This window comes from Dermacentor andersoni, chromosome 7 (assembly GCF_023375885.2).
Source record: "Dermacentor andersoni chromosome 7, qqDerAnde1_hic_scaffold, whole genome shotgun sequence".
In the NCBI taxonomy this organism is placed as follows: domain Eukaryota; kingdom Metazoa; phylum Arthropoda; class Arachnida; order Ixodida; family Ixodidae; genus Dermacentor; species Dermacentor andersoni.
In genome coordinates this window covers 79,227,149-79,299,237 of record NC_092820.1, presented here as the reverse complement: position 1 = coordinate 79,299,237, position 72,089 = coordinate 79,227,149, and the positions used below count along the sequence as shown (strand labels likewise).

At 46.3% G+C, this 72,089-nt stretch overlaps 1 protein-coding gene across 1 annotated transcript; it reads right to left on the bottom strand.

Moving 5' to 3' along the window:
- Window positions 1–31,344: 31,344 nt before the first annotated feature.
- On the bottom strand, window positions 31,345–59,200 carry Fntb (Farnesyl transferase beta subunit). The gene is made up of 12 exons (XM_050181509.3): window positions 59,021–59,200; window positions 58,672–58,739; window positions 57,207–57,282; window positions 55,552–55,643; window positions 52,177–52,226; window positions 49,231–49,327; window positions 47,626–47,709; window positions 44,387–44,473; window positions 42,671–42,800; window positions 40,466–40,710; window positions 38,381–38,495; window positions 31,345–36,810 (listed from the first exon to the last, which is right to left on the bottom strand). Exons 1-12 carry the CDS (start codon window positions 59,129–59,131, stop codon window positions 36,709–36,711), a joined length of 1,257 nt encoding a protein of 418 aa, XP_050037466.2. The 5' UTR covers window positions 59,132–59,200; the 3' UTR covers window positions 31,345–36,708.
- Window positions 59,201–72,089: the final 12,889 nt, after the last annotated feature.

The window sequence follows — 72,089 nt, the reverse complement described above, 5'->3', positions numbered from 1 at the left end:
CCTAAAAATTTTTAGGACCCTACATATGGCACCAGCTTTGTTGCAGAGTAGGATTGTTTGACAAGTGAACTGCAGTGTTAAATGCAACAAAAAACACGTATACATGAGCTCGACATACGGCGCACGTTTTTTTGTATCTGAAAACATCAAGAATATGTGCCTACATTATACTATGCGACAAAATACGTCTTTTTTGCTTGGCTAACTGGACTGTCGAAAATGGCTAACCGGAAGTTCTGTGGGGTCATGAACGCACTGCTGCCACATCGCGGATGAAAAAGGTCTTAGTGTAGCCCGGTGCGCTTTATATTTGGGGTGCCCCACTCTGCTCCTTAAAGGGACACTAAAGTGAGAAATGATTTCTTCTGCATCAGTAAATTACCGTTCTATAACACCAATAACACCACTCTTACAACGATAAGACGTTTGGTAAGCCAGGAAAAGCGCAAGAACGAAATACGGGTGGCGACGCCTACTTAAGTTCCGGCACCTGGGCCTGTGACGTCTTGGATTTTGATGGCATCTTCTAGGGCCTACTAATTATATACAGCGGTACAGATTGACTACATTGTGTTTTAAGGTAACCAAATATTAAACATGGCAAGTTTCGGGAACCTTTATTCAGCCAACGCGGCCCAAATGCGAAAACATGCTTTGGAATCCCTGACGTCACGCTGACGTACCGGCGCCGGGGTTTCGGCGCGAAATTCAAATACTGATGCTTGGACCTTCATTTTCTCATCTAATAATCAAACCATTTATTTTAAATGACTAGCTGCAGGGTTCTCAAACAATGCTTCATTAGTCTAAACTGATTTATTGTTTCGCTTTAGTGTCCCTTTAATGAAGGCCCACTACGACCTTGCGCAGATTCGCCAAATATTTCCTTTTTTCTTAGCCTTGCGCAGTTTGTTTGTTCGCTGGAACAATGGGGTTGCACGCTCTTCGCACGCGTGCGGTCACGGAAGCTTGTTGGAAGTCGGACGATGCAGCGTTCGATAGCGGGCATATCTACATATGCACCGAGGAAGCGTCAAACAGCACCTCCCCTTAAAACGTGCATGCGCCTGAGGAGCCCTCCACGCGATAACACGCGTTGCCTCGTAAACACCTCGCACGCAATCTTACAGCTCCTCGCTTGTGACGCGACATGTCCAGCTATAGGGCTCGCTGCTTGCCCTTTCGAAATATTCGGCCCGCGTTGCTCTGCATACAGCCGTGAGGATTTCCGAGGGACAAAAGCGAAACGGGTGGTGTCCGGCGGCCTTTTGCTCAACATTTTAACGCGACAGCGTTAAGGGCCCCGTGTCGGAGGAAAATCCGGCGTCCCGCGTCCAGCGTCGGCCGTCTTCTCGCGAAAGGTCATTCCGAACCACGCGACCCCAACCACGCAGGTCCTCCGTGTATAGCGCAAAGAAGTTACTGATCTCATTGAATTTCCCAAAGTAATTCAACACGTCAGCGCATGTGTGAATCCGATCGAAGACGTACTGCTGCATGCCGTGTGAGGGCCCTCAGGCACTTTCAAGCTGCAGCTTCTCGCTGGTAGGACCCCCCGACACACTTCTTGGGAATGAATTCTGGGGTTTCACGTGCCAGAACCACTATTTCATTATGAGGCACGCCGTAGTGGGAGACTCCGGAAAATTTTGGACCACCAGGGGATCTTTAACGTGCCCCCAATGCACGGGACACGGGCGTTTTCGCATTTGGCCCCCACCGAAATGCGGCCACCAGGACCGGGATTTGATCCCTCGCGACCTGGTGCTTAGCAGCGCAACACCATAGCCGCTGAGTCACCGAGGCGGGCACCTGTTGGGAAATAAAAGCGTTCTATATTCTGTATCTTGTTTGGGTGAAATCGGAAATGCTCGCCCGTTATTGCGTCGCGGGCCTCTCCGCAAACAACAAATCGTTCAGTTATCGAAGAATGATAACACGAGGTGATACGAATAGCGTTGAGGCAATAAAGCACATTTCGCAAATTGTGCTTAAGCAGTCACTGGAGAAAACTAATTATAAAAAAGCAGCAACAAAACGGCAAGTTTATGAGTCTCTGCCAATAAACACACGTCAACCAATCATGTCAATGAAATACTACAAAATAAATTTAAACACACACACACACATACACACACGCAAGGATACGCAAACTGTTCATACACAGATCCAATACCACTTAACACTACCACAGAAGCGTATTAATAAGTATTTTACAGCGGAATTAAGCACCATGCATTCTTACAGTATTTTCTGCCTGTCCTCTTTTTCTTCTTTATTAAATGAAAAGAAAACGGGGAGATAGACCTCTTTAGAGCCGGCTGTCCCAATATCCTGAGCAGAAAATAAGTTTTAAAAAAGTAAGGAGGGAACTAGCAAGCGTTGCACACATTAACGCACGGGCACCCGTATTTGAATTTCATGAGCACGGCCTCCTACTCGCACAGTCACCGCACCACTACACATGGATGAGCCAACGCACAAGTATTTTCATGTAGTGTATAGATATGCTTACAGGCAGCATCGAAGCTCTGCAGGTAAGCCAACTAGCGAAAAGCCCAATTAACACGATCCGGCATGAAGACGTCGGAACTGTTGCACGCCGCCGGCGCTGCTGTTGCTACGGCAACGACGACGACGACATATACATTCCGCTTAAAGAAACGAGCTTCAAGCGAGGTACGCGATAATTGTTCTTCGTGGACAAGATGAGGCTTCAAAAGGTGCAATCTTTTCTGAGAATGTAATAGGGTAAAAAAACGCTCAGTGAATTTCGTGCGCGACAGTGTGCATCTTTGCGATAATCGCGCATGTCTGACTACTGTTACGTTTCGCCTACAACGCGCGGTAATGCCGGCGCGGATGCAACGGACGCCGGGGCTTTGTTCAAAGCGGCGGACATTTTGGCCCGTCCGACGCCGCCGCAACGCCTACCCGCCATGCGTGTCCAGGCGTGTTTCAGTGCCACGTGTCTTCGTGTGTGCGTGTGTGTGTGTGTGCCCTCGCTTGTCAAAGCGCGGCAGCCGGGGAGCGGAGTTCCCCGAATGAGGAGCCTGGACGTCTCTCGGCTCAACTGTTCGCGCCGTCGTGTGGGTGAGGGTTGGCGATGCGTCACTACACTCGGTTCAGCAGGTCTCTCGGCTCAACCGCTCGCGCCGTCGTGGGCTCCTGCTGCGCCGTCCCGTGACCTTCATCCCGTGACCTTCATCCCGTGACCTTCATCCCGTGACCTTCTCTTTTGGACCGCGACGCCGAGGGTATAAGAGCAGCTGCCCCCGGACGCCAGGAGAGAGGCTCCGATTTGTACTGTTGAGTTACGTGCTCTCCCGTCTCTCCACTTCGGTCGACCTGACCGGCCGCTCTTTTGCTATGTTAGAATAAACAAGTTGTTCTGTTACCAGTCTTCTCTTGCTTTGCCGGGACCTTCGGATGCTTCCAGTGCCCCAGGCCGCCAGGCCAACGCTACCCTTGGGGCTTGCGACCCATTGGCAATAACGGGCGTCAACACCGAGTCCCCAACAACTCGGGCCAGCGGTGCGATTCCAACATCTGGTTGCCAGCGGTGAGATCGCGACAACGGAGGCCAGCAGCGATGAGATGCGGTTGACTGTATGCTGAGCAGCACAACGACCATCCGGGAGCAGCGCAACGAGCCCTGTGTGATGACTGGTTGCCTGCAGCGGAACGACTGCGCTGAAGTCTTGGCTGCGAGGTTTGGTGAGTGCGGGACTTTCTTCTTCTGAGTTTTGCCAGGCTTTTGTTAGTGTTAGAAACAGAGCTGGTAATTGTGGTTGTCGTTGCTACCGGGTTAGTTTGCGGCAAGACAATAGTAGGCAGTAGAGAAAGCAGCATTCAGAGCAGCCATGGATTTGAAGTCGTTGCGCAAACCGAAATTGCTGGAGCTTGCAAGAGAGTTGGGTCTGGATGTCTCAGACAAACTCAGAAAACCAGAACTGCTAAGGGCTATTCTTGAGTTAGAAGCTGAGGATGACGAGCTGTCGGAATGCCTTGAGACCATTGAGGAGAGGGAGACGGCAAAAAGACAGGAGCGTGAACGTAAAGAACAGATAGAACGAGAGCAACAAGAGAAAGAAAGAGAGCGCGACCGTCAACACGCTTTGGAAATGAAGCGTCTCGAGTTAGAGATGGAACGCGCTCGTAATGGAAGTCAGGCACACGGTGCAGGAGAACGAGTATTGTTCAAAATGACTGACCTGATGCGGCCGTTTAAGCTTGGAGAGGACATTGGTTTGTTCCTGGTTAACTTTGAGCGAACGTGCGAGAAGCAGGGGTTCTCTCGGGAAACGTGGCCACAGCGCTTGCTCACTTTGCTACCCGGCGAGGCGGCCGACGTAGTCGCTCGCTTGGAGAAAGAGGAGGCAGAGGATTTCGACAAAGTGAAATCGAGTCTGCTAAAAAAAGTACCGGCTGTCAGCGGAGGCGTTCCGTCGGAAGTTTCGGGAAAATGAGAAAGGCAGAAGTGAGTCATATACAGAGTTTGCGTGCAGGCTTATGTCAAACATGCAGGAGTGGCTCAAAGAAGAGAAAGCGTTTGGTGACCACGAGAAAGTTCTGCAGTGTTTCGGGCTAGAACAGTTTTATAGTCGGTTACCTGAGAACGTGCGGTACTGGGTCTTGGATAGGCCAGACGTTAGTACGGTGGCTAGAGCCGCTGAGCTAGCCGAGGAGTTTGTGACGCGTCGGGCTCGTGGAGCTAAGGACGGTCAAAAGGGTGAATTTGGCTCCAAGTTTGAGAGGCCAAAGTTCACGCCCATGAGAGCAAAGGGGGACACACGTAGTTCGGATGCGAGTGAAAGCAGTCCGACCGAACGTACGGAGACGGCGGCAACCGAAGCCGAACGCAGAAAGCGGTTCGAGATGAGGCAAGCGCGCCTGTGTTATACGTGCCAGAAGCCGGGTCACTTTTCGGCGCAGTGTCCAGAAACAAAACCAAAAGTCGTGTTTTTTTCATTAGGCAGCACTGACGAGAACATGAAGCTTCTCGAGCCTTACATGCGAGACCTCCTCGTGAACGGGAAAGAGTGCCGAGTGCTTCGCGATTCCGCAGCTACGATGGATGTCGTTCACCCCTCTTACGTAGAACCCGATATGTTCACGGGCGAGTGCGCATGGATCAAGCAAGCAGTGGAAGCTCATAGCGTGTGTCTGCCAGTAGCAAAAGTGCTTATTGAAGGACCTTTCGGAGCACTTGAGACGGAGGCCGCAGTGTCATCTATGCTGCCCCCCCAGTACCCGTACCTATTTTCGAACAGGTCCGATCACCTCCTGCGCGAGAAGGGGCTTTTGTTTGGTGAGGCTAGCGTTCAGGCCTTAACCAGATCGAAGGTTCGGGAGCTCGCTGCAAAGGCGGTAGTTGCGGGGCCGACGTTGTTGAACGATGAGAAAGGGTCAGAGGCGCAGCAAGCTAGTATTCAGAGCACGCCCGAACGGGATAAAATTGAGCCTGTAGCGTTAAAGGCACCAGATACTGGAGAGGAAATTCCCGATGCGGGAAAGTTAGAAGAGCTTCCGGTCGAGCTTCCGGGACTAGGCTCAGTGACGAACAGGAAAGACACCGATCAAGTCATTAGTGACTTAATAAGTAAAGCATCGCTGTCGCCTGAGCAGAAAACCGAACTACACCAGCTCTTACAAGAGTTTCAAGGTCTGTTCTCTGAGAGGCCTGGTAGGACTTCTGTCCTTACTCATGACATAGAACTTACCTCCCCAGAGCCAGTACGATCCAAGGCGTACCGGGTGTCACCCCGCCAGAACGATATTATGGAGGCTGAGGTAAAGAAAATGCTACAGCTCGGTGTTATTGAAGCGGGTGAGAGTGATTATACCTCCCCTTTGATTTTAGTTGAGGTACCGGGCAAGGAACCTCGTCCTTGCGTCGACTACCGCAGGCTTAATTCCATCACTAAGGATCAAATTTATCCGATCCCTAACATCGAGGAGCGCCTTGAGAGAGTGAGTAGCGCTCAGTTTATTTCCACCCTAGATCTTGTCAGGGGTTATTGGCAGGATCCACTTACAGAAGAGGCTTGTAGGTATGCGGCGTACATTTCACCAATGGGGACATTCCGTCCTAAAGTTTTGAGTTTTGGTTTGAAGAACGCGCCATACTGCTTTTCAAGCCTCATGGATAAAGTGTTGCGGGGACAGCAAGAATTCGCTTTACCGTATCTAGACGACGTAGCGATATTCTCCGCATCCTGGCCTGAACATATGGCGCACTTGCGGGCAGTGCTAACCCGCCTGCGCGATGCGGGCTTGACAGTCAAGGCTCCCAAGTGCCAGTTAGCACAGGCCGAGGTTGTCTACCTCGGACACGTGATTGGTCGGGGTCGTCGCCGCCCCTCTGAAATAAAGGTGGCCGCTGTGCGAGACTTCCCGCAACCGCGCACGAAGACCGATATTCGGTCGTTCTTAGGTGTCGCCGGCTACTATCAGAGGTACATCCCCAGGTACTCTGATATCGCGGCTCCCTTGACGGATGCTCTAAGAAAGACAGAGCCGCAAACAGTCGTCTGGGATGAGACGAAGGAAAGAGCTTTTAGCGCCCTAAAGAGCGCCCTAACAAGCCAGCCTGTGCTACGATCGCCCGACTACACAAAAGGGTTCGTTGTTCAGTGTGATGCTAGTGAGCGAGGCATGGGCGTTGTACTGTGCCAACGGGAAAATGGAGAAGTAGAACACCCCGTCCTGTATGCTAGTCGTAAGCTGACCAGTCGTGAGCAGGCGTATAGCGCCACCGAGAAAGAGTGTGCGTGTATCGTGTGGGCCGTTCAGAAATTGTCATGTTACCTAGCCGGCTCGAGGTTTATCATTGAAACGGATCACTGCCCTCTCCAATGGCTGCAGACCATCTCTCCCAAAAATGGCCGCCTCCTGCGCTGGAGCCTCGCTTTGCAACAATATTCCTTTGAGGTGCGTTACAAAAAGGGGAGTCTCAACGGTAACGCCGATGGCTTAAGTCGAAGCCCCTAACGTGGGAATCAGCCTCAAAATTGCTTGTTACTGATGTTTTTCTTCCTGGGGCAGGATTTTTTTTTAACTTATTGCTTTTGTGTAGTGTTTCAAAGTGATGATGTGCTTTCTAGTGCAATTTTCCGATTTGTGGACGCGTTCTGAGTGCTGCTAAACTACTGTAAGGAACTAGGCAGCAGTATAAAAGGGGAAAGAGCCTGGCAGGGCTTAGTGAGGGTTGTGCCGTGCTTGCTGACTGAGCGGTTGACTTTCGGCGTAGTTCTAACGCTTGCCGGAAACGAGAACAAAAATGTCAACTCTCCCGAAGTCACTTTGCAGTGTCCTGTGTGAACCTGAACGTGAGAACGAGGCCTTCTCTGTGCGCTGCGCTCAAGAAACGCCAACGGACGCCCGACTTCGGTTATGAGCATCATCGAGCGACATCCCTCCGGACAGCGGATGCAGTCCCCTGACCTTCGGGATCTCCTTCCCCCGGCGGGGCGGTCTGTTACGTTTCGCCTACAACGCGCGGTAATGCCGGCGCGGATGCAACGGACGCCGGGGCTTTGTTCAAAGCGGCGGACATTCTGGCCCGTCCGACGCCGCCGCAACGCCTACCCGCCATGCGTGTCCAGGCGTGTTTCAGTGCCACGTGTCTTCGTGTGTGCGTGTGTGTGTGTGTGCCCTCGCTTGTCAAAGCGCGGCAGCCGGGGAGCGGAGTTCCCCGAATGAGGAGCCTGGACGTCTCTCGGCTCAACTGTTCGCGCCGTCGTGTGGGTGAGGGTTGGCGATGCGTCACTACACTCGGTTCAGCAGGTCTCTCGGCTCAACCGCTCGCGCCGTCGTGGGCTCCTGCTGCGCCGTCCCGTGACCTTCATCCCGTGACCTTCATCCCGTGACCTTCTCTTTTGGACCGCGACGCCGAGGGTATAAGAGCAGCTGCCCCCGGACGCCAGGAGAGAGGCTCCGATTTGTACTGTTGAGTTACGTGCTCTCCCGTCTCTCCACTTCGGTCGACCTGACCGGCCGCTCTTTTGCTATGTTAGAATAAACAAGTTGTTCTGTTACCAGTCTTCTCTTGCTTTGCCGGGACCTTCGGATGCTTCCAGTGCCCCAGGCCGCCAGGCCAACGCTACCCTTGGGGCTTGCGACCCATTGGCAATAACGGGCGTCAAAACCGAGTCCCCAACAACTCGGGCCAGCGGTGCGATCCCAACACTACGTACGTTCCAAATGACTGGGTGCAGAATTCGGAGGCAATAAGGTGCTGCAACTGCTCTACATTTTGTCTTTCTTTCGGGAAATGAAAGTGAATAACTGCCTGAGTAAGTTCGCTGGGCTCACGTCGTTTTGCTCTGTTACTCTCTTTGTGCCCAATCACGCGTATACTCCGTCGGTGAGTACAAGAAGTGTGCAAAATGTCGTAGAATATGTGGGTAAAGCATGCAGTTACCCCCTCAGAAATCACCAAGTAGTACATCCTGTGGAGTATTACCTCATGAAGTCATATATATATATATATATATATATATATATATATATATATATATATATATATATATATATATATATATATATATATATATATATATATATATACAATGGAATGAAGGAAATGGTTTTGCTTGGCTAGACAGCACCGAATCCGACGATTTTGGGCAGCAATTTTTCATTATTAAGGCGCTATCGTTTACTTCGAAGAAATGATGGATATAGCAAAAAGAGAAAAGAAAAAAACAAAAGTTGGAGCATCCAGCTTACAAGGGTAACTTGGAAGTAAAAAAAGGAACGTGATATCACGACTCTGTAAGTCACACCTATTGAGTGAACATTGATGATGTTATTATGCATCTCTCTAAAATACACCAATGCTGCTAAGCCCGAGGTCGCGGAATCGAATCACGGCCACGGCGGCCACATTTCGGTGGGGGCGAAACGCGTAAACACCCGTGGTACTTAGATTTAGGTGCACGTTAAAGAACCCCAGGTGGTCAAAATTTCCGCAGTCATCCACTACGGAGTGCCTCATAATAAGAAAGTGGTTTTGGCACGTAAAACCCCGTAATTTTTTTTACTACGCCAATATTTTGTGAATACGATTTTATAAAAAACTGCAAACTGGTATAGCACATTTGTACCCGCTTCGGGTGGTCTAACAGACGCAGCTTACAGAACTGAGATATCTGTCTTTGATGAATATTTACAAATGTGCAGATTTCGTGCCTTATTTTCTTTTTATGTGTTACGAATTTTAGGCAATTTTTCCAGGAACTACACGAGGGTCAAAGTAAACATTCTGCTTCCCAGAGTGGGTTTAATTTATCTATCGCTTCGTAATGCAAAAAAAGAAAAAGGTTGATTGAAATCGGTTCAACGCTTGTATAATGAGAGCATTTCTTCGCTTCGCTCGTACGTTGAATATAGGAAATCGTAGTTGACCCTGAGCTGTCATCGCGGACTGTCACCAGCCTGCGCGTCGGTCTTTCCTACGCTCCCTAATTCTCTTTGTTGTATGTTTGTGTTTCTTTTTTTGAACAAATGGAACAATAAAAAAGCACCATGCTCGTCAAACTCACACGTCAGTCAGGTTTCAATGACGCACGTGTACGCCTGCATGTGACGCGTCCTTGCCTCGCACGGAGTGTTTGCACGGCAGAGAAGCTTCGCGAACACCGCTACGCGTGGAACCTCTGCAGCTGGGAATCTGAAACGAGGCTTAGCGAGTGGGAGCTAGCGACCGTCTTGGCTAAAACTGCTGAGCACCGCGAAAGCTGCGGTATGCGCTAAGGCGGTGGTTGGTGGTGCGAAAAAAAAAAAAAAGAAGTAACCGCAAAGCAAGCTTTGATGGCTGTTTTGGTGAATAGCTGCACCTCGCGAAAGGAGCACTGTGTAAGTTCTGCTCCTGCATGCTTCAGACGTCTTTTGTAACTTTGACAAACCATTGGTAGAGAAATATTCAGGCAAAGGTCCAAGTGTGCCGCTTTGGAATCATAACAAAATCTTTAAAAAATATCAGTTAAAAAGAACTAAAAAATTCTAAATTGCTTCAACTGGACTACACTCGTACAGGCGGACGTAGGCACCTGCGCGAGAAATTGATATGCATAATTGACTAATTAACAAAATTTGGCTAAATAACATTAGGACATACATTGAAATTTAGGAAGTGGTGCCGGTTAACCTCCCTACATTTGCTTCCTCTCTTTATTTCTCTCTCTCTCTCTCTCTCTCTCTCTCTCTCGTGGCCGATGGCTTCGCCCAGCACGTCCCGTGAGAATGAATTATGAAACCACAGCATCTGGGGAAGCGGGGGGGGGGGGGGAGAAGGGGGGTCTTGAGACAAACGCCGTCAATCTTACTGCAAAATGCACTGTTGTTCCACGTACATTCAATAAACGTTTTAACAACAACAAACAGAGAGAGAAAAAAACGCGACTATACCATTTAAGTGCGGTTACTTCACATTTTGAAACTGAGCGAAGAGAACAGCATGCAGGGAAACTTCTGCGGACTTTCCCAGCGCTGACCGTCCTAATGGTCAAACATAGCGCGTAATCTGTGACACCACACTGACGACATGGGTGCGATCATTCAAGAAAACGAAAGTTTCTCCTTCATGTTCTCCCCTATACTAACCAATATTCTGCCAACAGAGAAACGACATACAGATGTTGAAAAAGCATAATATGCAACTCCAAAATGATTTGCAGTCGGTGAAAAAGCCGAGAATTCACTGGCAAATACACCGTAATGGTAACAGCGCGAACAGATCGACGACGGAGGGAAAGGACACAGAACGAGCGCTGACTCACAGCTAAGTTTACTGAAACTTGGTCCAGTACGGAGACTTGGTCCAGTTTGCTATCCTACACGCGGGGAAGGGGAGTGAGAGAGAGAGTTCAAACTGGGCGGAGCTTGCGCTGAATTGGTAAGTTGTCACAGAGCATGTATAGGTTTTTTTTTTTTTTTTTTCTCTTCGGCGTCGTTACAACATAGCCAGCGGTGCAGAGACAGGGCAACACTTCGTCACAACGTTCTCCCCGGTTTTTCCTTTTCTTTCTTTTTGCCGCACACACCAGGGAATTACGCATTTGTCAGAAAGTATTCGCACGAGAAAAAGGTGTGCGCGCGTTCATCCACCTACGCATCATTTATTTATTTATTTTTTCTCGAACGCCAACGCAGCGAAGTGTTGGGTCATGTTAACCGAAAGGTTGTTCGACCGACAAGCACACGTAGACGTCGTATATTACCTGTCCGCGCAAAAACACCTAGAGTGCCTTTTTCTTTTGGTGAATTTATGCATTTTCCGTTTATTTCTCACCGCCTGAACTGAGAGAGGTCAGCCGCAAGGCAGTGAAGTGAACGACCTGCGCTGTTTGGGGTTCCGGTAGGCGAAACGGCGGCGCGTCTGAGAGTGAGCTCGGTGGTTCGAGGGGAAAGGAAAGGGGGCTCGTGCCAAGAAAGATCGCGCACAGCGCGCCCCGTTCTAAACCGGGCAAGCACCCCGGGCCACTCCTCCTTCCTCCATCAAAGTGCCGCTCGCTGGAGTTTTGCAAAATGCAAAGAAGAAAAAGAAAGAAGGAACAGAGAGCGAAAGAGAACGTCTGAAAAAGAAGAGCCGAGCGAGCAATGTTTAACACAAATCTTGATAAAAAGAAAGAAAGAAAACGGCAGAGAAGCGAATGAAAGTGGAGAGAGAGAGAGAGCAAAACGGGAAATGCCGGCGGCACTCGAAACCTTCTGCCCCTGTCTCGGGCGATGGGACAAATTAAAGTAGCCCGAAGCAGGGACAAGACGGTTGGACGAAGTAACAACAAACACATTAGGAAAGGGGAAAAAAAGAAAGAAGCAAAGCCCGCGCTGCGTACCGCCTCGTATATGTACTCTCTCTCTCTCTTTCCTGGCCGCCTCGCACCTAGCGGTTGCGCCCGTTAACTTTGTTTTATTTAGAGCCTCGCCGGCCGTGCTCTTGCTTCTCGCTTGCTGCCAGAGCACCGCGCGATGGGTGTCCCGCGACGAGGGCTGAAAGAGGGAAAGGGCGCAGCATCTTGCTGGGCGCCCGAGCCGTGGCTTACGCTCGCGAACGCGGAAGTCTGCGCCAGTGGTCGCCATACGAGCCGCCGCTGCTTGTGTTTGCGGCGATGCGGTTTTTGGCAAACGCAACGCGGGGTGGGACCAGCGAGGCATGGTTAAGCTCTGTACGGGAGTGAGCGCGCGTGTCAAGTAGGGTGCTGTAGTGCGTTATACGCGGAACAAGGCTGGATATGTAATACGTGCTGGACGCTTTGACAGGGGGGGTGGGGGGGGGTGGAGCGGTTTAAGAGGAAACGCAGGTAGCCGGTGTTCTACAGCTGTGATTAGATGCGAGAAGCGGAGTTGTACAAGAAATGCGATTTGTATCAGTGCAGCTAGATGTAAGCGAAGAGCTATCAGAGGTCCCCCGAGTCTTGATAAATGCCCGTCCCCCTACCCCTCGCCCTATACTATCATTCGGTTCGTTTCCGTGGCTGCTGCCCCCTTTATCCCAGTCACACGCACGCCGTACTTACAGCACTGTAAAACACCTACGATATACTTCAGTTCGTCGTCGAACACGACCCGCAGCGGAGGTCGCTTCAAGGACAATTTACCGTTGAACTCGCATGCGCAAAAGGAAACGAATGGCGCATCCCTGTCGCACACATATGCGAAATCAGAAGGCTCGAAATTAGGGCATGCGCGAATTTTCGAATACGAATCTAATCATCGTCGCTATTGGATACGTATTCAATTTGAAAAGTCACTACAGTTCGCTCCCGGGCATTAATTCTACCTCTGTTAATTCCACGTTTCGCTTGATTCGAACGCATTGAAAAGTCCCGGCAATAACTATACATTGCTATGGAAGAAAAACTCGTTTTGTTCCAATGCGAAAGCGTGTCGCTTCGGTTACTTCGACCCCCTGTGGCGCCCCATCCCGTGCGCAGTGGTTACTAAAAGCTTGAAAAAAAAAAAAATTCCGCAGACGGCGTCACTGCTTCCATAGGCGGCAATCTGTCCTGCAGTGATGATGACGACTTGCGCTGTGCCCTGGACGATGTCTCTTTTGAGGTTTTTCTCAGTGCCGACGACACTGTAGCGGTCTGCGGGTCACGTAAGGTCATTGTCATACTGTGCTAAAGTAGTCTGTCGACGATGAAAGAATACTTCAGCTACTAAAAAAAGATTTAAATTCGTTCATTTTGCCTGCGTTTTGCTAATTCCACCTTTCTGACAATTCCTGCAAGAACTGCAAGGGAGAGAAACAGTTTTTGCAGTCTATACAGGCGGGAAGAGATAGATGCAAAAAGACAGGCTACACTCCCGGAGGACCACTGCTGTTACGCAGATGCTCGAGTTTCTGAGCCAACTCAAGGAGATCACTTAAACACCAAAGGTTCTAGCTGTCAAACAAGCATGTCTTACTTCAGGCTACCAACGATTTTACTGTCAGTATTTCGCAAAGCAATTTGTTATTTGAGCCATCTCACTGTGTTTGACCACGTCGACGTATGTGAAAGCTTGTGAAATGATTTTTATAAACGCATATACACGAGCCTTTAGGACAAACCTTTTATGTTTGGCGACTTTCATATTTAGTAAGGTATACTGAGTACACTGTGAACCAAGGTGCGGAGGTATACTGTAATTTTCTTTTTCTCCAAGGCCGGAGTGTCCAGTACGTTGAAAGCACATTGAATTATGTTTATCTGTACCTGTATACTGCTGTACACATGCTTGCACGTCGCCCGCTAAGATTGAGGGACCAGAGAGGGAATAGTATTTAGCGACGATACAGGCCTGTGTGACAGGAGTTGCCCTCACAAAGCTGTTCTGTTCTGTTCTGTACAGCCTGCAACCGATTTCTGATGACGGTACATATGCAAGTTTCGTTTTTTTTCAAAAGCTGAAAGTTAGAAGCGATCAAGTGCTTCTTTTTTTTTGGGGGGGGGGGGTGGAGGGGGGTCAATGTTTCAACTAACGCGGCTATTACATTATGACGTTTGCGCGATTTCGTACATTGCTGTAAAGTTGATGTAGGTCAATTATTTTACGGAGATGATACACTGCACCCAAGAAACCAGCAACCGACGTCTCATTTTTTTCTACTTCCCGTGTCTTATTTCGCAGTTACGTCAACCCGCATCAATGACCTGGTATCACAACAAGTACCTGTACTAAGCAGAGCAAACTTGCGCCGCGCTGGCAATTAGTTGAAGTTCTAATTTAAAATATTTATTAGCTTATTCCATGCGTATCTCGTCTGCAGATTTAACGGGGGAGGGGGGGGGGCTTCCCTTCCCTCTTTCTTTCACCGTTGTTGTCACATGAAGCATCGTCACGTCACACGTGACGCCGAACAGCACCGGAAGTGACGTCAGGTGTTTCAACGTCGTCTTTTTTTTTATATAGAAATGAATATTAGGAGAGGTTGGCGCCTTTATGGTGGCACCGGCTACTCCTTGTCACTTGGCAAAGGAAACAAATTTGCGTAAAAGGGGAGAATAGCTACACAAAATATGGCACTCAGTAGAACACTGGATGAATAAAAAATACACAGTCCAACAGTACATGAGTCGCAAAGTTCTGTGCATTAGTTCAGTCCACGTACGCATATATGAAGTCAGATGTTTTGAACAGCCAAAACAGACAACACATGTAATACACTGCAAGTACAGAACAGAATTATACATATTGCGTAAAAGTTGCGATCACCACATAAACCAATTATGAACCACGAACAACGCTTGTGTTACTCATTTAGCGTATTCGGATCATCTGATAATTAATATTTTCCCAAAATGTTGGTGTCTTCTAAAAAAATATTTAGAGCAAGAAGCGCTCTTTTTTGAAGGCCCGCACTTGGCCATGGGCCAAGTATTTCTTTAGAGTGAATGGTCTTCTGTCTAATATCAACAAATTTGGTTTCAGTACCCTTCTTTGTGGATCGTATTTCGTGTACTCAAGGAGAAGATGATGCACATCTTCGTCTGGATGGCCACAAGAACACTGCGGACTAGAGACACGTTTTATCCTGTACAAGAAGTGTTTCGTAAGTGCAGTACCAAGACGGAGGCGGTGTACCAATGTTTCAAGTTTTCTGTTGTCTCTTAGATTTTCTGGCATTGATAAGTTTATGCATCGATCTATAAAGCATAACTCCGAATTTTTAGTTTGGTTTTCTCGCGAGTAGCTGGGATACAACTTTAGCCCAGCCGAACGCGTATACAGCATCAATACGAAACAGAGGATCGAAAATAGTTGTTCCGGTCCCGTTGCCGTAGCATGACGCACAAGTACTCGGAAAGCGCCCGCATTTCTTGTTGCATGAGGGGCAGCTTTTGGCTGCACAAAAAGTTCACATGACGAGTGTCACAACTGTGTTGAGGTTGTCTGACGCTACTCGAGTGCTATCTGTAGCGTGGGAACCGCTTGCAGACAACGGGACGGCTTTGAGCATTTGTCCATACCATACCATACCATACCATACCATACCATACCATACCATACCATACCATACCATACCATACCATACCATTCCAAACCACAGCGTCGACAGTGCCTTCGAAGCCCTATTTCGAACCTGTTCGGAACGGTTCCTCCAATACTTTCCGGTACGGGTCCGGTTACATGGGGGGAACTATAACGGCCCGGTTCGCGGTCCCAGTTCAGCTGAACGTAACGGTTCAGCTCCGGCTTGGTTCGACACCGATAGTGACTATTCGGTTCGAAGGCCGAATCGAATATAGGCGCCACTATTCGATTCGTTGTTCGAAATTTCCGAATATTCGCACACCCCTATAGTTCTTTAACGGGCGCCGAAATATCAGCGCACGAGAGTTACTGCGTGTTGCGCCCACCGGAATGTGGCCGCCTCGAACAAGAAAAAAAAAAAAGAAAGACGGAGGCTGTTTCAAATGCGGTAGCATTTTTCAGTATACCGCAAATGTACTTCTCTTTAAATGTACTTTTCCCTTTAATTTATTGTGCGTAGGTTGGCAGACGACATGGGAATGAAACTATATACGCAACTTTTATACATTGTGGAATATTTATAGTATGTGCGTGATATGTATAGATGTGTGAGGCAATTAATACATATTCTGTATGTCAAAGATATTGTTGGCTGCACTGTACAAATATGCGCAATAATTTACGATAATACACTTGTAACTGATTATGATTAACTGTCACGTTATTACGCGCTCTTCCTTCGATGCCTTTAGGTCTTCATCTATAGTTCGATTTGACTCTCTTCGACTTCCCTACTCGACTTGCGTGCTTTATACAGCGGAGATGTATATGGCTAGGGTACCATAGAATTTTTGTGTCCGCACACAAAAGCTATCATCATCAATGGCTCATACCCCCGTAAGTAAGCAAAAAATGCAGTGGCTCATAGCTCGGTAAGGCAGGGGCTATATACAAGCGCTCAGCAAAGTGAAGCGGACAGTGCTTACATTATTGCTAATCACGCGTGAACATACAGAACAGCATGTGGAAAACTGTCATCATCAATGGCTGTGATGCCTCCGTAAGCAATGGCTCACACCCCCTTAAGCAAGCAAAAGATGCGATGACTCATAGCCCCGTACAGAAATCTGCACCGATTCCCAAAGATTCCCCGTTACTTCGTTCAAGGCGTAGCACTAAGACGGTCGCGCACATTTTACAAAACATTCCTTCGCTTCCCCACCAGGCGACTATCACGTGGGTACCTAGGCATGAGTGTGTCCCCAGGAACGAGCGCGTTAATGCGCATGTCCGAGGTCTTTGCCTCCGGACCCTGGACGACCACTCACCCAACCCCATGGAAAAACCAGGAGAGGGGATCTGCACCTACCACAAGATTACCACGTATTACAGGGATGGTAGACGAGATTTACCTCCCCCTCACCATTCTCTGACCGCCCATCAGAGTTCAATCTGGAGCCTGATCCAGACCAAAGCATTTATTTATCTCTATCTGGCACATTTATTTCACCCTGGTCTCCATAATCCACAATGTACCACCTGCCGAACGCCCCGGGCAGATCTTTTCCACTGGAGCTGCCCCACGCCCATGGCGGTAGAGCCTATTCCCAAGCCTTCCTTTTCCTTGTGGGAGGCCTTTCTTCGGGCCACTTGCTCGGATGACCAGCTCTGGCTGGTGGACCGTGCTTGCCTAGAGATGTCGGCCAGGGGGCTCCCGGACGTCTAGGCGCCCAACCACATTTAAATAGATCCCAAAAGTTTTATCCATCCATCCATCCCCGCGTGCGATTTTCGTCGCACCGGAAGTGCGATTTCCGTAGTTTTCGACGAAAATCGCAGTCGCAGTGCCGACCCCTGATTTTTCGGATGGCTATTCACTTTGGGGGGTTTAGTTGCGATCACGCTACCCCTGTGGTCGTTGTCGGTGATTACAAAGTCGATATGTGGCGACCGGAAAGGCAGTGGTTTACGCGTTTCGTGTTACAGACACATCGCTTGCGATGCCACCCCGATCAGGCCCAACCAACCGACCAGCGGCATACGTGCATCGATTTGGCATTATCAAAGAATGTGTTTGCAGTTGCGAGCACAAAGCTATTGTGACTTTGTAACCGTCGTTACCAAGGGACCATGAGTGATGCAGTAAAGCTTTCACAACAAGTTTTCTTACCGCGATGTTTGCAGCTCCGATAGTCATTCACCTTCGCAGGGCGGGGGCTTAATTTGTAATATATATATATATATATATATATATAGGGTGTTTAATTATACGAAGACTTTAAGTTATATTCAAATCAAGCCGTTTTGAAATAAAAGGACGGTTCCTTCCCAGACATGCCTTCAGTGATGGCGACCACGGGGTTACGGGTGATACGTGGTTATCACTAGCTAATTAACAAGAAGTATTAATTAACTTCGGCTCATCGTCATCGGGAAATTGAATTGCAAGCTATCCGTACAAGCCGTATTAAATGTTCTATCTCGAAAAATGCGATTGCCAGCGCAACTGTAGCACGAGAAGTTACGGCTATCGGAGTGCGCGAAACAGCGAGGAGCACGCAGTCGCAGCGCGCAGGTTGCTGGGTGACGTAAGCACAACCCCGCCTCTGTGTGTGTGTTTGTGCGTGCGTGCGAGTGTATTGTATGTGTTTGTGTGTGTGTCTATGCGTGTGCGTGCGTGTGTATGCGTATGTATGTGTGTGCGAGTGCGTGTATGTGTGTGTGCATGTGTTTGTGTATGTATGTGTTTGTGTGCGTGCGAGTGTACGTATGTGTTTGTGTGCATGTTTGTGAGTGCCCGTGTGCCTGCGTGCGTGTGCGTGTGTATGTGTTTGTGTGTACGTGCGAGCGTGCATATCTGTTTGTTTGTGTGTACGTGTATGTGTTTGTGTGTGTCTGCGTGCGAGTGCGTGTGTGTGCGTGCGTGGGAGTGTGTGTATGTGTTTGTGTGTTTCACCAGCACTGGTTGCGCATTCCTGCACTTTTGCTGGGTGGAGGGAGCTAAGTGCTACAATGGTGCGTTGATAAAACAATTTATTTCTCTCTCTTACAGTTCGTTCCATATTAACGCCTTCTTTTGGCCCCACAGACTAGATTTCGCCCCACCGGCGACCACAAGGCGCCAGGCAAAGAAAGAAAGAACAATGAAAAAAGAAGCCACTCGAACGCAGCGCTTTGTTAATTTCGTCATACGAGGCAATTACAACGAATTAGCGCAACGAATCGGGACTCCTTGAACCCCCCTTACCCCCAACCATGATATAGTCCCAATCTCTGCCTCGATCATACCAAAAAGACTCCCAAGGACACACGTAATACCCACGACACATGCAAAAGAATCGCTCGCATCTATATACAGTTTACTTTCCCACGCAAGAGTGCCGCCCAGCAGGTATACATGTCACCAACTTGAGCAGTTCGCGCAGTATGCATATCCAACGCCCTCCCACCATACCCCATTGGCATATGGAACTCCGCTTACCGTATTATCCGGAGTGTGGTCCGCAAGAACCATTTCCGACTGAATATATGGTGCTTTTTCTTGTCTCAGTTGTCCGCTACCGTTGTTAGTTAATATTGTGGGATATGAGCGGCATTTTCTGCAGCCAAACTTCCCGCATTTCGCTCCTAATATAGATTGATCGAAGTTATTCTCAAGCAGTAAGATATGTTTTCAGGCTCCAGAAACAACAACAACGACGACGACGACGACGACGACGACGACAACAACAACAACAACCCTGGGATATACCCTTATAAAGCTGCACTAACTGCTTATCGAAAGCTGTCGCAATCAGCTGGAAATATTGCTGGCGCGCTGTGACGATCATCGTGGAGCTGATTTCGCTATCTCTGATGTAACACGATAAAGAAAAATTGCGGGAGTAGTCAGGGCCTCGCCTTTTTTTTTTAACGTGTCTGCAATCAAGCATAAAAAAACCACGCGAAATTTCCATCTTTGAGCACGTATAACCTGCGACCATGTATTCCGGAAATTACGGTCACTGTCTGCCCACAGCCCTTTGCGTTCTTTTCAGTTTCACAAAAGCGCTCCAGGAAAGAAAGATAGCGATATACCGTCGGGTTTGGGCGCCCACGTCCTCCCGGGGCCTCCTGCGTATGTGTACAGTACACGCATTCGCGGGGTGTGCAACTTTCGAAATAGCGCCGGTTCAGCGCGGCGGGCTCGATCCTTTCAAGGCGCGAAATGGGAGCATGCAGTCTCGCTCGCAAGTGCGTGGGACGCGCCCGCGTCACAGCGGCCGGCCGGAATCGACCGACACTGCGGCGCAGACAAGAATCGGCGGGGCGACCTTGTCTGCGCTCCGAAGTCGCCGACGATCGAGCCAAGGTCGCTCTTCGTCGTCGTCGCCTCTCAAAATTTCGGACAACAACGCCTCCGCGAGCGCGCACCAGAAGGGTGTCGCCGAGTCAATCACGTGCTCGACCCTGCACGCCTCCGTGCAGGGTCGAGCACGTGATTGACTCGGCGACACCCCGTAATGTGGTCTGCCCCGGCCCGACGACAACACCTCGACAAACGGTAATGAAAAAAAGTCGATATTGCCAAGTGCGCACGTCGGACCTTAATTACGTCGCCGCAAGTTCGCGCTCAACGCGCAAGAATTATGTGGTTTCACGTGCCAAAACCACGCGGTCTTATATTGAGGCACGCCGTAGTGGAGGGCTCCGGAAATTTCGACCGCCTGGGGATCTTTAACGTGCACCTAAATCTAAGTACACGGGTGTTTTCGTATTTCGCGTCCATCGAAATGCGGCCGCCGTGGCCGGGATTCGATCCCGCGACCTCGTGCTCGTCAGCCTAACACCATAGCCGCTGGGCAACCACGGCGGGACGCGTTCAGCGCGTACGACAGCACGTATACGGTCCGGACCACACGCATCGATACCGTGACAGCACGGCGACGCCGGCGCGAGCGCTACTTCAGTGTCCCGATTGCTATCACAACGAAATGGCTCTTGTGAATAGTTCTTACAGTAACAAAAAAGAAAAAACTTAGTTATATGTTAGGTGCAACAGGAATTGTGCATAGTTCGAACGCTCATGTTCTAATTTGGCCATGAAAATAACGAAGGTGGGAAACGCGCACTGTCGCACCAGCCCTACCAGACGCACGACGAAGCGCTGCTCGTGTAGTTTAAGGCCCCCGAAGAACACCGCGAACGACGTTAGGGTGTAAGCCGCCGTGGTTGCTCAGTGGCTATGGTGTTGGGCTGATGAGCACGAGGTCGCGGGATCGAATCCCGGCCATGGCGGCCGCATTTCGATGGAGGCGAAATGCGAAAACAACCGTGTACTTAGATTTAGGAGCACGCTAAAGAACCCCAGGCGGTCAAAATTTTCGGAGTCCTCCACTACGGCGTGCCTCATAATCAGAAAGTGGTTTTGGCACGTAAAACCCCATAATTTTTTATACATACATACTGCAACCCTAAGAGGGTTATCGCAGGAGTGGGGTACAAAATTTAGGGTGCCACACGCACACAGCAAAAGGGTGTACACAAGTCAAAGGCACACAGCAAACCACTAGTGAACAAACTATGAAAAAGAACAAAAAAATGGTCTCAATACAAACATGTATGCATATAAACGTGGCATGTAGTACCGTATACGAGACTCCCGTCGCAGTTACACTGCGCGGCGAGCCCGCCACATGCTCAGCATCGCGGAGGGGCGGACGAGCTGTCTCTCGACATTCGGGCCAGTTAATTGACGGCGCGGTTCTTCGTTCGCCAGAGTAGCAGACGGCGCAGACAGAGCAGAAGACGCGTCTTCTTTCACTTCTGTCTAACGTCTCGCGCGGGCTGTTGCGACCGAGGGTTTTGGATGAAGAGCTCTTGCTTTTTTTTTTTTTTACCACTTCAGAGGGCGAGAGAGAGAGCGAATGATAAATGAAAGGCAGGGAGGTTAACCAGGACTGAGCCCGGTTGGCTACCCTGCACCGGGGAAAGGGAAAAGGGGAGGGAAAGAATAAGAGAAGGAGAGGAAGTGGTGTCAGTGATGTATATACGGAAGGTCGCCTGCGCTTCGCGCCCACTGTCGCCGTCGCTAGCGGACGTTCGTCGTGGACCGCGCGGCTTTTATGCGTGGCGCTGACCGCGCTGACGGGACTCGCGCGGCGATTGTGTGAGGCTTCGGCAACCGATCCATGACGTTTCGGCGTGCATGCACAAAGACGCTGACAACGAACAACTTTTCTGGCGCTATTATAGGGTGTGCCAGCTAACGTATAGGCAAGCTGTTCAAATTTTAAAAAAGTAAGAAAGATTTAAAAGACACGGTGCAAGATTCCATTTTAAAACCTATACGGTGTTCGGTCAGCAGGCCGCTGACGACCGAACACTGTAAGTCTTAGAGTCGCATCTTGCACCACGTTTTTTAAATCTTTCTTTTTCTTCTTTGAACAGCTTGCCTATACGTTAGCTGGGACACATGGTAGAGTGCGGCTATAGGAAGTCGGCTGTTGAAAGCTGCATTAACGAAATTTAGGTTCACGACGAACACGCGTTTCTGAAATAGAGAAACGGCCACTCTAAACAGCTTGCCAAGCCAGAAACCACGTGAAAATGTAAGAAGGGTACAGCGCCGCCTTTTTGAAGTTACCGCAGCAGCTTGCCGCTTGACGTCACGCATTTTCTGCAGCAGCTATATAATCGCGTCTAACTCATTGTTGATCGGCACATGAGGACTACACTGCGTTATAAGGAAACCGCAAGACTCAATCTAACGAGTTTCGACAACTTTTCCTGCGTGATAACGGCTAAAAATAGACGATATCATGAAAAGCGGTTAAGATTTGTGACGTCACATTGACGTCACAGGCGGCGAGGTTTCGGCGCGAAATTCGAGAAAAATAAAGTCTGCAGTGTTCTCCCAGTTTATATTCCCCACATAACCAAACCTTCTTTAGTCAGGTGATTTGATTGGTTTGTGGAGTTTAACGCGTCCCGAAGCAACATGTCATGGTGGTACGTGTTACCTCGTAGTGCAGGGCTTTGGACAAATTCTGACCGCTCGGGGTTCTTCATAGTGCACCCTAAGCATGGCGCACGAGCATTTTTTTCTTTCATTTTTTTTTGCATTCCGCCCCTATCTAAGCGCGGCTCTAGCGCAACCGGAAATCAAACCCTCGACCTCATGCTCAGTGGCGCAACGCCAAATCCAGTGCACCACTATGGCGGATTCAACCAAACGAACGAAAAAAAAAAAAATGGGTTTCGAAAGAACACCGCAATAAAGTGAAATAACTAGTGTAGCCCTTAATTTATTGCCCCTTTAAAAGCAACGCTCTTATCGGTTGGAGTTTTTAAAAAATAGTAAAGCGTCCTGCAGGGCTCTCACGTCTTCGTGTTATCCGCATGTGATCTAGCAAGTTTTCTCGGAATGTCTTGTTCTCTCTTTTGAGGCAACTATAGGTATTGCATGCTCCCTTATGGACTCTGTATTTATTTATAAGTCCCGATGGTTCTGTGCGACATTCACAGTGCGGCGGTATGGGCACCGGAAAGCTTTCTCCGCTCGTCGCACCTCCTCCGCTTGCCCCACGTCTTCTTGGATTGGTTCGATCATTCGCTGATAAACAGTCACAGCGCCGTCTAGGCGGCGAAATTCGTTTATTCTCCTTTGTATGACTGCAGGAATCTATAATTAGAGTCGCCGGCTAAGGATCCAGACGTTGTCGCCCGATAATCTCGTCGTAATCATCATCAACAACCTATTTTTTTGTCCACTGCAGGACGAAGGCCTTTCCGAGCGATCTCTAATTACCTCTGTCTTGCGCTAGCGGACTCCAACTTGTACCTGCAAATTTCCTAATTTCACTCCCCCACCTAATATTCTGCCGTCCTCAACTGCGCTTCCCTTCCCTTGGCGCCCATTGCGTAACTCCAATGGGCCACTGGTTATCTGCCCTACGCTGCATTACATGGCCTGCCCTGCTGCATTCTTTCTTCTCTTAATGTCATCTAGAGTATCGGCTATCCCTGTTTGCTCACTGATCTACACATCCCTCCTTGTCTTTTAACGTTAGGCCTAACATTTTACATTACATCGCTCTTTGCTCGGTCCTTAACTTGTTCTCGAGCTTCTTTGCTAAATTCCTAGTTGCTGCCCCATATGTTAGCACCGCTAGAATGCAGTGACTGTGCACTTTTCAACGACAATGGTAAGCTTCCAGTAAGGGTTTGGCAATGCCTGCCGTATGCACTCTATCCCATTTTTATTCTTCTGTAGATTTCCTTCTCATGATCATACAAATTTACATCAACGCAAGCTAGATGCGCTTTTTGTCGACGCAGCACAGTATCCCACAGGGGAACGATTCTTCATAACAGCGGCGGACGTAGAGGGAAAAGTAATTAACGCAGCTTCTGTAAGGGTCAAGACGTCCCATGTCGCGGAGGAGGCTGCTAACGCTTTAGCCAATAATAGTCGTAAGAAGCCGGCCTTAGACGCCTCTTCACTTTGAACCAAGGACTCCTGGGAATCCGCCCTCAAGTGTCCAGAACATATACAACTCCAGGCCGTCGAGAAGGCCCATGATGTTGTGGTGGGTCTCGGCCAGCCAGTCCCGTCACGGGTGAAGCCATCGGCTCATCCCGGGTCCCCCCGGACGTGAGCTCTTCAGGACCTCAATAAAGTTCTTGTCATGTCTCATGATCAGGGTCCCCTGTGAGTAATTGACCTGGATGAACGTACTCCTGCACACACTCGAGGTGCTGACTGGCGATCATGAGTTCTTGCTTCCAAGATGCCATGCTATTGAACAGTAACTTCGTCTTCTGCTTATGAATCTTCAACCTTGCTCTTACACTTTCTCGGTTAAGGTCTTCAATCATTTGTTGTCATTCGTCCCCAGTGTTGCTGAGCAGGACAATGTAAACTGCAAATCGAAGGCTGTTTACGTATTCGCCGTCAATCCTCACTCCTAAGACTCCCTAGTCTTAGTACCTTGAATACTTCATTTAAGCATGCGGTGAAAAGGATCGGAAAGATTGTGTCTCCTTGCCACATACCCTTTCTTGGTACATAATTTTATATTTTTATTGTGGAGCACCAAGGTACCCGTGAAATCTTTATGGATATTTCCCAAGATATTCACGTATGCCTCCTATAGTCCTTGATTAATTGCGCGATGCCTCCATGACTGCTGGTGTCTCTACTGAATCAGAAGTCTTTTCGTAAGCTATGAAAGCCATACAGAGCGGTTGATTGTACTCCGCAGATTTCTCAATTACCTGATAGATGATATGGATGTAATTCATTGTAGAACATCCCTTCCTGAAGCCAGCCTGTTCTCTTGGTTGATTAAAGTCAAGTGTTGCCCTGATTCTGTTGGGAATTATCTTGGTGACTATTTTATACAGTACTTAAAACAAGCTAGTGGACCTACAATTCTTCAATTCTTTAACGTCGCCCTTCTTATGGATTAGTATACTGTTGGCATTCTTCCATGTCTGTGGCACAAGAAGTCGTGAGGCAGTGTGCATAACGCGCCGCAAGCTTTTCAAGTATATTTCCTCCATCGTTGATTAAATCGACTGTTATTCCATCTCTTGCCGCTTTTCCCCGGGACATATCTTGCAAGACCCTTCTAACTTCAGCGCTAGTTATAGAAGGAGCTTCTGTATCCGCTTCATCACTAGTTCCAAAGAAGGTTGAGTGGCTGCCCCGGGCACTGCACAGGTCAGTACAGAATTCTTCTGCTGTGTTTACTATATGTCATCGAAACTGATGTTGGCATTATCCTGCTTATCTTTCACTGCATACATCTTGTCCTGTCCTACGCCAAATTTGTATTCTGAACTAAGACAGTAAGCTATTAGTATTTATTGTAGCTTAAAAGAAAGCAAGGTGCTATATAGTGCTTGAGCATCGTCTCACAGAACAAGGACACGAAGGCACTTGCTTCCAGGCCACTGCGGCACCACTGGCTACGAAATTCCCGATAAAACTGCTCGGTCTGTTCACAAAGATGGCTTGCAGGAAACCATACCACCGTCAAGAGCACATGCAGCAAAAAAAAGCTTCCCACGCTAGTTTGGCGTGTTCCACGTGCATTACTTCGCTTGACACGGCAGTCGCCATACGTTTCTGGTGGGACATGCAAAGTTTCCATCACACCCATTCGCATCGCTTGAAGCCTTCTCTCGCCTCCTATGTGAGTGATCCAGAGCCGAGACCACCGTTCTTTGCCAACTGTGGCTAGGCGTATAGCGTTTACGAGATAGTGGGTTACCGCATAAAAATGGCCGACTATGCTGTCTGTGACGAATGCGGCAGCGAGGTAACCATCGAACACGTTCTTTGCCGTCGTCTTCGCTACAGCCCATGGACAGGGTCGCTCGCGATCGCTTTTGCAAGTCTCCACGGTCGGCCGCTTTCGGAAACCATTCCTGAACAAATTTTAGTCGTCGTTGACCGTGTCTAGTTGGGTAGACATGGTTGGTCGAAGGTGTAGCGCTTCCCATTGGTATAGTGCCTTCCACTCAGACACCCGCCGTGGTTGCTTATAGTGGCTTTGGTGTTTCGCTGCTAAGCACAAGGCCGCGGGATCGAATCCCGGCCGCGGCGGCCGCGTTTCGACATGGACGAAATGCAAAAACATCCGTGCACTTAGATTTAGGTGCACGTTAAAGAACCCCAGTTGGTGGTGTCGCAGTTTTTCGTAACCAATAGCTTCCGCCGATTTTGGGTCCGCTGTTCCTTAAACACCCCTGGCATTCGGAGGGGGGGGGGCGGGGGGCGGAAGGAATAAAGGTTTTCTGTCTATTTCAATGGCTCCACAGTAAGCGTGTCCTATGTGCCGCATGGGAAAAGGTTCGCCTTTTTAAAGTGTAGCTCCTGTATACATCACTAACAGGCGAGACCGGAAGCTGACCCGAGATAATAGGCGGCGCTCCGTAAGGCGCCAGGTCGAGATCGGTGTATCGCACCCCACTTGTGGGGGACGAAGATAACGAGTTGAAGCCAGAAGCCACGCCCATCTCCAAAGATATTGGCAGTGCACATATATACACCCGGGTAGCTCGGTCATGCATTTACATTAATTAGCGATCCGCCGTGGGGGTAATTACAGAGCGGCCAACAATCGGGGAAAACGCCCTAATCTCGATGCCACGCGGGGTTTCGCAATATCTGAGCGATGAACGTGGGCACAAAACTCCGCAGCTAAGTGGATTCTTCGCGCCGCGCTCATATTCATACAAACGTATGGGTGGATAATATATTCTGAAGTGGAAATGGTGCCCTTAAATTGAAGCCGACCGCCGCCATCTTACTCGGGGAATCGATTAACGTTAGGATGTGGCGGAGGAAGCGTCTTCTTTTCGCTTTCAGCGGTTTTTAGACGGCCAATTTTGCCATGCAGATGATTCTTGACGTGTCTGTCTGTGTCACTCGTATTAGGATCAAAACTGAACGTCTTGACAACTTGTTATGGGAGATCGCGATATGACGACTAAGCCAATGGGACCAAGCCAATGGCAGTATTCTAGCCAGAAACAACAAGCTTTTATTTTTCAATCACTCCAGAATTTATTGTCACAGAGCAAAAGCAGCTGCACTGCTACTATTCTCCGCCTAGTTCAGCACGCTTTTAACGAAGTAAGGGAAACCGCTGGCATCACCTCTGCTGGTAAGAATGTGCGGGAGTTGCCACTATAGTGCCTAGAATATACTGGCTAGTGTGCCGTCCGCGGCCTCCCGGGTGGCACCGGATGCAATGAATGCCGGCGGCTGCCGCTAGGAGCGCTGCAGTGCAGGTGGGTGCCGCGGCACCATCCGGTCTTCGTAGCCCGCCGTGTGGCAACCGGGCTGCTGCGCTTTTTGTTTTTATTAAGCCATAGTAGCAGCACAGTTCAAATGTGGGCAGCTGATTTATAAATCAGGGTTTGTTCTGATTACAACAGGCTTCGCTAGCGCTTGTCGCTTGCGAGAAAAGCGTGTGTAATCTCGGCGTCGAGCTGGCGAAGAGAAAACGTAATTTTTAAGGCAAATGCCTTAGACCTCCGTGTTCCAAGGCCGTGTTCCGAGGTACAGAACATATCACACGATCCAAGGAAGGCCATAAACGAACCAAAGCATGTCCAGCCGTGTATAATAGATGCTAAATGATTTGCGAATTTAATTATTGATTATAGTGATTGGATTAAGGGGGATTAGGTTGAACTTGGGGGATTAAGGTGTATTAATTAAGGAGGATTAGGGTGGATGAAGAAGGATTAGGGTGCATTAAGGTGAACTACAGTAGGCTTTACAAGGCGTTCGCCTTCGTGACTCTTCGGTGATAGCTAAGGACACTTGTTTTTTATTCTAGCCATGATGGCAGCGTAATTTTTGTAAGGGTAAGTTTTAGGTTACATTTTTTTTTTCATTCTAATAAAGTAAAGGAATTCTGAGGTTATGTTACTGTTCTATTGATGTTATATTAATGCATAACCATTGAAAACCGCTGTAAATTAACCGATCATCTTTTGAAATGACGAATTTCGCTGTCCTTTCTTTTTATTATATTTGCTGCTATTTCTGCCTATTACCTTATTGTTGTCGTCATAGGTTTGAATGTCTTTGATTGTTTGTAAACCATAGAGTTTACAAACTCTATGTTTGTAAACCATGTACCCATCTCCTCATAATGCCCATTGGGCCACGAGGATAGAATAATAAGTAAAAAAAAATCCCTGTAAAATGGACTGCACGCGGTGTTCTGTGTACTATACATATTTTAATACCTGGTAAACACGTGCAGACTTCTTTTTATGTCTTTCATTTAAGCGTAACAAATATTTTATTCTCGCGTAACAACAGTCAAACGCGGGCATATAAGACAGCCCTAGATGAGATAATGCACACATACACGAAGAAGCTAGATCTAGTGGCCGTGACGCAGTTTAAAGAGCTTCTGCCGTTGCCTTTGCGCTTCCCTCTATGTTGATGCCTTTTACAAAAAACCGAAACCTCAAGCTAGAATACATACAACTTCACAAGTACGTGTTGTCAAAGCTGGTTTTTCATGTTCTGGGCACCCTAGTTGGGGGAAGGCCAGTGCCTGCAGCTGACCTGAAAAATCAGCTAGACTCGCTACATGTAACTTGTGTTTGCTAAAGAACACAGTAAAAACATCTTCCACGGCCTTCACAGCGGTTGACGAGGTCTGACTAAGATAGACAAGGCCTCCATGCATTGTCAAAATGCGTAGTGCAATATTGAAGCAGCGTCGGCACTAGCTTCAGCTTTACTTACGCAAAGGAAGCCTGCACACTGTGGTCAAGAATTTTGGGCAGTGATCTTTCGTGCAACATAACAGTATAGTAGATCAAAGCGCTACTGCTCCTTATTTCTCGTTTTTTTCCCTGGTACTCACGAAGAGTAAGGTGCATGCTTAGGATACTCAGGAAATATCGTGGGTATAGCGTAGGGTTTCAGGCGTGGTTTATCGCGGGGAATCTCGTGGACAACGCCGTTCACGGTGATAGAGAACGTGCGCTCGACTAAGCTGTTTTCGAAATGTTTTTTACAAACCACAGCAGTTGGTGCCGGCCTTCTGTCCACTCTCCTGATCATTCTTGCCCGTTGTGCTGCCGCTTCGTATCAGTGGTGGAGTGAACAACGATACACGCCCTTTGTTCGAGTGGTAACCGCTTCGACACAACGGCATAAAGCAGGTCCTCTCCTTGCACTGTCTCTTAGGCGTTTTTTCACCGCCGCCGCATACTTCTTGTAATGACAGGCACACGAACACAGTAGCGAAGCATTCTCTCTTTGAAAACACCAAGAACAAACACGCAACGCTGTAATAACACTGAAAACGGCAACACAGAAACCGACGCAACAGCTGCGAAACTGATATGCGAAGCAGACGACACGCGCAGTCTGCACCCACCCGTCTGGCAGCGACCTCTGTCGGCCACCGTGGGCATTCATTGCAGGCGGCGCCACGCTGCTCCATTGAAAAGAGCGGGTGCACGTTACACTAGCCAGTATATTCTAGACACTATAGTTGCCACTGCAGAATTTTTTGTAAAACTTCCTTTGGATGGATGCTGTGAGCGTCCCCTTTGGAACGGGGTGGTGGGTTGCGCCACCAAGCTTGTAAAAAAAAAAAAAAAGCGATAAAGAGCGTTACCTACAATGGAGCGTGCGTATCACAGCTGCATTCGCACGGCAAAGCAAGTCACGACCGCCGTCATAGGTGGCTGCACCGCGCACTGTGCACGAAATCGCCTTGGCCAGCGCCGAGGTCGCCGCGGATTCGATTCGCAATGCGGGAGCCAAACCCGCGCTTGCATGACAGCGCGCATTTTACTTCATCAGACTAATGCGCGAAAAAAAAGAAAAAGAATGCCGATAAATGCGTGACGAATTCAACCATCAAGGTTAGTACCTTAAGCGAAAAAATAAATGAGCGAAACCTCCACTTTGTAGCTACGAAAGAACGATTCAGGGACAGGCCTTGACGCTCGATCGCGGCGATGTTGCGGCCGTAACCAAACCGTACCCGAATCACGTTGGTCGTGAAGACGACGCATTCGGGAACTGCAGAGAACACCGATCGTTGCAGACACACGAGCGGTTGGTGCGTGGTCAGCTCGGTCTCGAGACCAGTAAAATAAGAAGCCACGCGGACGCAGCGTCACCTTCCGCCCGGTGAGCTCGGCAGTGGAGCGACAGTAGCGTTCCGCTTTCCGGTGTGCGTGCAGGGCGCAGTTGGTGGCCGCTGCACGGGTCTCTGCAACCTGTTAGGATGCAGAACGTTGAGACAGGGTGAGAGAGGAAAGGCAGGGAGGTTAACCAGAGGAGAGTTTCCGGCTTGCTACCCTGCACTGGGGTGGGGGATATAGGGGTTGGAAAGAGGGCAGAGAAATAGATAGAGAGAGAGGTAACAGAAAAGGAATTCCAGTCACAGGCGTTCACACAGGCCGGTCGGTTTTTATGTGATGTTAAGTCGTGTCGATGTTGCAAAACTCTTTCTTTGGACCGAGGCTGGTTCACCTGGTTCAGCACGATGGCGACTGTCTCTGCACACCGTACTGTGGGAACTCGCAACAATAAACACGCCAGATTGTTTCCGCGTCGCCACAATCGCCACATGCTGTGGTGTCGACCATCCCTATGCGGAGCATGTAGGCATGGGGGAATGTGACACCCAACCCTAGCCTACACGAAAGGCTCACGTCCCTTCGAGGAAGTCTTGCTGGAAGTCGAAGGCCTATCCAGGGTTGACAGTATACGCATGTCAAAGCGGGTTAGCATGTGGCAGCGAGTTCATCAGATTTCAACCTTGTTTGCGCTCACGTGCGATGTTGTGGAAGAGGAATGGCGGTTAACCTATGCAGGGAGGCACAAGCAGTCATCTTTGCATTCCTGAGTGGCCTCGTGTTGTGGACCCTAACGGGCGCTGTCTGTAATGGCACCGCGCAGTGCCAGTCTCTCTAAGTTTCCCAGATTCTCGTGCCGGTACGGACCTTTTATCCAGGGTGTGGCAGCAGTGCGCTCGTGAACCCAGAAAACTTCCAGGCGTGCATTTTTGCCAGTGAGGATAGTCAAGGGAAAGAAAAAGTATTTTGTCCCGTAATTTACATGAAATACATGTACTTGATGTGTTCAGATGCAAGGTAGGTCATACATACATACATACATGCACCAAGCTCATGTATGTAGCGTTCTCATTGTTGTACTTAGCAGTGAAATTCTTTTGTCAAATATTCTTTTACAGCAAAATTGGTTCCAGCTGGAGAGTTCTATACATTTGTAGGTTATTGTGCCTTCTGCTGTAACCACACTCAGAAACATAGAGGGTGACCAAGCTTGCCGGCATGGACGCTGCAACCTTTGGAACGCAGGACCACATAAAAGCCTCTTTAGTTGAAACATTTATTCTCAAGATAGAGAGACTGAGAGAACATGAATTTTAACAACAGAACAGCAAGGCTCGATGGCTGCAGCACCGCAGAGAACTATTCGCAAGGGCAAAATAAACTGTAGTCTCGTGGTAAGCCGCCGTAACTGTACCAGTTTTAAGACTCCTTAAATATGGCCAATCCTCCACTGCGGGAAAACAAAAGTGGCACAACCAAGTGATGACAAGCATGAACCACTTTGCAGCAAATATAAACTTTGCTGCATACAACGTCGCACTGTAAACAGCTCTCAAATGCGTGGGAACAGCACCTTCAGCATTCAGTGGCTGCAGTCGAACTGTAAAAGTTTGAAACGAGCAACAATAGAAGGCAGCCCTTCAGTGAAGCCACTGCTACTATGGCGAACGTCTACTGACTGCAACCTGCACTGCCTAAAGAAACCAAGGTCAGTGACCTCCATAAAATCAGACTCCCAATACATTGTCGAACCTCAATATAACAAGCATGAATATAATGAATTATGAATGTAACAAGGTAAATCAAAAAAAATTTCTCACCAATATCACTGGGTAACAAACACTATATATTATAGAAGAAAGGAACAGACAGTGCGCGGTTGTGCCTATAGTCCTGAGAATAAGGCTTATCTTGCTCCACCAGTGTGCGGCTATAAGGGCTTCCCCCCTCTCCCCCTACCGCACTTCAGAGATAAAAGGGTCAGAAAAAGAGACATGTAAAATTAAGCTAGAGAGGTAGATAGCAGTCTTGCAATAAGAGGCTTGGTAGGCTGGAAACAATGCAAAAACAAAAGCTTGCAATAGCTCTCATGATGCCACAGTCTATAACAGTGACATTTTGGAACTATTTATCTTCTAATAAAAGAATGTTGAGTTACCCGCTAAACTTAGCAAGGACTGGATCTTATAAGTTTTAAGAATGTGTCCTGCTCGAAAGTCAGAACACTAGAAAATACAACAGTCGAACCTCGATGCAATGAAGTGTTGTATATAATGAAGCACTAATGACCGTAATTCTGTTGCACGGTGCTGACTGTAAATTTGTTGGCGCCACTTTTCATTCTTTCACAATGAATATTGGATATAACGAACACAACTTTGCACAGATTGCAATTTCGTTATATTGAGGCTCAACTATTTCGAAGTCTGCAATGTCACAATGACTCCACTAGCATCGCTTCTTAGGTGCAAAATATAAACCAGGAAAATCAGTGCAGGTGAAAAGTATGACCAAAGCCATTGCTACAATGGCTTTGGAGGAAACAATGGATTTCGTAAAGACAAAAATCAGGGCTTGCTTTCAGGACTAAGCAAGGCGACCTTATTTTTACTATGTTGCCACAAGACCACACCTGACACAAAACAATAAGCGCCGAATTTTCTACCACCTCAAATTACCTATATGTGTTCACCATATAACCGTACATTTCATCAACTTAATTGGGAAAATTAAGCACGATTCTATCACAGAATCCAACTAAAAAGATTTCATCTGCTGTTTGCGCAATACACCTATACAATTTCTATGCTTACTGTAGTCATTATTTGACTGACCCTAGTCCTCAGAACCAGTGAAGTTAACTACAGCTGACAACGTTTTCAAATTACAAAGCTTAAGTTTCATCCTCCTAAGAACTCGTCTTTCTATCAGGACAATCAAAAGAGCTACCACTTCATCAGCAAGCCATTGCGTTTTGTAAACACATTGCTTTAAAGGATATGCAATGTGCATAGATCTTTGGCAAGGGAAAAATACTTTTGTACACCATGAAAGTGGCAAACCAGGCAGAGCCTTGTAGTACTGTTCTTGCAGAAGCCTCGACTTCGAAGACCAAGATGTTCCAAAATGAAGGGGGACATTTTGAGGCTTAATTGTCCTCACTTTGATGCCGAAGAAAATGGAGAGCACACTTTTCGCACACAATGACAATGACAGCATGCTGGTACCTTCAAGTGACATCACTACCAGCACTTTTTACTGTAAGCATTTTTTGACCGCCAACTAGGCATTCTCTTTCATAATGGAACACACTGTAAACATGCATCATTATAAGCCTCAGTAAAGCAGGGCCTGCTGAAACAAACTTGTCTTGAAGGCAAAGGGGGAAAATGGCCCATGCTGCTTTCCTTTCTCCTCATATTCCCTACCGTCTAATGCTACCTCCTCAAATAAACATCAAGTAAAAAAGAAAAAAAAAAAGCTTGCAGTGCCATCATGACTTGCAAAACCTAAAATCTCGAGAGCAGTGGGCTCTATAAAATTGTACTCGCACACAGTCGAACCTTGTTATAACAAACATGGACATAATGAATTATCGCATATAACAAAGTAAAAAAATTTTCTTATCAGTAGGTAGTAAACATATGCATATAACAAATATTGGATATAGCGAAGATATTTTCGTGTCAGGTGTGACTGTTACAATGAGGTTCAACTGTATATCTCTCTTGCCAAGACTAGAGGCTATACAGCGAGTGACCTGCACTAAATAAGTTGTAGGGGCGCACAGCACGAAGCAGTGGACCGGCTGGCAACATACAAACACCATACTCTGCGTTCATCGTTGTCCTGTTCTCTGGTCCGTGTTATGCGTTCCAGCAACTAGACGGGATATCAACTAGCTCATTCTGTCATCCTTCTAAGTACTGGCGCTAACTTTGGTTTGCAAGTGGGGTCTACCAGCACCTTAACGCCTGAAAAGTAGAAGAGGACTTTGCCCTCATCCCCCAGAAATTTCTAGTGTTAGGGATCGACACAAGCGACCTATTTGGAAAGCTACCCAATAGCTCTCGTCACTAGTGCAGTGGTCCGCATACTTACAACAAAGGCTGCACTGAAGGAGAGTCTCAGAACTAAAACTGCGCAGTCAATGAATTGGCAATTTCAAACTGGTCCTACTTGAGAGTCAAAAACTGCAAGCCTAGGTTCCTAAGCGGGAGCACAAAATTCTCGTAAAAATGCTGCAGCTGAACCAAAATGTGCTGCAACCACTTTTTACAGCCTCCGCAAGGACGTTTGAAGATGGCGTTCTTTTTTTCTTACAAGACAGGTGCGCACGATCTGCATCAATAGGTACGTAAATTTTGTAACAGAAACAGGAATGGAAATTACATGTTGCCCTGCACAAACTACCATCAGCTCAACAATAACTTGGTCAGGTAATATTTAAGGCAAACAATGATGATGCATCAATGTGTTTTTTTACAAAAGAGACATTGAAAAACACAATCTCCTTTTTTTGTGAGTGTACACTTATCAGCTAGTTTACATCTTCAACCTATGGTGAGCCATTTCCAAATACCATTTGTAACTGCCTGAAGGTAACATGGAACACAATGATTCTGCAAAAACATTCAAAACATTTAAAAAGAAGGAAGGTTAAAAGAGAAAGAGGGAACGTTTTCCACGATGTTCAACTCAAGAAATAGTACTACGTAAAACATGTGCTTGAAGAACAGACATGTCATGATCAGCTGCCAAAAATAACTCCAGCCACAATATTTTCTTTCTACCCAGCATCCGAGGCATTAGCTAGAAGTTAACTGAAAGGTCAAAGTTGACAGTAAAAATTGGAGACTGTTTTAAGTAACCTCGAGAGACTTTTGTTGCCTCAGCTGTTCAACACTAGACATGAGCAAGTTCTCCGGATTTATTAGATAAGAACAAATCATTAAATTATGTCAGGCACAAGACTACCACTGCCCTGTACAAGCTGCACCTACACAAACGTCAATTTCACCAGTGAAACCTGTGAATCATTGTTGTCCACTGCACCTTTTACCTGCCTTTGAACACTATCATCATTCTGTCTTTACTATGTAAAAAAGTCAATGCTGAATAATTTCGTCCTGTGAGCATACAGTCCTGGATAAACCCAGATTGATTTCCTGCTCTTCGTAGGTGATTTGATCACCATAATTTCCAATTCCTCACGCTATACAGCTTAACACAATAAACGTAGTAAAATGTGTAATGTGCCACACAAACTTGGGCCCTCAAAACATGAAAGCCGATAAACAGGTACGGCCCTCTCCAGAAAGCCAACGCAAAAAGAAATACAAGAAACATAATTGCAATCACACTTTTCCAAGAATTCGCATTCGCAAGCAGCGTGCTACCGGCTGCAAAAGTTTACGGAGCATCGTAGCTGGGTCGAAAATAAATTTTCTCCGAACAAAACACCGACGCACCTTGCCAATGGAAGGTGCAAGCCACAACTACGCTCGCACGTGTATGTGCGAGTGTGTAAACACAGGCCTCAACGGATGACTCTCAAAATCCTTTGAGCAAGCTTCCTCACACTGAGGTAAAGCCACCACCAGCTGTGCACTATTGTAGACGTGCTCATTGAATGTGGCTGCTAACATACAATTCCAACTCGCAGCAGGCAAGCCTGCACTAGATCCTTTTTTGTGAGCACAGTGCAAGATTGACCACCCTGGCTAAGACGTCCTAGTCCTGCAAAGAAAATCCTACCAGCTAGCAAATGCCACCTTCTTAGTCAAGCAACAATGTTGGCATGGGCAGCCACTTCGGATTACACCACGTTCGCTGCCAGAGATATAAAACTTTTTTCCGGAATACACTCTAAGAAAAGTTTACACCTTTTGGAGTGTATATTTGCCACACAACAATAATCGTCATCTGTCTTGCCTGCATTTCCTTTCTTGAAAATGCTGCGCTCGTTACTTTCCTGTCGGGAATGCTATGTCATGATGATAACGCATATGCCGTTCGTTACTGGAAATTACCGGGCTCGCCACGTTAAAGAAAGGAAATGCGGGCAAGACAGATGATGATTATTGTTGTGTGGCAAATATACACCCCAAAGGGTGCAACAATTTTTAGAGTGTAAAGGATCGCTCTTTCAAGGTTGTGGTCTCTTGCTTTAACTTCCTTCCACGTCAGTCAGCGCCAGATGCCTGACCGGCTGTACGCTGATACAACTTGCCTTAAGGCAGTATCAAATTTTTGCTCTTTCTGCCAAAACTTGCTTTCATAAATATTTTCAGCCGTTAGTATATCACGCCGAGCAGGCCACCTCAAGATGCACACCAGTCAAACTGAGGTAACAAGGCTTTGCCAAGCTAGACCGAAGTGTGGACTTGTCACACCACTGTAGCATCAACGGAGTACACAAGAGCATCTCGAGTTCCTCTACGTGAAAAGACAACGGTCTCACTGCTCCAGGTAACAGCCGATGCCTGAAAGACTACTTGGCGGCAGTTGGTCACTGAAATCCCGGTCGCTTCTGGCGGACCGTCACTCTCTTCCTTCCACGTCAGCTTCCTGGAAATTTGCAAAAGTAACTTGGCTTGTTCTACAGCTGTGAGGCAGGGCTCAGGAGTTTTCGCTGTCCTCGGGCACGGGCTGTAAGTTGAAGTACTTGAGGGCTTCCACAGCATTTTCCATGCCGATGTTGTACAGTGGATGGATTGTGCACTGACGTAAAGAGAGAGGAAAGAAAAGAAAGAAAGAAAATTATGCAGAGTTCATGCGCTATGGAAGTCAGTAGACACAAAGCTTCTTCGACGTTGATGCTTATGTTGCGTTGACATTACGTGATGTTACCTTAATATAGATATCATAACAATATGTAGATACTATGTTTCTGCTAGGTAGACGCTATGTTGACGTCATGCATTCGACGACATTGCATGTTGCAGCAACTTGACTTTGGAACAGCTGGTGTCCGTTTCGAAAGGCTTACACTGCAGGTGACATGAAGCCCCCTGCTGACCCAAGAGTGAAACGGAAGCCAGAGAACCATTGGGCTATGCTACAGCAGACCAATGCACTTTTGAATAATGAAACTGAGCATGCCGACCATTTTCATAGAGTATGAAGGCATCATTATGCAATTCAGTTCTAACAACAACAAATGTGCATGAGCTATTTGTAAAGACCCTGATGAATGTTTCTGGGCATCTAATTTCTTTGCCCTAATTTAAAAGCACAGCCCAATCTCCATTCTGTAAAAAATGTTGATTGATCAGTTGATTGACTGGGTTAAACATTACAAAGCACCAGTGCAACAATAAGAGACATTATAGATCGGTTTTGACAAGCTGGGCTTCTTTATTGTGAACTCAATGCTCAGTAGAGGAGCGCTTTTGAAATTCGATGCTGATCGACAGAAATCAAGCAACCACAAAACAACATGGCCACTAAGCAGCTATGGCGGCCATTCGTAAAAATGTCACATTAAATGTCAATAGAAAATGTCACATTAAATAAAGCTGAAGAATGCTGCTCTCTGGAGACATTCGACAAGCCACAGCTGGACCTCCTCAAACCAAGTGACATAATGCTGCCACTGTGTTCACAGGCTATCATTGAAGATGATGTGTCCCCACTTGGTCCTGAACTGAATTTTTTTTTGACACTCATCTTCTTTTTCTTTAGTGACACAAGTCTGTGTCAACACATTTCGATAAATGTACTTAAGGCTAAAAGCAAGAACAGTGTGCATTAGTGATAACAAAGTAGAAATATAGGTTATTGTCACTTATGTTCTTTAAGCTAAAAGTGAATCATCTAGGTACTTTAAGCACAGCATCAGCTGATAGTGCAGTGCATTCATTAGTTACCTCCTGTACATTGTGACGCATAAAAAGCTGTGTTTTGTTCGGGAGTGCTTTGTTGTGTGTCATGACTATGCAGTCTACGTCATTTTCATTAATGAGTCTTCGACGCCATCCTCATGCTTCTTATATATTAGGCTTGTATTGCTACCCCATTGATGTTTAGATGTACTCGTGACGTTTCTTTAATGTTTGAACCGCTTATTGCGAAACTGCAATGTGCAATATACGAAGAAGAAGAATCTATTAATTCATTTGTCACACGAACTTCTTTGTGTTTACAAATGCCCAATTCTTTGTGCTTATACGCTTCTTGCTGCTCTGTTCCGCTTATTGTCAGTAGGAGACGCTGTTAAAACGTTAGAAGGCCGATTTAACTAACACGCACTTGAGCGGAAAAAAAGAAAGGATGTGCGAACCAAACTTACAAGCTCGTTCTTGGGGTCTCCGAGGACTCGACTGCTGCCCAAGATTCCCCCGCCAAAGTGTTGTGCAACGCTCAGCCCGCTCAGCAGGTAGCAGGTGTGGTAGTAGTCCCGGGGCCTTTCAAAGAGCAAGAGCTTCTCACTTTAGTAGAAGTGCTTGCATAACGAAACCTTCAAATCAACTACGAATAGCATTAGAAGAATGACTGCTTCGAGTATACTGAATCAAACGCCAAACATTTCGTCGCTGCTGAAAATGCAAAAATAAACACAAAGAGGAAAGGTAGGAAATCATAGTTCGTTCAATACATGTAAATAAAGAAAAAGATTTCATCCTGAAACTCACTACACTGGCCGGCTTATGAATGGGCAAACTGTAAATGTTCGCAACAGTTCATTCTTGGCCTCCCTTTGGCGCGAGAACTGGCTGGTGAAACTGTTCTGTTGCATGAGTAATTTTTAATGACAAACAGGCTCCAATAGTCGTAACAAGCGCACATATTCCACCACAAGCCAGTATTGAAACTAACAGAATAGAAAATTCTCAAACTGAATACCTTGATTCTAGATAGTACAGTAAATCTTCCTAGTAACGAAATTGCTTTAATGGAAACATTCCATTATTTGCTGATTTCTGTATTCCTGATAGACCCCGCTTGTTGTGCAAGCAGTTCAGATTAGATAACTTTAAATGGTATAGCACTGGACTCAGTATGCAGGCCGAAGCAGGAAATTTGCATAGAACCTCTTGGAGCAAAGAACACTGTGCTCTCTTTTCTTTACATTAATATGGAGCCACAAAGACAGGCATGAATGCTACTTTACAGTAATGATGACGATAATTTATAGATTTCATTGGCGCAACAGCCTGCTCCACAAGGCAGCAGCTCCTTGGGTCTATGACTGTATCCTGTGATGTTAACCGAAAGACAAGCAGCTGCTTGCTGGTGTAAAGCAGAACTGCACCACTGGAACAAAGGGTGGCTTTGTCTCAATGCGCGTTACACGAGCTAACACATTTCTGGAATGCATGTCCCCATGTTACTATGGCTCCTTTTGGAAATCGCCGCTTTTAACAAAATGCCATGTGTAAAAAAGTTCATTCCAGCTTCTGTGCTTGTGTAAATGATGAGACCTTTCTTTTCTTTTTTTTTTTAATTCTTTTGTAATTTGTATGAGCGGTGGTTATTTGTTGTGTTTGTACTGGCATACTCCATTCTTTGTTGTTTTGCTTAAGCCTTCAGTCAACAGTGATGTAGTTCTTTAGTTTCTCGTTTGTTGCCTTCTTTTCTTTGTCTTCACTCTTCAATGGTTCCATTCTATTTCTTCCCTAAAGAATAGGCAGGTGTTACGTCCCATGCGGTGGCCATACTGTGGTGGCCTCTCTGTCAATTGTATACATGTTTTTGAATCGAATAATAACAATAATAATAATAATGAGAAAATTCCGGTCGAACCTATCTCACACAGACTGTCGACAGTAACACAATTAGCATTGAAACACAGTGTTGTCACCATGTTGAGGCATTTATTGCAGCCACGATCCCCTTTAGAACTTCCCTCTGAACACGCTGCACCATCTAGCAGCGTCCCCACAAAGCCCATGCGTGGCACACGTCTGAATATATATTGTTACGCGAAGGATGAGTCAGTAAGACGAGCAACTATTTACAGGTTATATTTACAACAGCGGTAGCAGCGCTGACCAGTTAGATTTTACAGCGCGAGCCCAGATCGTTCTTCCTCCTCTTTTCTCGAGTGATGGCGCCCATGCGCCTCGTTCAAAGAATCAAATACCACATGCGTGTAGCAATATGACTTGGGTTAGATTTTGCTTAGCACAGGAGAAATTTTAAAGGCATTTTTTGTATTGAAGAGCCGCAAAATACCTAGAGTCACATACCCAGTGACGCGAGTGGGCGCGAAAGTGGTTAGATACAGGCCACCCTATCGCACACTGGGTGAAGTTCCCAAAGAATGCTAATCGCCCTAACAATCGTAATAATAACATCCCCACTTCACAGGTGTCAACTCACTCCAACGTGCTGCAAATGCGCATCGCAAGCTAGACATGCAAATCAGGCTCACTTTCCGGGCTTGTCGATGAGGCCGCCGGCAGGCTCCTGGCAGCAGATGAGTATGTACTCCTGGAGGGCGTCCTGGTCAAACATCCAGCTTTCCATGCTCAGGCATTCGTTGCCCAGCGAGAAGAGCACCTTGTGCAGGAGCGGGAAGACGCCCCCCTGCCAGAAGGAGTAGCAGCCGTCCACCAGCTTGTTGGTCCGGCCCTGGAAGCCACCCTCGAAGCGCATCTGGCGGTTCACCAGCCACCGCTGCAGGTTCGGGCGTGGCCCAGAGGACAGGACGTGAGGATGAAATTAAGATGCGGTGGCCATCGAGGCAACTTTGATTCCGTCGACCCTTTAACTACTAAGCGTGAGTTGTACTTGTCCTAGCTGATTGTACCAATTTTGCCAAAGACGAGTTGTTGTGGTCCAGGCAACGCCTCCTGCATTTTTTTTGCTCGATACAGATTGTTTTGTGCTTTTGATTCCTTTCATTATCCTCTGTTCGGATAATTGCTTTCAATATTTACATGTGTGTTGACGAAAACTTACTTTTTCTGACGAGATCTTTTTCATTGATTTTTCAGGTCATTGATTAATGTAAGAGATAAACAACCTCACATACATTTTTTCAATTCCAGATGAACAAGCACAATAACTGGCTAAATTAGAAAGGTATTGGTATTTTGTACACCTTTTTGCGAAATTTTCTAATCTAGTTGAGTACGAACATTAGAGAAAAACTACCTTCAATATTGAATCGAGTACAGTCGACTTCTGTTGAGTCAACCCTGATGGGACCAACAAAATTCAATTACCTGGCAGGTCAAATTAAACAAGGTGCAGAAAGAACGCCAAAATGCAGCGCCGATTTATTTGACAGTGTTTGTCCAATGTTAATAAGCTGACGAATCAAGCACGCGCATGCTTTCTATAGGCCCAAAGTAGAAAACTAATGTAGAAATGACATTAAAGCTCCTAAACAAAGTAGAAATCCAACACGCAAATTATTTTTTAGTAAGAATAATGGGGAAGGGTGTTTCACAATGGCAGCTGGTTTTATAAAGTCCGCTTTGCCACAATAGTCATGTTATGCAGTAAAACATACAAACGTTGCAAACACGGTTCTGATTTTGTATCAGACTGCCCCACGCAGGCAATTTTAGGCTCAAAATTCCTGGGTAAAAAAAATGTCGTGTATCGGAATCTGGTAAATGCCACAATGGGGCATTATGAGTTAAGGTTATTGCTTGAAGATATTCCTGAGCAGGCCAAAAATAGGTACTTTCGACGTTAGATGACATGCGTTCAATGCATTTTCCATTTCCTATGCTCCACCGAGCCATGCTGCCAGTAGAGGGTTCACTATTAGGCTTCACCGTAATGGTCACGCATGTGCATTCCGTCTGATCAAGTTTGAATTATCCGGTGATAACCAATTTTAGGATCAAAATAGGGAAAGTATGGGTCCATAGAAACGTGCGGGCACTGGCTGGAAACTTTTGGTCCTGATCGAATTAACTGAAAAATTGAATGAATGGAAGTCTACTGCATTTGCAATTTCTAAACAAACTGCAATATATAAACTTTGCACAGAGTCCGCTGGGCAAAAGCAGAAACAGAAACTCATTTATGTTATCTGAAACATGTACTACAACTACATAGCACGTCTAAATATAAGCTTGTAAATGAGAATTGATTGAAAGGCTACCAAATGTAGTGCACCACGAAAACGGTAGTGAGGAAACAGAGGAACAGCAAGTCATTAGGTGTATGTAGTAGACTGTTGTGCTCAAAGGAGTTAACGGCAATACTACAGCACCCTAGGCCATGTTAAACAAACCCAACATGACGAGATTAGCCAAATAGTAAATTTCTTTCCCTAAATCATGATGACAAATTCGGAGGCCAGTGCGCCAGTTGTGTGCGCATTGATGTATTTGCACGCATGCTTGTCGCATACATGTGTGTGCGTACGGTTGTGTGCATGCACATGTGTGAATGTGCTCTTTGTAATTTCTGTGGCTTAACGGATGTTCCACCCACAAGTGTTGCTTTCTAACAGCATGAAAGCTCGGCTATGCATATGTGGACATGAGCATTTCTAAAGTATGACAGGCCTTTGTCCTAATAAATAAAATGCCGCCATCTTTCAGATGTTTGCCACACTTGTGTTATTCATATGTGTATGTCTATGGAATAACAAATTTGTGTACGATGAACTTGCCAGGAGTTTGTTCATGTTGCAGAGCGTCTCCCTCTTGAGAAAAACCAGAGCAGCAAAACCGCAAAATGTGTAACCACCATGGGCCTCCATGCCTGGCACACCACCGAAGCCCCCTTCGTATGTTTGGCACCTACAAAGAACAAAAAATTCTATGCAAGAAAGCTCGAATGGCTGCTACTGCGTCACATATGCAAGCATCTTACAGGTTTTCAGATAAGAGATGAACAGTCGAGAACAAGAGACACTGTCACATGGTCAATTGGAATGCTGGCAGGAAGGCCGGTGATGGCAACAAAGTGAAGAGATGCAATATAGCATAGGTCATTCTGGAAAGGCATACTTCTGAATGTATGAGAGGAGAGCACTTTGTCCTTGTCACCCTGTTCATTTATAGTGCACTTGCCTACTGAAAGCATGAAAAGTGAGATTCTCGATTAGATTAATTTGTGCCTGGTAAAGAAAATGCTACTCAGTGACAGTGCAGTAACAAGTTGCTGAATCAGATAACATGGCTAACAATCAGGCCCCCATTTATACAATGCCATCATGGGTCTAAATCAAGTGGTGGTCACTGCAGCAATTTCACAACATACAACATGCATCCCATACATCTAAAAAATTACTGCCTTCAGCTAGCATCCTTAAAATTTGTCATGAAAGAATAATGTGAAACCATCTCCGTGGGAGCACCTTACACAATAGCCATAACTGTACTTCATTTCATATTTTGGTTTCGATGCTGCAGAAACTATGGAAGTTCTGTCGTCATAATGTATCACTCTGCAAGTTTCGAGGTCAAGTGGTTTTGACATCCAACTCTGAATCAAAATGACTGGGGTTCAACATACTATGTGGGTAATATTTTCTTTTTGCTTTTACGGGCCTTAATGTAGCCCCAAGTGAACTTTCTGCAATGTCTTTTAAATGTCATAATAGAGTTTTGTAAGAATATGTGTATGTAGCACTATGAAGCATGTGGCAGGCCATGGTTATTTAACGAACAGTCTTTGCTGCCTGTCAGCAGTATCGAACTTGCATTGCCTCCAAGTCGAGCTACGATAAGACCACCATTCTCACCCTACTGTGTGCATCAAGGATGTCTTGCAGCTGCACTGCTATGTACTGCAGACAGCACGGTGCTTCTGGGTTCCTTAGTCAAACTTGTGTTCGGGTGCCTTGTCATGCCTTTTGAACCCTCTGATGTGTTCCATACGTGAACTTTGTAAAACAGGTCAAGCTTAGATTGAATACTATTTGTTTTATAAGGTGAAGCTGCAGAAACCAACGTCTAAAGAGACAAGAGGAATGCTTGCTGAGACGTCCCCGGTGCAATTGAAAGCAGTAATGCAATTCTGGCAAAAAGAACAGAGCAGGAAAAGCAAGCAAGCACAAAAACAACAGAACATAATTAGAAATCATTTACTTATTTAGTGTACAACTATTGTAACGTATAATGTTAATACTAGCTCAAATTATCTAACCTTTGAACATTCTTTCAACATATGATAGACTGCTATTTCTTAGTGGATGTAGGCAGTACAGAGTCAATACACGTTCCATGGTGTTGCAGTGTAGGTATGAAACGCAGTATAAACACTGAGAACTGCAAAAATGTAAACCTTTTAACACTGACAAAGTTGCAAAGCTTAAGGAGCAAAAAATTAAATAAATAAAACATGCACGTGGATACTCATTCAGAAACTTATGAGCACTCACTTGACAACCCATTCTGCCGTTCCTTCGAATAGTGATGGTGTGAAAGTGTTTGTTAGTTTGGCCACGGACAGAGCACAGTAGGCACCCCTGAAAAAACATTCAAGTATACCTTAAACTTATCCAAAAAGTAATGAAATTGTTACCCAGGGAGAGGGCAAAAAGCAACGCTGTGTGAAAGCTTCCATCCTGACAAAACAACATGTGCTGTTGTCTCTTAAGGTACACTCAAGGCAAATACTAATTCAAGCTGAAGAGAAAAGTTCTCCAACAAGTCCATAGCGTCAACTCAAGTTCATTTTGACACCGAAAATATTGTTGTGAAGGAGATCGACGTAAAGGCAAACAAGTGTCTAACAAAGTGTCAAAACCACAAAACTGAGCACAAGATAAAGAAGAGAGAAAAAAAAAAAGACTTAGTGCCCTTCCACTCTGTGAAGAAGGATAACCAGTGAAGCTGTATTGTGATACTATGACAGCTATATTGACTTATATAGTTATTGCTATATTGATTGAATAAAGACACATACGCGTAACTTCGTGGTTGTTATCGTCTTTTATTTTGTCTCATTTGTTACCACAGTGACCATAGCTTTGTGGACAAAGAAGTACAGAGTCTGGAGTCTGGAGCGTCGGCGGCAGCAGCAGCGAGAATACGTGCGGCGACGGCGGGCGAATACGACCGACGAGGAGCGGGCTGCGGATGCCAAGCGCAAGCGTTGTGCCCGTCAGGACCCCGAGTGCAAATCACGCCGCAACGCCACCACCACATATTCACACTGATGTTGATCAGGCACGCCGCCGATGGTGGTCAAGCCCCCTCAAGCTATAGCTGATCAGACACCACACACGTGGTGCCAAATGGGTTGGCCAGAAACTCCTGCTCAAACCTCGCCGTCATGCCGGGGGAACATTCTGATGGATTGTAGCCACGTCAACGCCTTGCGTTTTCCAACTCGCAGTACATTGGGTCCTGGCGGGCACAACGCTTGTGCTTGGCATCCGTGGCCCACACTTCAACGGCCGTATATGCTATGTGCAAAATGCCGACAACACCGCCTGTCACCAAGGCTGTGAAGCGTAGACGGGTTCGAGCGAGCACTGTTTCCGTCAGCTTCTATGCGCGTGTTGTCATGTTAGAGTTGTTAGTGATTTAACGCTTCTGTCAGCTTTCAGCAATGCCTAGAAACAACTCCTGAATAGTTGGCTGCTCCAACACGAACAAAAACTCACCAGGAACACACTTCTATAAGTCTCCGGTGCTGCTTCACGAGCAAGAACGATGGCGCTGGGGGATTGCGGCTGTTCGACGCAGAAGGTTAAGCAATTTCGCCTTGTTTACTGCAGTCTTGGAGCAATTACTGTGTTTTTATTTCTTTGCTTTGAGTCACTGGGCCTTCAATGAACGCTTCCATGTTTAAACTTGGTTGCCTCTCATCTACAGTCCAGAAGATACAATACACAATAGGTTGTTGTTACAGATGACATGTGATGCCCCCCTTTGAAAAACAAATGATGCGAAACGCTAAGCCAAGGAATGCGGAGCAAAGCCATGCAGAGCTCATTGTGTTCAGACGCTTTGGACAAAGGGCTCCGTATTAAAAAGCAAGTGACCAGGCCTTCAAAAGAGCATTACGCAATTACCCATGCCTTGTACGGAATAAGCTGTTGCTCTACCTATCAATGGCACTGAAATGACACTTGCGGCATAGAATGGTTGGCGTACGCTCGCCTGAGCTATCTGCATGTCTACTTCTTCGTAAGTAAGAAAGCAGCTACTCGATGGTCTTGACCCGTCGGCTGCTGCTTGTTTTGTGGCAGCAGCTTCCTGCCGCTTTCGCGCCCATTTGTGCTGTTGTTCACGTCGGCGCTCTTTGGGGGCATGTTCTTTTTCTTCAGAGTGAACTATGCACATCCTGCTTATAGCAAGTCCAAAGTGTAATTGCTGATAACGTTGCTAGGACAATGTCTACGTCAAAAGAAAACAAAGCAGAACGATTGGTGGGTAGACTATGACCGACTCGATAGACGGACGCAAGAATTTTCACAACCTAACCATATACAGCTTCACTGTAAAAAGGAAAAAAAAAAACATACATCACACTACATGGTAGAAAGATGAAAGTAATAATTGTGTTGCATATAACATATGTTCAGATAAATGCACAATGGTAATATTCAAGCAACACTGTTCGTATTTTGCATTTGCAACTTTCCATATACAGTAGAGTTCCATTAATACGACCCTGACGGAACTACGAAACTGATAGAATTATTCGGCGGGTCAAATTAAACAAGATAAAAAAAAATGCATGAACACACTGTCTATTCATTTGGCCTTATTTACCAGATTCTTACACGCACCCGGATCACACACGTGCCCACTTTCTGTGTCTCCAAAGTAGGAAGATGCTGTAGAGATCACATTAAAGCTCCTAAGCTAAGTAGAAAGCTAACGTGCACCCGATTTTTTAGCAAGAAAAATGGGCAAGGGCCTAATACGTGTTGCACAGTAGCGACAGGTTTTTAAATACAGCTTCGCCACAACACAGATGTGTTATGCGGCAAAGCACCCGAACGCTGCGAACGCGACCTTTGGCACATTTTCCTTTAAAAGAAAAACACACACAAAAAAAAGAGAAAAAGAAAGAAACAAGGTGTGCGTTATAATGGGGTAAATACCGTACCAGACATTGTGATTTGCTTGCAAATACTCCTAGGGCAACGCCTATTTTCCGCAAGACGAAAATAGGCGTTTTCGACGGGAGACCATGACATGCGTTGAATGCATTCACTGAGCCCTAAGCTCTGCAGAGACTACAGGGGTTGCTAATTAGATCACCATAGAGTTCAGGCGTCTGCATGCTAACTGTTCCAAGCTCGAATTATTCGGCAAAGGCCAATTTTAGAATCGAATTAACGAAAGTTTAGATTCATAGGCCCCAGCCGAGACCTTCGGTCTGGATCGAATTAACTGAAAAATCAAATTAACTGGAGTCAAATTAATGGAAGTCTACCGTACACACTTTCTGTATCTGCAATACTGGATTTGTTCTTTTTTTTTCACTGAAATCATGTCAGCTTGGTTGGCAAACAGAAAATTCCGACGATAAACTGACTCGATGCACGCTAACAGGATGGTATTCACTGTGTCAAGGGACAAGGCCATGGAGGTGGGCCAGGGGGTGAGGTCGAGCACCTATCAGGTGGATGATTATGAACAAGCGCTTAACAACGCTTACCTGACATCAGCCTCTCCTCCGTCGTGCATGATGAAGGAGCCGTTGGGCTGCTTCATTCGCCGCAGAAAACTGTACAGCGTGTTCCTGCAGGCAAAGCACGTCACCCTGAAGTATTAGCGCTGGTAACACGGAGGTGGCCAATGTATTTGCAACCACACTGTTTTTACACATTGCATGCGCTGCTTGTAACAATGAGGTCAGGTGGGGCAGTATTCTCGAGCGACCACTTTCGGGAATCCGATCACTTTCATGAGATTCTGCCCGACTAGGCACAGGGTGCATTGAAGTAATACAGCCAATGGCAACTACGATCTGACTGTAAGGAACGTTGTGGTGGGGGGCTCTGAAATAATTTTGATCCTCTGGGGTTCTCGACCGTGCACCGAAATCTATTAATACACGAGAATTTTCGCATTTCACCCTTGTCAAAGTATAGCTGCCACAGACAGGATTGAGCCCCCCACTCAGCAGCGCAATGCCATAACCACTAAGCTACGACAACGGGACGCTAGGGGGCCTTTACAAGTATAAGGAAATAAGTAATTGAATAAATGCTAGGGAGCACCACGTGACATCACTGAGAAGCTGTCAGCAGGCAGTTGAAAGAAGCTGCTTTTCTACCAGAAAATTTGCCCTGGTGCATAGCGTTCGGCACCAGCGTTTCCCGGTAAACATTACAGTTGCATAAGCTGCAGTTACCTGGAAGTGTGAGAAGCAGTCAGGGATCTTTGAATGCTATCGCATTCCACTTTTAAAGGCGAAACTTAAGAGTCCTAAAAATTTTTCACATGGCATCTTTATGTCGTGAGCAGAACTTCTTGGATTTTTCAGCCTATTTCACCAGCATATTCCATTTGTTGTGTAATTCAGCTAGCTGGCTTATTGTACAAAAAGTGGAATAAATGCTCTTTCACTTCTTCACACTACTGTGTACTGCGTCCTTTGTTCCTAGAGTGCCCGAGACCCCACATTCTCCGAGCTTGTTTACAATGTTCTTAGATGTCATAGAGTCAAGTTTACGCTACTGAACGCACACACTGAGTGGGTCAAACTACCCAACAGCTTTCAGGCAACAGCTCTTAGAGGCCTGTGCCCATTGCAGCCATGATGTGTGATACGCAGCATTTTAACCCGAATGTTAACCCGTGTAGCAATAAAGCTATGTTTGATGTTGCTGCTCATTAATGATAAATGAGAGTGGTGAGCTCATTTCTTACGGCTGCAGTCAAGTTTGGATGAACACAGAAACAGAGTGAACCGGAGTATCACAATGTCATGATCTACGGGCTTGGGTGCCAAAACTGAAATTTCTTTGCAGATATAACCATTATACTAAATTATTTAGGGTGATTCACCACTGCCCAATATTTTTCCAGGGTTTAGAGGGCTTGTACCTTTCATTTACCAGAAAAAAGAATGACCTCACAAATGCCATGTCAGCACTCCTTGTAAGACATTTTAAGACACCAGGCTGGACACTAGGCTCTTTTCTAATGCAGAGTTGCAGGTCCGAGCAAGATACTGCAAGCTGACTTCCCTTGACTCTTCTGTAAATTATCTCTTTCTGAAGTGGTCAGTACCATGAAACAAAAACCTGCTTCTTACCTATTAATGACCTTGTAAGCCTCTTTAGTGCCCAGTATGCTGAGCGCATTCACCGCAGCATATGTTGGAGCAAGGTGGGCTTGCTGACCAGGACCACCTGAGCACAGATGATGACAAGGCTTTGTTGGTAAGGGTAGATGGTGGCATTTTTTTTCTCCTTAGGTAACCACTATGAAAGCGTAACCTCTATAACTTCCATCACTTTTCAATATCAGATGAGAAAGTATCAGTATAGCACAGAGGGATAATAAGATACATCGATTGTCTTTTTAGGCATACCAGAGCTGCAAGTGACTGAACTGACCCCTTTCGAAGGCGTAACGTTGTCTTTCTTGCACATCCAGATTACCGGAATATGATGGCAGAGCTCATCATTTAGAGAGCAGCTTAAGGGTTAAAACACTGTTCGCACACTGCACGTAAAGCCAAGATGTAGTGTACAAGCACGTACACTACAAACATACTGCACTAAGTGAATCCCTCGGGTGGAGTACACATACGCCACTGTATAAACCAGGGTGTCAAGGTGAAAAAAGTACCGGGGTTCGGTTTGGATTTGGCTTCAACCAACTCCAATTTCAATTCTGTTCAGTTCCGGTTTGGAGAAATTAAATGTTATAACGGTTCGGGAACCAGTTCGGCACAGCAAACTATCTTGTCCTATGATGGTAATACACCACACAGTGCTACTGACTTGTCATGCGCAGGTTCTGTCGGAGGTGGAAAGAATGGGGGGCTATCTGGCTCATGGCCGAAGTATAAATCAATATGGGCATCTGAATAGTGAAATTTTCTGATCTAATCGAATAAAAATACTCGGGGAGAAAAAAAATAAGGATGACTGTCGAGTATTGCGCTGAATATGGAATACTCGCAATTTCTAAAAAAAAAAAGAGAGAAGTGAAATGAAAGGTTTCATGGAGTCTGTTCGGCAACAAAGGCTTGTTCACATTATTTGATACATGTACACCAGATGCGATCACGCACCCTACGATCGCATCTGGTGCATGATGACATTAAAAGTCATGAAAAAGAGGAAGGACATGTCCCAGGTGTACTTGCAGAACTTGGTGAAAAGGCTGGAGGCAATACCACAGCTCCGTGCATCATATTGAAGGAATCCAAACATGCTGACATGGATAAACAAAATAAAGTGCTTTGTCTAAATCGTGACGTGGAATTCATAGGCTGCCTAAGACAATACTTGCCTAACTGACGGTCGGTAACTATTGTGCATAACACACCTTCTGGGTACATTTGCTCAGAAGCTCGACTGTCTGCGCAACAACTGTGGTCCTCCTAATTAAGAATCATTCAGCCAAGTGTGTGTTTGTAAGCGTCTTTTTCTCTGTAGACTGCAAGAACTGTTGTTGTTCCTTACAGTACTTCAATGAAACTATAAGAATTGGCCTTGAGGATGCAGTGAAGACTTGTTGAGATGCCGACAATGCGAACAGCAGCTGCGTGGTTCTGTGCTGGATCCATTTTTTTTCTTTGTACACTTTGTGCACGTTTTTCCTTGTCAATGACAATGCACATTCAGATTGCATTACATAAATTAACAGTAAAAACATCTAGTTTGTAGCAAAGAAAGAAGCTTGCAATTGACATCTCACCCAGTTTCCAGCTTTCTTTAAAACAAAAGCAGGTGAGGACATTGGTGTTCCTGAATGATAAACAACAGTTTGTGCTGAATATCACGACATTCTTAATTACACAACTGCCCGTGGCCCAAAGTCTTGCATTGACTAAGCGTGGCCAAAAACGTCCAAATCATGCACACTGCACCCCGGGAAAAATCTGAAATATCGAACAGCATTTTATTCTGCTTGGAGGTGCCAAACAAATGCACAAACAGGGCAAGCAACAAAAAGCACATTTGCCATGCTGCTAAGTGGCGTTGCAGACGACCACTGAGATGATGATGGCATTCATATTAGCCACTGCAGTGTTGTTGTTACAACAAGCCATACTGATGAACTTGTTGGTTCTCCTATTTTCACTTCCTGAGAAAACCATAATTCTTTCTCTCTGTGTATCCCGGCATGTGAATTTTACAGTTTACATAGTAATAGTAATAAACCGACCTATAATGGCACAATTGGGAGTTTCAACAGAAACGGTGATTCTGCAGTGCGCTCGAAACAAAGTTTCGGCTGAGCTCAGAAGTACGAGAGTCTCTTCCTAGGTCTATCCCCCTTCTCAAACATAATGCACGAGGCATAACAATCTGTTAGCGGGGTGTGCAAATTGAAGAAGTAAATATTTCGAAGAACTGAATGTCTAACGAGCACCCTATATACTTGAACCATTTTGTGCCGAAGCAGTAACTTATATTTTTTGGTTGAGGTTCGGTTCAGGCATGTTTTATGAAAATTGGTTTGGGTTCACTTCCTGCTAAAATTTCGTTTCAGATGCAGTTTTCGATTCAATTTTGGTTTGACCCCCTAGTGTAAACATATGTAGACTGGCACATCTTCGACAAGACACTGTAAGGAAGCCAGTCTGTTGCTCTTGAAAAGAGTTTATTGCGATCTTTGTTTTTATTGTGGAGTTATAAATTTGAAAGCCTAATGCTTCTATTTTATGGAATTTTTCAAAAAGAGTCTATTGTGATCTTTGTTTTTATTGTGGAGTTATAAATTTGAAAGCCTAATGCATCTATTTTACGGAATTTTCCTAATGCTGAAAATTTTCGTGAGGAATAGAAATTAGGGGCCTTATTCATTCCCAGCACTCCAGAGCATTTTGTTTTGCTTTATATTGAGCAAATGTGATTTATATCCATTTCACATTCTAGCGAGAAAATTTTAACGATTCACAATATGCATTTCAATAGGGTCTGTGGTAAAGCCTCCACTTACATGAGGACTGCACACAGTAAAACTTGCATCATATTTTCAATGAGGGAAAATAGTCATTGGAGACGAATAAACTAAAACTTACCGCTGAAGCCTCCTTCAGGGTGTTGACACTTTCCCAAAAAGCCAGCGATGCTGAAATGATGTCATAGCATGACAAATGTCAAGACAGATAGAATTAAACTAAATCTTACTTTACCAGAATTGTAGTTTGAGAATACCAGTAATGTGACACGCAGTTCATGGCCCTGTGCAAATAAGTGCAGCCTTTCCCAGAAGCTAGCTGTGCAAGTTTGCAATGAACAGAACAGAATACTGCTTTGTGCTGTCGGTCAACAAGTTGTGAGTGCCCTAACACTTCAACTGGTACATGACCCCTGTTAGCACGTCAGAGCCCTAAGACATGTGGTTGGAAGCAAATCGATTAGTGATTGACACATACGCAGCCAAGAACCTAGAATAAAGTTTGTTTTAAGTGCCACTGCTGATTGTTGATTGGCATTATGCCACGACTCACACTCGCACATTTTTATGCTCCAGCTAATGGTACCTTAGCTGATTCTCAAGTTGCATCTTGGCGGCCCCTAGGAGTCGTCGAAGAAGTTTAAAGGAACATGCTGGGACTCGGCTTAAGGTGCACAGTGACAAGCATCATCTATGAAAAGCATGAACAGAAAGTCTGCCGGGGCATTTGTAACGATCTATTTGTATGAAGCTGCACTTTCAACATAAACCCAAGTCACATAAAGCACAAGACATGATTGTTGCTGAACCACATTTTAAATGCTGTGAACAAAACTGATGTCAACGCCTTGATTTATGACACACAACTTCTTCATTATGAGTTGTAAGCTACGAGTGTCAGTGTCACAGAAAGTACCAAACTATAATCCCTGCAGACACAAATATAACACACATTTTATATTTGTGGCTCCACTGAAACATCTGCTTTTCACTGTATGCTTTCAGAAGGAACAGACATGCTCGGTGCAGTCTCTAGATCAACAAACCTCTAAGGAAGTCATGAACATTGCGACTGCTTAATAATTGAGCATCCCTTGTTCACCCAAGTGTTAAACATGGCGGATTGTTGCAAAGGGGGTGCTATAGTTGTATGGAAAGAAACAGAAAACACGAACAGAAAAGATGTTTTATGTTCCCAGCACACCTTTAGTGAGGTACATATGCACTTCATTAACGATGTGGTACATTTAGTTCCAGCACATAAGCAATAGCAAACTTGGAACAGCCCTAACTGCAAAGCAACAGGCTTTTTAGATCACAGTGACTTTGCTGTTGCTGAGCAGCATAGCAGGTCATTAGAGTAGCAGGACTATTGCATCAGGCCAACCTCTCTGCCTTTTGTCTAAAAAAATTTTCCTCTATTTGTGACCATTACCAATTTTGCCTGACTCAGGAACTTGTCTGAATAAACTTGCTCCAAGCAGCTACACCACTCTGGTGTCCTTTCGTAATAAGAAGATTCCCAAGGGTATAGCCACAAAATGATGAGTGAAACTTTTCACTAACAGAAGCTATATTTTTAAACTTAAAAAAAATCCAGCAAAAACAAGTAACATTGTAGAATGAGGTCGAATTAATAAACATGACAGATGGTAATTCGCGAGAGTTTGCAGGTATACAATCATCAGAAATAATGCACCCAGATTCTAAATTACATTATGGGGTTTATTGCCCAAAAGCAAGGATAACAAACTTATTAGAATAATGTTCTTCACTAAACATGCAGGCTTCTTCTCGCGGCTCATGTTTCTTTATCAAATATCATTATGAAAATCATTATTTATAACAGCATTGGTATTTCATAATACCTTATTGTATGTATGTGGATATGTATGTATAGTATACTCAGCTTTTTACAAAATGCACTCAATGTTCCCTAAAATTAGGGAAGCTGAGAACTAAATAATTTCCTCTTGACTACTTGTACTACAGCGGTAAACATTTCAAAATGATTCGATGTAGTAATTAGACAAGTAATTATGCAAATCAGATTTCTAAACAATAGAGCCACAGGATTGTTTGCAATAAAAGACGAAGTGCTCTGTTTCAGGAGCTCATAGAAGTTGATGCCGCAAACTTTTACAGCGTAATTGATTCTGGCTGATTTTACGCAGAAAAGCGAACACTGAACAGTCGAAGAGCGCAACTGTCATGCCCTTTGTAGGCCGTCATCCATGAGCGACAAGACTGCTTGCACCTCATCACCAGGCTAGCATGACGCTAGCTTGATCTCTACTTTATCAGGATGGTTGCTTGATGCTCGCCCGACGAGGAGGAGAATTTTGTAGGCTGTAGGCAGATCTGGGCTTGCAAAGCATGAAGCCAATTTCTCCACCTGAGCACCTCTTTTCAGAAAAGTTCGCCATTGTTTAGACGCGCAGCGTGAAACCGGTGAACAAGACGATATGCACAGCGCCCGATGATGAGGTGCAAGCAGTCATGCATGAAACTATGACATTATCCCTTACAACCATCTTAAGTATCACTTAGTAATCACACAGCCATGAGCAATCATGGGAACGATGTATCAGCATGCCGAGCACATGGTGCGCACACAGCCAGCTCACGGAAGCTGTTGTAAACATAGCAGTGATGCCGTAGCCTTGGAGAAAGGATCACGCGCCGCCCAATCGCGGAGGCCACGAGAAGGCCGCCAACAAGCTCAGCAGGCTTGTCAAGCATAGCATGCCGACGTTGGAACCACCCTATATTACGGGAAAGTGAAATGCAGCATCTAAAGCCGTGCAAATTTGGGTTGAGGGTAACTCTCGCTTTGCATGTAGTATTTTAAGATTTCACCGACCACAAACACCTCTACATGAGGTATTTATGAGACCTGCTACTTCACCAATTATGGCACTTAAATTCAGTAAATTACCGAATGCAGATGCACATTGCACTGCAATAAGAGGAAGAGAAGAAAAAGAAAGGAGGTGGGGCTAGTGACACAAATGTGATTCAATCCCTTAGCTCCAGTGTGGGGGAAGGTGGGGAAAGAATCTTACTTGCAAAAGCTAGTCGAGACAAAGGAGGAGAGTGTCAATGTCGGCAGTGAAGCTCCCCTTCTGGCAGCATGGCAACGCAACACTTCGATTTCTCACATCTCCTCTAATAATGAACCAATTTGAAAAATTATTGCTGTAAAATGCTCTTTATGTGGCACTTTACAGCTTCTAATGTATAATGAAATTTTCCAAGGGAGCCAGTAAAGGTTCCATTAAAAGAACAAATGTCATTAGAACAATACAGTTGAAGACTGATGCGAATAATGTACTGCTAGCTTTGTGTTCGCATAGGGCACTTTATTAGTAAGCACCTTGGCCCCCTGGCGGAGACTGTACAACATCTGCACCTCGTGGCGCGGCTATTCTAAGCACTTGCACTTAAGACTTCCACCATGACAGGACAAACCACATAAAAAAGGAAAAACAATTACCTGGACTTCATTTCTGAGTAGAGGGAGACCTCTAGGAGTTCTAAGCTGTGCAGGATCCAGTAGCATAACCAGGGCCGGCTGGCATCAAGGTCCTGGGAAAAAAATGAGCTTTTTTTTGTCAATTCTTACATGCCAGCACCTAATGATTTGCAGAGCAACAACTGACGTCAAACAGCACCGAGGTCTCATGCAAGTGAAGGATATCTGAGTACAGTGCATTGTAATAGCAGCAATGTGCCTGAGCTCATGCCATGCCAATTCAATGACAGGGTCTCGCACCTCAAGGCAATACAGAGGTTTTGAGGGATACTAAAGTGGAAAGGTTCCGGTTAATTTTGACTATGTGGGATCGTTTGACGTACACCTAATGTTTACTGGTGACTGCTTGGCAGTGATTGCGGCCTCACATTTCGGCAGTAGAACGCCATTACCAGTGAGCCACTGAGGTCAGGATATGTCAATTCTATCTTGAAATGACGTTTACACTGAGAATTCCTTGAAAGGAATGAAAGTCAATTCAATTTAAGTTTAAGTTTCAACTATGTCAATCACTTTGAATCAGTGCAGTTTGTGCAAGCATGGAAGCTGCACTAGTTGCTGTATTGATAACTATATATGTGTGCCGAAAATAACGCCTCATATGAGAATGCCATGCATTATCAATGAAAAGCTACACCATCCACTTTTGGCAATGCAATAGCCAAGAAAGTTCAAGCGTGCTGCAAACCTATCGCTGTAGCTTATTGACTATGGTGTTGTGCTGCTCAGTTCGAGGCCGTTGGTTCAATACAGGCTGAGGGATCGGCATGGCAGATCGTGGTTCTGGCACGTAAAACCTCAGAATTTTAATGCCATTAGCATTCTTAGGATACTTCATGCACTTCCCGGAATGTTTGTTTCTATGTCTTTAATCGTTTTGCCGCCAATTTGGGTCACTGGGTAGTCAATGGTTGAATGGGTAGAGGGAATGCTGTGCCGAGGGAACTGTGTTCGAAACCCGCTGCTGGCCCAACTTTGGTCACCGAGTATGTGACAATGGGTATGTGTTGCTCTACAATGAACGTCTTTCATGCCAACTTTGGTCGCTGGGTGTGTCCCACTAGGTTATACGCCGCACTTCAAGGAACCACCTCGACACCAACTTGAGTCACTAGGTATGTGCAACTGTTCAAAAACAAAAAAAAAGGAAATCCTTTTAACATTTCTCTGGTTCTTGGCAGAATCGAACCTATGTAAGATATATATTCAATGTTGTCTGAATGAATATTTAGACATGCGCCATGTGCGTCATGTACCATGTGCAAAAGAGAAGCCTGGCTGCACACACACCTCACACATGATGCATTTCACCGGTGGCAATACAGTGTGCCTGCACATTGATTCCATGCCAATCACATGACTGTCGACATTCGTTGTGACATGGGTTCTGCCCTTCTTTATTTTTTTTTATTTTCCAGGAATGCCCCTTAATTTTTCATATGGGTGGTATTTTTTTCTTCCTTCCCTTAGATGCTCAACAGCCTGCCTTGAGCTCACTAATGCAGTCAAGTCATGAAAACAATGCCAGAGAATGGACTGATGAAAAATTATCGAAAACAGAGGGTAATGAAAACGGAGAAAGGGAACAGAGCAAGAAAAGCAGGTAAATCCCTTACCTGATAGGCCTGAGGCAAATGGCTCAGTCCCTTCATAAGGAAGGCGACATGACGTTCTCTTTGGAGACGGGGGCACCTGAAAAAAATAGAATGATTGAGATGAAACTAAACTGAAGATCATTTGCAGCAACAGCAACAGATGGGTGCGCATACCCGCCGTGGTTGCTCAGTGGCTATGGTGTTGGGCTGCTGAGCACGAGGTTGCAGGATCGAATTCCGGCCACGGTGGCCGAATTTCGATGCGGGCGAAATGCGAAAACACTCGTGTACTTAGATTTAGGTGCACGTTAAAGATCCCCAGCTGGTCGAAATTTCCGGAGTCCTCCACTACGGTGCGCCTCATAATCAGAAAGTGGTTTTGGCGCGTAAAACCCCATAGCTTATAGGGTGCGCATCCACTTTTTTCTCAATGGGAGGGGGTGTTCTGACATTTAGATGGTGATTGATGATGGTGACTTCACAGATGATTGCTATCAAAATAGTAGTAGAAGTTGTAATGATGTTAATAATCATAATAAATTTATTCGCATCCCAGTGAGCATTGTAAGAGCACATTTCTTTTTTAAGCAAGTGTTGGCATTCGAGCATGCCACCTTACTTCTATGTTGGCCCAGACGCAACTGATCTCCCTATGTGTACACAGACAGCAATAATGCAGCAGCACTGTGCAAGTTTTGGCTGGATATGAAGGGAACAGAATTATTTTTGCGGGTTTCCTTCAATAATGATTAAACCTTTCTTGTCTCTCCAGAGCAAAACAACAGTAACAGCTGGGAATAAGGACTTTATAAGTTTGTCACGCAACGTACACTGACGCTACGCTCACAAAATATAGGTCGTGGGGGGTGCGGGTCAGGACATTCGGCCGTCCTTTTGGATCCGCATGTGGCAGCAGCTGCAATGCTGCGGGAGACCATAGTGCACAATTTGCCGCTGTAGGTGTAGCAATACAATGAACAACCAAGTGAACAAATGCCCCATGGTGAGGGAACCTGCAATCAAAGTTGACCGGTGGACGCATATACCAATTAGAACATTGGCGCCAGCCCTCAAGTCCAGCATTCCTCGGTAACAACACATTTTCAAAAGTTAGACAGCCATCACGCAGAATGATAATTTGAAATAGCAATGAGATGCTGCCAACGACGTTATGAGCTTCATCTATTAATGCTAACTTCTACGTAAGAGCGACTAAATTATACTTAAAATCGGCATGGATGTCGCTTTCAGTTACATCATGAATCCTCAATCACAAAGGCCCGATTAGCTTGACGGATTCGGTAAGGTTACGTCACTTAATAAAACCCACTATCTTAGTGCCTATCTGTGGCCTCGGCAAATGTTCTCTCTTGTTTACGCTGACAAGATAACAAAGTGGGGCTTTCTTACAGCGGTCACATCCTAAAACAAAGAAACATCAATATTAAATTCTTAGTACGGAAAGCAAAGCGTGGTAACGACTTACCCTTCGTGTAGCTTTACCGCGGCTTGAGTAGCCTTGAAGAAGCCGTCAACAGACTTCTCCACTTTTTTCTGAAAGTGTAGCACAACTACGTTAGTACCGATGTGTTATCGTCCAGCCACGTCCCGGGCTCAGTAACCCGAGAAAAGATACTGCCTGCAATTCGAATACGCAAGCATCGTCTAAAGACAGACAAGTCTATGGATTTCACAGAGGAGATGGCTGTAACAGTTTCGACAAATGAGATCGCCGAGTAGAGCAAAGAAAGGCGATCAAAACAAGACTCTACACCCCTTCAAAACAAAACAAGATTCTACATCTTATCAAACAAGTCGCGTCATTGGCGTCATACCTGCTCCTCAGACGACGCTGTCGGGTGACCGTCGTCATTATAACGCTGGCTGTCGATAGAAGGGCTGCTGCATCGCGTAGGTAAAACCGTACAACCGTTGCCTTCAGCCATAGCCGCTGTTTACCTTGTTTAGCGGCAGCTTCAGAAGCGTAACACGAAATCGACGCTGTCAGCTGCCATTTTCGGCTTCAATGTGGATTTGGATTCACACGTGGCTGGATTGATAAAGCACTGTTAGTTGCTAGACAAACTAATTCTGGGAGGTTCTGTTTATCCTGTTTATGCTGTTTTCTTCAGTTTTTAAAGGTGTTGTGTGAAACAGGGCGGCTATGATGCATTTTGGCTCCGCATTCGCTTTTGGTATATGCAGACTGTAAAAGCATATCCTTCGAGATTTGTTTTTGTAACTCATAAGCAACGGCAGCTGAGAGGGCAACTCCGACGATTTTTTGACCATATCAAACCAATGAAAACTCTATGGTTCCCGATCCCCCCTGTCACGCGTTTGAGGGAATTGTTCTGAAAATTCGAAAATAATTTGAAATAGAAGCGCAAGAATGAAACCGAAACGTGCCCGAGCAGCTGAGCGAACTTTGAGTGACGTCACGAAAAGCGGGGGGGGGGGGGGGGGGGTGACGCGCAAGGATGGCGCAGCGCGGACAACGAAAGCGGTGAACAGCAGACGCTCAGTTGATTAGTGACCGCGTCGGACCATTGATCAATGTCTTTGGGTGACAATGTCAGCTGTTCCAGCTCTTTGGAGCTGTCAAACAGTGACAGCTATAATTCCAACGAATTCAACAGCCATGAATCGCCGCTGCTATTTCACTCGCCGCCACGAGAGCCAGTGCCCAGCGCAACACATCGCGCTGCGACATGACGACCAAGGGTAGCCCTAACCACTGAGTTTATACGTGGTGCTTGCTATTAAGGTATTTTACCAATATTCAGGAAGCGTTTCGCACACTCTCTATAAGATGTTGCGGAGCGCTGCTTTCCGTGTTTGTATGTCCATTTACTAGCGCATAATTTTGTGGAAGTACGTCACAGGTGTCCAAATCACCGACTGGTGCATCTGTTTACATCGGCATGGTGCAGCGACCGCTCATTATTCGCTTGAAATATATGCAAGTTCACGCATCAGTGACACCAAATAATGTCAGAACATAGCGAAACACACTGCTTTTGTACAGGTAAGCTTTGTCGCGGCCCTCCGAGTCGCGCTGGTAGAGCGACTGGACACCTTCAAATGTAGCGAGCGGAAGACCGTGGTATATGTGTTATGCTGCCTACTTACCATCCATCGTGCTCTTTTTTCACGCACACAATTCATGTGTTCCATAAAGTAGGCCTAGGTTAAGACTTCGCGCGTACGATCTTTTGCGAAGGCGTGCGTAGTTTTCCTGTGGAAATTACGATGCCAGTACTGACACCGTTGGCAGCTGAACAAGGCGGTTGTTTACGCTGCTGTATCGAAGGGGCCTCCGCTTGTTGCCTATTTGGGATAAGAGGCAAACAGTGCATCTCGGAGGCTAAATGATGAGTCAGCATAACAATACGTAAAAATACACCCAGCCATGTGCGAAATATTTAATTTAGGGGTGAGCACGACTGGCAGCTTACGAGAAAGACAACGCACCGATGTTGACAGTGCGCCGTGTCATCGCTTCTCGCTTTTTGTGTGTGCACTGTGCAAAATGAATAGTTCATTTCACATCAAACTACAAAAGCAGTTTTAGAGCGCAGCTCTGAGGTGCCCGTTGCTGCGGCGAGCGTCGGCGTAACCGAGCGAACGAGCACATCCGAGGAGAGAGCGAACGCGGAGCGCAGCGGGGGATGAAAGACGCGAGGAGGAAAGCGGAGGAGGAGGGTGCAGCGGAAGCGTGAAAACAAGCAGCGGAAGCACATGGATCTTACGTAGGATCTAGACAGATGGCGCTGCTCAAACAGAAAGGGGACTTCTATTTTTTTTTCTTTTTGTGCAAAATCCTATATGGCCGCTTTTTTAGAGGTGGCGTACGCTGGTATATGCACCGCGCTCGCCCAGCTGACCTCGGAGAGCCTCTACTGACGCCCGTCCAAGCAAGCCACAAGTGAGTGGACAGGACATGCGATTTTATTGGTAGAATACAAGCAGTGTATACCTTCCTGTACAAAAGCATAAATAAAATTTGCATGTCGAGATACGCTGAAACTGTGAACCCGAGCTCGTAAATGGCTCTGCCTTTGCCGCCCTTCACGTCATAAAATGTGGCCAGTAGCAGAGGAGCAGGCAAGCGAGATGGTTTAAAGTTATTAACAAAATTCATTTGTAAAAGAAAAATATGCACAATTCTCAAACCTGCTTTTCTTTTTCAGTATATGATAGAAGTGAGCAGAGGGACGTACCTAGCGAATTTTATTGACACCCGGTGACATCGAAAAATCGCCGTAGTTGCCCCTGAAGCGTGGATTTGGACATCACCTATTGACCGCTGTACAGAGGGCGTGCATTTTAATGCGATTAGCATTTATTTGGGAATTTTATTCACTTTTCAGTAGTTCTATTTGATGTAATCTCTTTCACCCGGTGACCCAAGCTGTCTACCATCTTGGGCCACTAGGTATTCGCTGGGTGCTGTCTTGCCGAGCTGGCAATATGGGCCACTTGAGATGGAGCCGAGTAGACAGGTTGGGTCACTTGGTATATGGGCCATAATGTAGGTGCACAAACCGCCAACTTCGGCACTACGTATGAGACGTTGGCATGTGCTTGGTCAGTTCTCCAGAATGGATGTGCCAAGGGGGCAGAAGGGGTATATAGTCTTGAATACAGTCTAACCTCGTTATAACGAAGTCGCATCAGTCACTAAAATATCTTAGTTGCATTCGATACTCGTTAGAAACATACATGCAGATGTTGGCGAAAACAAACTTCCGGCAGAACCCATCTCACGATGAATGACGACGTTAATTCGCACTTATCCGTAACTTTCCTGCTGCGTTTAGCAGTGTTTTAAACCTGACGAAAACGCTGCTATAACGAGCAAGGACGTTACGACTAAGTGCCGAGTTAATACGCGTGGTAATAAAAGGGGCGTACCTTCTTGACGTCGCTAACTGAAACTTGTTGAAATTCGGACGGCCTGCTGGATTATCGCTTTTTTTTTGTTTACCATTGAGTTACGCTGGTCCACCGCGCTGAAGTCCGACAGATAGCCGATGGGAGAATGTCCGAAATTCCTGGAGGTCCTAGTCGTTTCGTATTCAATTCGGTTACAAAGATTACTATTTGCACAGTCCTAGCAAGAATAGTCGGGCCACATGTTGGACATATGTGCCGCTGGGTGAATGCCCGAATAGACCAACATGGGCCATTGGGCATTTGCAACTGGGCACGTCACATTAGGTATAGGTGAACAATAATGGTCAATCTTCTAGAATGTGAGTGTGCCACTGGGCATAACAAGTGCCCCAAAACACAAGCAGAACAAGTGGCCAAAGGTCGGCAAGGGAAGAACTGAAGTCGGCTACGGAGAAGTCTAAGGTCGCGGCATCAAAACAAGCCGAGCGTGGAGAAATAAGTCAAGTGAACAGATTGGGACAAGACCGTGCATTCAGCGAGGAGAGTTGAGCAGGAGAAGTGAACATGCACGTTGGTAACAGAAAATTGAAGAAGTCGGCAATACGCAGTTAACTGACGAATTTGCCAATATACGGTATGTCGCTACGTGGCTTCAATGTTAATCGCATTGACGTCGACAATCAGGTGGGCTCTGCCGGAGTTTTTCTTTGTTCTATAATTACTCCTGACTCCGGAAGAAACCAGCAATTTTCTCATATAGACCATGCATGCGATTGGTTTGGCATTTATTAAGGGCACCACGGGCTACCATCCGCAACTGTCTCACGAAGCATTGACTCTACCAATTACCGAATACATTTTGGTTGATATGGGATCCAAATCCAGAAAACAATCTTCCAGAAAGTATTCAGAACAAATGGATGAGATTTACTTTAATTATTGCAAGTGGCGGACGTTCGCCTCAACGTGGGTATACGTGACTAACTGGAATTCTGGTGGCCTCGGCGCCAAGACGAAACGATAAATATTCTTCCTTTGCTAACCCTTCACGAATGATACATGCTGTATATGGATGTGATGAATAAGAAGAATACCCGACCAACGTGCAGGCGAAAGAAAGCGACGTTGAAGCTTTCGCTCCCCTAACTTGTACATGCACAGGTAAGGTAAGTTTGATGCCTTATATATATAGCCCCCCGCTCTGCTCGTTTTTTTTTTTTTTTTTTGTATAACGAGGAAGAAACATTTCATCACTTCCTGCCATCTTGTCGCCGCTTTACTGTGGCAAGAAAAAGAATATTGGAGCTACCTCTTCGAAGACTTGTCCTGTACTTTCCTTCGGCCAACCTGGGATTCAGCCACAGGGACCTATATATGCTCCGCTGTCGAGAATTTTCTCGTCGAATCCAACCAAATTTCCTGTTAAAGTCGTATGTTCTTCTTCTTCCTTGTGTACTTCTCAATCGATAATTATCGATTCTTCGGTCCTGCTATTATCGCTTTAATTTTAACAGATAATTTCACCTTCTACATCACTTAGTCCGCATCAGTTCTTCCACAGCGGGTGGGAGACACATGTTCGACATAGGGAACATGAACAGCAGCAGCAAACGACAGGAAAGGTGTGCGAAGCTTAGGCTTCAAAGTGTCTGTCTGGCGTCCTCCGCACAGTTATCACTATGTGAGCAGGTGAAAACTTCTGACCCCTTCTTTTATTTTCAATCGCAAAACAATAGTTTTCCTTTTCTATTTGTGAAATGGGCAGGTACTATCTGTAAAGTTGCTGCACTGAGCAGTTTGACGGACGTCTGCACCATACTTGGACGGCATCGAAGAACAAATATTGCTTTTGCTTTGATCAAGTTGTTTTTTTCTTTAACGCCCGGCGTGGTGGCTCAGTGGTTATGACGTAGCGCAGTTGAGCTCCAGGTAGTGGGCTCGATCATAGTCGCGGCGGCAGCATTGCGATGGCGGGCAAGAAAACAACAACAATATGCAAAAGCGCTCGTTTACCTGGCGCTAGGGGCACATATTAAAGAACCCCAGTAGGTCAAAATTAATTCGGAGCCCTCCGAGCAACGCGGCGTTTCTAATAATAAGGTTACGGTTATTGCGCGTAAAACCCCAGAATTTACTTCGATTGCAACGCGATCGGCATTCAGTGCAAATTTCACCCAGTTCCCGGCATGTTCGTCTCTGTGTTGTTCTGTTTATCCATATCTAAGCACTTCCACCACTTCCACTTGTGTCGCTGGGTGTTCTACGATTTAATGGGTAGAGCTAGAGCGTCGGGCAGAGAGAACCGGGCTCGAAGCCGACCGTCTCACCAACTTTGGTCGCTCGGTGTGTGTCCACTTGGGTCATTGGATAAGAGCCTCAGGGTATGTGTCACCCTTGAATGACTACCCCACCCCCCCCCCCGCGCAAAAAAAGAATCATCCTTTAAAACATATATGATGATCGGAGCAATCGAACTCTCGTCATGAATATTCAGGCAATCTTGTCTGAATATATATTCAACCACTCGCAGACTTATAACGGCGGTGCCGTCAGATGGCGCCACGCATCCATTAGGAATAGGGTGCCTCGATGCGCGCGCCCCCGGGCGCGCGCATCGAGGCACCCTAATTAGGAATATAGCAAGGGCTTGGCGGCGCAACCCACCGCCCCGTTCCAAAGGGGACGCTCATAACATCCATCCATCCATCCGAATAAAGTTACTCGATAGTATATCGTAAGATGCCAACAATGACACCAAGAACAACACAGGGAAAATTACTCGTACTAACCAATTCAGTTAAAGAGATGATAAATTAATGGCAATGAAAGTGGATAAAAAAAAAACAAATTGCCGCAGGTGGAGAACGATCCCACATCTTCGCACCTGCGATGAGTAATGCGAAGACATGGGATCGTTCCCCACTGCGGCAACTTGTCTTTTCATCCACTCATTGCCATTAATTTATCAATCAGTAAGTACAAGTAATTTCCCCTGCGTTGTCCTTGGTGTCTTTGCTTGTTGGCGTCTTAAGGTGTGATTATTAAAAATCGGGCCCCTCGGTTAACCCCCTTTCTTCTCGTTCGATAGCATATATAGTAACTCTGAGAGGAAGCGCGCCCGGCCTACCGCAGCCTATGCCTAGTACATGACGTGTTTTTGCGATGGCAATACTATGTGTCGCTACGTCGATTGCTCCAATGCCAATCGGCTTAACCCTTCACTTAACTGGAACGATATGGAAGACTTGGCCTAGAATTTCTTATTATTTTATTTGTTCTTCACGTCATGCTCAAGTAGACACCAAATGAAATATAAAAATGTTTCTACAAAAATTAAGCGATCTACAGTAGGTCAAACATATTGTTAAGCTGCGTTAGAGGTAAGTGTATATGGTCAAACACTGGTGTTTGTTACTTGCTTTGACAACTTCAGTGTGTGTACTTGAGATGTATCTTTGCAGACAGAAAAATGCACTTGCTTAAATAAAACAATTAAGTTCCGCAGTGGAGAGAATATGACCATTCGCCACGTGCTCTAATAAGAGAACGATGAAGCTTGTCAGAACATCTGTTGCTCCAATCCGCCAAATTCTTGGCCGATCCCTCACGGTAGGGTATGTGCCATTTGTACAGATGACCATCGTCGTCGTCGCCTGTTGCTGCTCACTATAGTGAATCTGGTTCACTATGCTGCTCACGGTCGACATTTTCCCGAATACCGCTGTTGATCAGGTACCCGAACAAATGGACATTTAAAGGCGCGTGCTAATATTTGGATTTGTCTAGTTTTTTTTCTTCTTTCAGATGGTTTTGTTAGGTCAACACTGTTATTGAACTGCCAGGTAAAGGGTTAACGTCGGCAGTCATCCTGAGAAAGTTTCAGCCGGAATGTTTTCTTTAAGCCTTTAAAACAAACAATATGCAAATGACCTTGCGTAGATACGGAATGACAGCCAGCTTCTGCTTGCTCCCGGACACGTTCGCACGGTCGCCAGATGCGTTCCGCACTTCCTTCCTCTCATACGCTACTTGCGACTTCGACGAGCATCTGCGTTGGTTAGCCTGCCGCCATTAGATGAGCTGCTTATTCTCGCAGACTGTCATCATGCAGCAACATGAGAAAAAGGAAACACTACATTTCAAATCATTTTAGCTCTTTCAAAAACATAAGCACAAAGGTTCTGTTAACGACTCGATGCTTCCAGAGATTTCTTTCTTCGAAAACCATTGTCCTTTCAACCTGTCCAATTGGTTTCCAGCGTAATAATATTTCACTAGAAAACATTTCTAACATTTAAACGCACCGGGCACAAGGCTTGGTCTAAATCGGTTTAGGCGGCTGCGTTTAGTTTATTTCTGCCAACGGTGTAAAAAGAAACAAAAAAGATATAAAATAATAACAAAGATCTGCGATCCTTTTCTTTGGTGCGGAGGTGCTAAATCCCTGAATAGAGCACACCAATAAAATACGCGGTGGCGTTCACGTAATGCGATTTTTCTTGCAAATGAGGGTCGGCGTCGACTTCGTGTCTTTTTTTTTTTTTGGACTCACAAAAGGTGCGTTCTTGCCAAATATGACCTTCAACATCGCGTTTGCGCTCTTTAAGGAGATATTGAGCTAAAAGGCTTTCGCTGCTACCGAATTGGTGCGCAAAAGCTGTTCTGATTTTCCCGTCAATCATAGAATGACGAAGTATTTGTCAGAAGACTGCAAAGATTATCAGAACGATTGTGGTGGTTATGAGCGATTACACGTGGGCTTGCGCGTGTATCATGTGGCTCGAACGACCGTCGCGCTGCAAATTTCCGAATCGAACTTCTGATGCAACACGCAACAGTCTACTACAGCGGTAGCTACGTTAATTTCCTTGACAGCAAGTCTACTACAGCGGTAGCTACGTTTTGTGGTGCTTCCGCAACATCGCAGAACGATCTCGGCAGTCAAATAGTGCAACGTACCCCAGTATGCGAAAACTACGGGTGATAGTATGGGGTCATCTTGAAGAACAGCTGTTCAAACTCGGTGAAGCCGTGTTTCTTCGCCGCTGGTCTACGCGGTACATAACCGTCTCCCGAGGCAAAGTCTTTCTACAGCCAGAATAATGCTCAATTCTGTTGCCTGAGTTCAGACTGTATCTGTATGTGCCCCGGGTACCTTTCATAAATTCGAGGTTGACAATAATGCTTTTGCGTGGACGCTGTAATGAGTTTTGTTGTTGTTGTTGTGTGTGGCAAAGCCAGTGTCAAGCAGACACCATTTATTATTTCGTTTGCTAATCTGTTTCGTTTACATCAAGTATGATGTATTACATGTGCTGTACCTTATATTGTACTTTTCGTTCATACCACAGTTGTAAGCATGCCTACGGGTGAATAAATTTCCTTGTCAGCAACAGCAGCGCGATGTTCAAACCGTACTGGTGCTTCTCTTATGCCGACGCCACCTACAGTTGATTTTTGCTGAACGAAATGACCTGCGTAACCGTATTGGCTTTAACCGCCTTGAGTATAACCAACGATTTAACACTGTCCTTGTTCTTGTGTGAGCTGTGCGCTGCGCGACCTTTACAATGAAGTGACCTGTATAAAGAAGGATTTCGGGCGCCCCAAGCACTTCGTCATAAATGCGTTCGACTGTATTACACTTCTGTGACACCACTAATAAGTATATGCCGGGCCCCACATATCATGAGCTAGAAAACTTGCGCGTACTCTAGCTTCCATTCGGCCACTAGAATTAAGGACTTTTTTCCTTGCGTCAAGATCGCGAGCGAGTCAGTTTGTACCATTCTCGCCACGTGACAGCTAACGGTTTGGGTACTGTGTTAAACTGCACCCCCCTCCCCCCTTCGGGGTCGGCTCTCATTCCCCAATCCTTTCCTCGTAGCAGAACGTTACGAAGACGCTGCGAGACATCGTGCCGCCTTCGGGTAATTCGCCCCGGGTTGTACCGTTTCTTTCTGGAGCGAAAAAATCGCCGACGATTACGATACTCCCTGATAGCGAGTCTATGTGCGTTTTCATTTTGCGATATATTGGCTGGCACGGACAATCTGCTTCGTGCGGCCCGTTGCTAACGGAGCGATGTGTGGCGCAACTGCCTCGCTAATCGAGAGATCGCGAGAGGCAGCGCGCGTGTGACGCGGGGACGCGATTCACAGGAGCCGCCGCAGACAGACCTCCGCTTATGCAGCGCTTGGTTTCCACATACGGTATCGGGTCGACGCGCTCTCCGCATGCCATCGTTGAACAGACGACGGCGCACTACCCTGGTGCCATCTCGTAGCGGTCGTCGGCGCAGAGCCTGTCTTGCGCGGCACTACGCTCTGCTGCTAACGTTCTGATTGGCTGAGCTTGGGTACGCGTTACAAAGACGCAGGCGCTCCCGCTTAATCAGCACTTCAGCAGCAGACGAAATGGACACGTCCATTTACGGGGTACGCGTCCACTCACGGGATAGCCCCCGTGTACTCTGCTATAAGCACGCTAGCTGGGCCTGGCTGACCACGACATCCTCAAGATATTTTCCCACTTGAGTTTTCGACGAACCTGCACAATAAATATATCAAGTTCGCACCGCGTGCTAGTTGGTGACAAATGCCTATGTTATTAACACGGTGATAACGCAGCTTCTGTTCGTGCACATCGTACAACCGTGTCGCAAAATTGTGTTGCGAAAATGCTTCCAAATTTCCTACGCGCAATATTAGCATACATGCGTGCCGCTGTCTTAGATTAACACGTTGGGCGACTTTTTTTTTTTACCAGCATGAAAGGCAGTGATGTAATCACTTCTTCGCTATAGTAAATTTGGGCGCCTGTGTTGCGCAGTTTTTTCTCCCCACATGTCCCAGCGTCGTTATTTTCAAAGCGCATACAAAATGTCAGTGCAGTATACAGTGGGCCTAATTACGCCGGTTTTAACCTTCTTTGCAGGATAAGTAGTCAACGCCTTTAGACCTCGGGCCGTGCCTGCTGCGAAAACTTGGTTTCGGTGCACTTATCAGGGGCGGGTCCCCGGCTTCGAAGTTCCTGAGTCGCTTTTAGTGGCGCAACTTCGTTGTTTAACTGTATTAGAACTGCTCATGTGTGTATACTTGTACGTTGAAATGTGCATGCTGTGCAATTGTTTTCGTAACTGCCCATGTGTAACGGTATTGTATGTTTGTTTCTCTATTTGCTGATATACTTGTATAACTGAACCATACAAGAAATCATCGTGTTACTGCTGCTGTAGGGGTGACTATAGAGCTTGGTCAAGCTGCATGCGCAGATGTAGCTTTTTTATTTCTCTGGCCCCGCATTTTCGCTGTAACAATGTGTTTTCTACGGTTAAAATAAAATTTGCGATTGATTGATTGATTGCTTAATTAATTGATCGATGAATTGATTGATTGGTTGACTGATTGAGACGCCCTCAGGAAAAGCGCTTTCAGAACGCTTAAGCAGTGGGGCCAACTCAGTTTGCCACTCCGGGTGCAGACGCTGATCTGCCATCGTCGCATTTCACGTCGCTCATTTCCTCGTTCTCATCACGTGTACAGCATTATTGGCGGCGTCCTGGCGACCATCGCGCAGGAGGCCACCGAAGTCCAGCAACCGTCGTTCACCGTCATCCACGACGCACTCTCCCCCGCTACCCCTACCATGATTAAAAAAAAGTTAATTGTAATAAGTCCATAACGACGGACGTAGCCAGAATATCTGCAGGAGCTTCGAGCTCGCTCCTTCGATCCCGACGCCGCCCCGGCTGCGGGGGCGAACCGGGGACCTTCTCCGTCGGCGTCGCCGCCGCTGGGAGGCTGCTCTCGAAAGTTCGGAGCTGGAAGACCAGCTCTGGGGCCGTCCGGCAAGCCGAAGGTGCCGCCCGAGTCCAAGGACTTCGAGCCGCCACCTGAGGCCAGCACAACCAAAAGTGCCGGACCATTCTTCTTTCGCAAAGTTTATTTTCTTCTTGGAATAAGTGATCCCGATTCGAACTATAATATCTACGCCACGCGTGCCCATTTCGAATATTAATAAAGCTCATTGGATAGATTCTTTCTCGACCTTTTCCTCATTGCTTGAGTGGAAGATACCTTGCATTGTTCCGTGTGAACGTCGTTAATAGCAACGCATTTCGTCTCGGTTGGGCCGCGAACGCTGTGCCTGATATTGTCGATTTGTCATTTGGCTCGATACGTTTAGAAAAACCCTGCCCGTTCTCTCCCCAAGTGTAGGGTATCCAACCGGGCACGTCCTGGGTTAACCCCTCTGCCTTTCTCTTTTCGCTTCTCTCTCTCTTTCGGCCCGTTCCAACACCCGGGCCAACCTGGACCACGCCATTTAGAAACCTCGAAACAAATTTAGCGTTGCCAACCGTACGGTGATTTCGGCATTTATGCTGCACGACAGGGCCATGGGACTAGCCGACAATTTTTCAACGAAATGCACAATCTCTTGCCTTTGCCCTGGCATCTTTCATTTCTTTTCATTTGGCAGCAGCACTTGCGGCTAGTGGAATGCGGGCGTAAACGAGTTTCCTTACTTTGCAGACCAGCCAACGTTCACCCAACCATTCACCCAAGCGGCGTCACGTACCCGTCCTGCCTGCACCGCTGGAGCGCGCGTTTCTGACCTGTTCAACGAAGCTGGTCTATCCGTGGCTACTGCGCGTGCGTAACCAACGTCACCTGCGGACCATCGCCTTGAGATAGTCTGCTGATAGGACAGGGCTTCAAAAAGTGGTGCTGGCGTCTGTCCGGTTTCATTTGGCAGCAGCACTTGCGGCTAGTGGAATGCGGGCGTAAACGAGTTTCCTTACTTTGCAGACCAGCCAACGTTCACCCAACCATTCACCCAAGCGGCGTCACGTACCCGTCCTGCCTGCACCGCTGGAGCGCGCGTTTCTGACCTGTTCAACGAAGCTGGTCTATCCGTGGCTACTGCGCGTGCGTAACCAACGTCGCCTGCGGACCATCGCCTTGAGATAGTCTGCTGATAGGACAGGGCTTCAAAAAGTGGTGCTGGCGTCTGTCCGGTTTCATTTGGCAGCAGCACTTGCGGCTAGTGGAATGCGGGCGTAAACGAGTTTCCTTACTTTGCAGACCAGCCAACGTTCACCCAACCATTCACTCAAGCGGCGTCACGTACCCGTCCTGCCTGCACCGCTGGAGCGCGCGTTTCTGACCTGTTCAACGAAGCTGGTCTATCCGTGGCTACTGCGCGTGCGTAACCAACGTCACCTGCGGACCATCGCCTTGAGATAGTCTGCTGATAGGACAGGGCTTCAAAAAGTGGTGCTGGCGTCTGTCCGGTTTCATTTGGCAGCAGCACTTGCGGCTAGTGGAATGCGGGCGTAAACGAGTTTCCTTACTTTGCAGACCAGCCAACGTTCACCCAACCATTCACCCAAGCGGCGTCACGTACCCGTCCTGCCTGCACCGCTGGAGCGCGCGTTTCTGACCTGTTCAACGAAGCTGGTCTATCCGTGGCTACTGCGCGTGCGTAACTAACGTCACCTGCGGACCATCGCCTTGAGATAGTCTGCTGATAGGACAGGGCTTCAAAAAGTGGTGCTGGCGTCTGTCCGGTTTCATTTGGCAGCAGCACTTGCGGCTAGTGGAATGCGGGCGTAAACGAGTTTCCTTACTTTGCAGGTTGGTGGTGTTTCTTTTTTTAATTTTTTTTAAATTTTTTTTTCTTTGCCGCAACTGCTGCTGCCAGTGTTTTGATCTGTCTGAGTGATACCTTGTATATCTTACGATGCCAACTGTTGCTGAACTAGGTAAGAGAATTCAGCTGCTTGAGGCCTGGTCTGAAGGCAAACTCGAAGAAGTAGTCGAAAAACTGGTTGAAAAAACGAAACAGAAGATTTCATCAACTCAGCCTGAAATTCATGCAATGAAGGCCGAAATCGATAGCCTAATCTCAAGTGTCCAAATGCTGAATTCTCTTGTCGAGAAAGTGAAGTCAGAGAATGAGTGCTTAAGAACTGTTAATGAAACTCTGCAATCACAGAATGAA

What these genes read in the sequence shown, in the direction of transcription:
- Fntb (XM_050181509.3), bottom strand. Translation starts at nt 59,131, where the DNA reads ATGGCTGAAGGCAACGGTTGTACGGTTTTACCTACGCGATGCAGCAGC. An exon ending in ATTTGCCTCAGGCCTATCAG is followed by an intron (nt 55,644 to 57,206) that starts GTAAGGGATTTA and finishes TTTTTTTCCCAG; the next exon opens with GACCTTGATGCCAGCCGGCC. An exon ending in TACTCAGAAATGAAGTCCAG is followed by an intron (nt 52,227 to 55,551) that starts GTAATTGTTTTT and finishes ACATCATTTCAG; the next exon opens with CATCGCTGGCTTTTTGGGAA.